At 60.2% G+C, this 70,425-nt stretch overlaps 1 long non-coding RNA gene across 1 annotated transcript; it reads right to left on the minus strand.

The window, feature by feature from the left end:
• Nucleotides 1-24,573: 24,573 nt before the first annotated feature.
• LOC138850444 (uncharacterized) lies at nucleotides 24,574-27,679 on the minus strand. The gene is made up of 2 exons (XR_011390205.1): nucleotides 27,247-27,679; nucleotides 24,574-25,649 (listed from the first exon to the last, which is right to left on the minus strand). It is a non-coding gene; the product is annotated as an uncharacterized lncRNA (long non-coding RNA).
• Between the last annotated feature and the right edge of the window lie 42,746 nt (nucleotides 27,680-70,425).

A 70,425-nucleotide genomic window follows, 5' to 3' on the forward strand; every position in this document is an offset into this window, starting at 1 on the left:
TCATCCCCGCATCCCTGTGTGCACACGGCCCTCCTCCTCGGGCTGGACGGGTGCAGACGGCGCAGAGGCTGGAGAGAGGCAGCTGGGCCTGGCCGGTGCCCTCTGGAGTCGCGTGGAGGACGAGGCTGCTAACAACCTGGGATGGGTTTGGTAAATTTTTTACAGATTTAAAAATAACATATGCCTCCCTGCAACCCCCTCCCCCTTCCATGAATTTCGATTTTGATTCCTGCCTTGGCATCGCCGTGGCGGTCAGGTGACAGATGGCAGCCTGTGCCAAGGAGACCCGCGGTTTCCCGGGGCCCGTGACGGCGGTGGTGGCGGGCGGCTGTAACGAATGCACATTAAAAGCCTCCTTCGGCGCCTGCAGAACACTGGATTCATAAACACATTACTGTGTGGCTGCTGCGCAGCAGAAAGAAATAGCAGCTAATTTAACCGGAGAATCACGGCAGCATAGCAGCGCGTAGCTCCTGCGATTGGCAGTGTGATGGAGAGGGCAGGCGCAGCCCGGGGGCAGGGCCGGCCCTGCAGAGGCTCCGCCCCAGCCTGCGGTGTGGCCTCTCAGATGCCAGGAAACACCGGCGGTGCTGGTGGGGGGTGCTGAGGAGACGCTGGCTGGCACCACCTGGCAGAACCTCAGGCCACATGCGCCGGTGGTCCCAGGGGAGTGGACGGGCGGACGCGTGGAGCCAGGCTCCTGTGGTTACCCTGGGCTGAGGACGGATGATCGGCACTTTTGGGTGTCAGCTTCGAGCTGGAAACTGGGCAGCAGGGACCAGCGGGCTGGGTGAGGACCGAGTACAGCACGGTGGTGAGGGGGGTGGTCCCAGGAAGCCCCCTGCAGAACGACCCAAGCATCTGCTGGCTGTACCCTGGGTGTCCAGGCCTGCTCCAGCTCCAGCTCCCATGGAAGCCACCCCCAATCTCATTGCCTTCACCCCTGGAATCCTGCCCTGGCCCAGGTGGGGGGCAATGTGTTCTTCCTGAGAGGGTCCCCTCTCCCACCCAGCACTGTTGGGTCTCCACCTCCATCCCCACCCCTGCCCCCAGACTCTGCTCCCCAGGCTTAGCCCAGCACCAGGCCTCCACGGCCGTGTGCAGGGTCAGGGCTGCTCCCCAGGGCACCCCCGGTTGCCCACACATGGTCACGTGGCCACTTCGCTTCCCGGAGTTTCCCTCAATGAGAGAGTGAGCAAGGTGAGCTCGGGTGGATCTTCTGTGGCACCTTAACCAGGTGACTTGGGGGAGCTCCTGCATCACCTGCCATCACAGAGCGGCACGCTCCAGCTCCTGTGTGCATCTGTGCCTCTCCTGTGCAGTTCTCACCTGTGCAGTTCTCTCCTGTGCAGTGTCTCTCCTGTGCAGTGTCTCACCTGTGCAGTGTCTCTCCTGTGCAGTGTCTCTCCTGTGCAGTGTCTCTCCTGTGCAGTTCTCTCCTGTGCAGTGTCTCACCTGTGCAGTGTCTCTCCTGTGCAGTGTCTCTCCTGTGCAGTTCTCTCCTGTGCAGTGTCTCTCCTGTGCAGTGTCTCTCCTGTGCAGTTCTCTCCTGTGCAGTTCTCTCCTGTGCAGTTCTCACCTGTGCAGTGTCTCTCCTGTGCAGTGTCTCTCCTGTGCAGTGTCTCTCCTGTGCAGTGTCTCTCCTGTGCAGTTCTCACCTGTGCAGTTCTCTCCTGTGCAGTGTCTCTCCTGTGCAGTGTCTCTCCTGTGCAGTGTCTCTCCTGTGCAGTTCTCTCCTGTGCAGTGTCTCACCTGTGCAGTGTCTCTCCTGTGCAGTTCTCTCCTGTGCAGTTCTCTCCTGTGCAGTGTCTCTCCTGTGCAGTTCTCTCCTGTGCAGTGTCTCACCTGTGCAGTGTCTCACCTGTGCAGTGTCTCTCCTGTGCAGTGTCTCTCCTGTGCAGTTCTCTCCTGTGCAGTTCTCACCTGTGCAGTGTCTCTCCTGTGCAGTTCTCTCCTGTGCAGTGTCTCTCCTGTGCAGTTCTCTCCTGTGCAGTGTCTCTCCTGTGCAGTTCTCACCTGTGCAGTTCTCTCCTGTGCAGTGTCTCTCCTGTGCAGTGTCTCTCCTGTGCAGTGTCTCTCCTGTGCAGTTCTCTCCTGTGCAGTGTCTCTCCTGTGCAGTGTCTCTCCTGTGCAGTTCTCTCCTGTGCAGTTCTCACCTGTGCAGTGTCTCTCCTGTGCAGTGTCTCTCCTGTGAAGTTCACACCTGTGCAGTGTCTCTCCTGTGCAGTTCTCACCTGTGCAGTTCTCACCTGTGCAGTTCTCACCTGTGCAGTTCTCACCTGTGCAGTGTCTCACCTGTGCAGTGTCTCACCTGTGCAGTGTCTCTCCTGTGCAGTTCTCACCTGTGCAGTTCTCTCCTGTGCAGTTCTCTCCTGTGCAGTGTCTCTCCTGTGCAGTGTCTCACCTGTGCAGTGTCTCACCTGTGCAGTGTCTCACCTGTGAAGTTCACACCTGTGCAGTGTCTCTCCTGTGCAGTTCTCACCTGTGCAGTTCTCACCTGTGCAGTGTCTCTCCTGTGCAGTGTCTCACCTGTGCAGTGTCTCACCTGTGCAGTGTCTCACCTGTGCAGTGTCTCACCTGTGCAGTTCTCTCCTGTGCAGTTCTCACCTGTGCAGTGTCTCACCTGTGCAGTGTCTCTCCTGTGCAGTGTCTCTCCTGTGCAGTGTCTCTCCTGTGCAGTTCTCACCTGTGCAGTTCTCACCTGTGCAGTTCTCTCCTGTGCAGTGTCTCACCTGTGCAGTGTCTCACCTGTGCAGTTCTCTCCTGTGCAGTTCTCACCTGTGCAGTGTCTCTCCTGTGCAGTTCTCACCTGTGCAGTGTCTCACCTGTGCAGTGTCTCTCCTGTGCAGTGTCTCTCCTGTGCAGTGTCTCTCCTGTGCAGTTCACACCTGTGCAGTGTCTCTCCTGTGCAGTGTCTCTCCTGTGCAGTGTCTCTCCTGTGCAGTTCTCACCTGTGCAGTTCTCACCTGTGCAGTTCTCTCCTGTGCAGTGTCTCACCTGTGCAGTGTCTCACCTGTGCAGTTCTCTCCTGTGCAGTTCTCACCTGTGCAGTGTCTCACCTGTGCAGTGTCTCTCCTGTGCAGTGTCTCTCCTGTGCAGTGTCTCACCTGTGCAGTGTCTCTCCTGTGCAGTGTCTCTCCTGTGCAGTGTCTCTCCTGTGCAGTTCACACCTGTGCAGTGTCTCACCTGTGCAGTTCTCACCTGTGCAGTGTCTCACCTGTGCAGTTCTCACCTGTGCAGTTCTCTCCTGTGCAGTTCTCTCCTGTGCAGTGTCTCTCCTGTGCAGTGTCTCACCTGTGCAGTGTCTCTCCTGTGCAGTGTCTCTCCTGTGCAGTGTCTCTCCTGTGCAGTTCTCTCCTGTGCAGTTCTCTCCTGTGCAGTGTCTCTCCTGTGCAGTTCTCACCTGTGCAGTTCTCACCTGTGCAGTGTCTCTCCTGTGCAGTGTCTCTCCTGTGCAGTGTCTCTCCTGTGCAGTTCTCTCCTGTGCAGTGTCTCTCCTGTGCAGTGTCTCACCTGTGCAGTTCTCACCTGTGCAGTGTCTCTCCTGTGCAGTGTCTCTCCTGTGCAGTTCTCTCCTGTGCAGTGTCTCTCCTGTGCAGTGTCTCACCTGTGCAGTGTCTCTCCTGTGCAGTTCTCTCCTGTGCAGTGTCTCTCCTGTGCAGTTCTCTCCTGTGCAGTTCTCTCCTGTGCAGATCTCACCTGTGCAGTTCTCTCCTGTGCAGTGTCTCTCCTGTGCAGTTCTCTCCTGTGCAGTGTCTCTCCTGTGCAGTTCTCTCCTGTGCAGTGTCTCTCCTGTGCAGTTCTCACCTGTGCAGTGTCTCACCTGTGCAGTTCTCTCCTGTGCAGTTCTCTCCTGTGCAGTGTCTCTCCTGTGCAGTGTCTCTCCTGTGCAGTTCTCTCCTGTGCAGTTCTCTCCTGTGCAGTTCTCTCCTGTGCAGTGTCTCTCCTGTGCAGTTCTCTCCTGTGCAGTTCTCTCCTGTGCAGTGTCTCACCTGTGCAGTTCTCTCCTGTGCAGTTCTCTCCTGTGCAGTGTCTCTCCTGTGCAGTTCTCTCCTGTGCAGTGTCTCACCTGTGCAGTTCTCTCCTGTGCAGTTCTCTCCTGTGCAGTGTCTCTCCTGTGCAGTTCTCTCTTGTGCAGTGTCTCTCCTGTGCAGTTCTCTCCTGTGCAGTGTCTCTCCTGTGCAGTGTCTCACCTGTGCAGTTCTCTCCTGTGCAGTTCTCTCCTGTGCAGTGTCTCTCCTGTGCAGTTCTCTCCTGTGCAGTGTCTCTCCTGTGCAGTGTCTCACCTGTGCAGTTCTCTCCTGTGCAGTTCTCTCCTGTGCAGTGTCTCACCTGTGCAGTGTCTCTCCTGTGCAGTTCTCACCTGTGCAGTGTCTCACCTGTGCAGTGTCTCTCCTGTGCAGTGTCTCACCTGTGCAGTGTCTCACCTGTGCAGTTCTCTCCTGTGCAGTTCTCTCCTGTGCAGTGTCTCTCCTGTGCAGTGTCTCTCCTGTGCAGTTCTCTCATGTGCAGTTCTCTCCTGTGCAGTTCTCTCCTGTGCAGTGTCTCTCCTGTGCAGTTCTCACCTGTGCAGTGTCTCTCCTGTGCAGTGTCTCTCCTGTGCAGTGTCTCTCCTGTGCAGTGTCTCTCCTGTGCAGTTCTCTCCTGTGCAGGGTCTCACCTGTGCAGTGTCTCTCCTGTGCAGTTCTCACCTGTGCAGTGTCTCACGTGTGCAGTGTCTCTCCTGTGCAGTGTCTCTCCTGTGCAGTGTCTCTCCTGTGCAGTTCTCACCTGTGCAGTTCTCACCTGTGCAGTGTCTCTCCTGTGCAGTGTCTCTCCTGTGCAGTGTCTCTCCTGTGCAGTTCTCTCCTGTGCAGTGTCTCACCTGTGCAGTGTCTCACCTGTGCAGTGTCTCTCCTGTGAAGTTCACACCTGTGCAGTGTCTCACCTGTGCAGTTCTCTCCTGTGCAGTGTCTCTCCTGTGCAGTGTCTCTCCTGTGCAGTGTCTCACCTGTGCAGTTCTCTCCTGTGCAGTTCTCTCCTGTGCAGTGTCTCACCTGTGCAGTTCTCACCTGTGCAGTGTCTCACCTGTGCAGTGTCTCACCTGTGCAGTGTCTCTCCTGTGCAGTTCTCACCTGTGCAGTTCTCACCTGTGCAGTGTCTCTCCTGTGCAGTGTCTCTCCTGTGCAGTTCTCTCCTGTGCAGTGTCTCTCCTGTGCAGTGTCTCTCCTGTGCAGTTCTCTCCTGTGCAGGGTCTCACCTGTGCAGTGTCTCTCCTGTGCAGTTCTCACCTGTGCAGTGTCTCACGTGTGCAGTTCTCTCCTGTGCAGTTCTCTCCTGTGCAGATCTCACCTGTGCAGTTCTCACCTGTGCAGTGTCTCACCTGTGCAGTTCTCTCCTGTGCAGTTCTCTCCTGTGCAGTGTCTCTCCTGTGCAGTGTCTCTCCTGTGCAGTTCTCTCCTGTGCAGTTCTCTCCTGTGCAGTGTCTCTCCTGTGCAGTTCTCTCCTGTGCAGTTCTCTCCTGTGCAGTGTCTCACCTGTGCAGTTCTCTCCTGTGCAGTTCTCTCCTGTGCAGTGTCTCTCCTGTGCAGTTCTCTCCTGTGCAGTGTCTCACCTGTGCAGTTCTCTCCTGTGCAGTTCTCTCCTGTGCAGTGTCTCTCCTGTGCAGTTCTCTCTTGTGCAGTGTCTCTCCTGTGCAGTTCTCTCCTGTGCAGTGTCTCTCCTGTGCAGTGTCTCTCCTGTGCAGTGTCTCTCCTGTGCAGTGTCTCTCCTGTGCAGTTCTCTCCTGTGCAGGGTCTCACCTGTGCAGTGTCTCTCCTGTGCAGTTCTCACCTGTGCAGTGTCTCACGTGTGCAGTGTCTCTCCTGTGCAGTGTCTCTCCTGTGCAGTGTCTCTCCTGTGCAGTTCTCACCTGTGCAGTTCTCACCTGTGCAGTGTCTCTCCTGTGCAGTGTCTCTCCTGTGCAGTGTCTCTCCTGTGCAGTTCTCTCCTGTGCAGTGTCTCACCTGTGCAGTTCTCTCCTGTGCAGTGTCTCTCCTGTGCAGTGTCTCACCTGTGCAGTGTCTCACCTGTGCAGTTCTCTCCTGTGCAGTGTCTCTCCTGTGCAGTGTCTCTCCTGTGCAGTGTCTCACCTGTGCAGTTCTCTCCTGTGCAGTTCTCTCCTGTGCAGTGTCTCACCTGTGCAGTTCTCACCTGTGCAGTGTCTCACCTGTGCAGTGTCTCACCTGTGCAGTGTCTCTCCTGTGCAGTTCTCACCTGTGCAGTTCTCACCTGTGCAGTGTCTCTCCTGTGCAGTGTCTCTCCTGTGCAGTTCTCTCCTGTGCAGTGTCTCTCCTGTGCAGTGTCTCTCCTGTGCAGTTCTCTCCTGTGCAGTGTCTCTCCTGTGCAGTGTCTCTCCTGTGTAGTTCTCTCCTGTGCAGTGTCTCTCCTGTGCAGTGTCTCACCTGTGCAGTGTCTCTCCTGTGCAGTTCTCTCCTGTGCAGTTCTGACCTGTACAGTTCTCACCTGTGCAGTTCTCTCCTGTGCAGTTCTCACCTGTGCAGTGTCTCTCCTGTGCAGTTCTCACCTGTGCAGTGTCTCTCCTGTGCAGTGTCTCTCCTGTGCAGTGTCTCACCTGTGCAGTGTCTCTCCTGTGCAGTTCTCACCTGTGCAGTGTCTCTCCTGTGCAGTGTCTCTCCTGTGCAGTGTCTCTCCTGTGCAGTTCTCACCTGTGCAGTGTCTCTCCTGTGCAGTTCTCACCTGTGCAGTGTCTCTCCTGTGCAGTGTCTCTCCTGTGCAGTGTCTCTCCTGTGCAGTTCTCACCTGTGCAGTGTCTCTCCTGTGCAGTTCTCTCCTGTGCAGTGTCTCTCCTGTGCAGTTCTCTCCTGTGCAGTGTCTCTCCTGTGCAGTGTCTCACCTGTGCAGTTCTCACCTGTGCAGTTCTCTCCTGTGCAGTGTCTCTCCTGTGCAGTTCTCACCTGTGCAGTTCTCACCTGTGCAGTGTCTCTCCTGTGCAGTTCTCTCCTGTGCAGTGTCTCTCCTGTGCAGTGTCTCTCCTGTGCAGTTCTCTCCTGTGCAGTTCTCTCCTGTGCAGTGTCTCACCTGTGCAGTGTCTCTCCTGTGAAGTTCACACCTGTGCAGTGTCTCTCCTGTGCAGTTCTCACCTGTGCAGTTCTCACCTGTGCAGTTCTCTCCTGTGCAGTGTCTCACCTGTGCAGTGTCTCTCCTGTGCAGTGTCTCTCCTGTGCAGTGTCTCACCTGTGCAGTGTCTCACCTGTGCAGTTCTCACCTGTGCAGTGCTCTGGCACCACCTGACCCAGTCCCTTGCATCTGCGCACTACCTCGACTTGGGAGGCGTGGCCAGCCCGTGTACCCAGAGACTCATCACTTCCTCCCATTTCAGAAGAGGAGGGAGAGCCCATAAACCCTTCTGGAAATGTGCCAACGCCAACCAGTCTGCCCCGCTCTGAGCACGTGTGTCCACCACACTCGCTAAGCCTCTAAATCAAACTTTACGATGCTGGAGACTTTGCCCGGTCACCAGTCTGGTGATTTTTATGAGATTCATTTTTCTGAATGCAAAGAGGGAGGTGAACCAGGAGCCGTGAGCCGTGCAGTTCCGGAGATAAACACAGCTCCAAGGAGGAAACGCGGCTCGCTCAGAGGGGCGGCAGCACCCACGGAAGCCATCGTGTGGGAGCCATGGGGCCCGGCCACTCTCCTTGGTGTCCAGCGTGTCTGTACTGCAGGCTCTGGGGAGGCAGCCTCGGGGCGGGGGGACTTGCTGGGTTGCAGGATCACTGTTCCAAGAGGAGGTGCTTGAGGGAGCGTGGGTGGCGGGGACCCCTGAGACACAGAACAGGCCAAGGGCACACTCCCCCCACCTGATGGAGGTGCCAGGCCAGGGGCAGCGCCTGCTGTCCTGCGTCTCCCTGGGTGCTGAGTCCCCGCACCCGGCGCCCCCTGTGATGGGGCGGCAGCTCAGAGGGGGGTGGGGGAGCGTGTGTGGCCCAGGCCCCTAAGAGCTTCCTCTCCAGCCCCCTCAGGGCACTTGGGATCCCAGGCCGCCCTGAGAGCGGGCTCCAAGATGGGCACACGGGTGCGCCCAGGCCTCAGAGGCCAGCAGGTGTCCAGAGGGGTGCAGGGGCTGGGTTTCCGAACTGGTGTGTGGCTGTCCTAGGTTTCTCATCCACACTGGATGGCCCCTGAGTCCTCCCCTCCCCCCAGGAAACCGGAGCCCTCAGCCCACAGTCTGCCTGCCGGGAGCACCACCTCCTCCAGGACGCCCCCCTGGGCCCCCAGCCCCAGCCTGGGGAGGGTGCCCCCGCTGCTCCCCTGTCCCCAGGTCCTCCTGGGCCTCCTCCCCATCCTGCCCCAGGGTCCCCCCCTGCTGCTCCACCTCCTGCTCCTCTGCAGCTCCCTGCAGACAGATACGGTGGCCGCCCCCGGCCCACCGCCCCGAGCTGAGCCAGGCTGTGCCAGAGTGACCAGTGCCAGCCACTCCGATGGCTCGGGGATGGGAGTTGCCACTAACCTCGCGGGGGAGTCCTTGACCACAGCTGTGAGAGGCCGAGCGTCCAGGTCCTGCTGGCTCCGGGCACTGCCCCCGCCTTCCCTTCCCTCCCCGGGAGGACCCTGATGGGACAGCACCTGCCCCCCAAAACTGTGCAGCAGCAGAGGCCCCGGCCCCTCAGGATGAGGAGCCCTCAGACAGGCGAGGGTGGAGCAAAGGGAGAGAGGCGTGGCCCTCAGGGATGCCGGCTCATTCATTCATTCACTAACTAATGCATTCATTCCTTCGTGTGATGATGTGACCGCTCACCAGGGCTGTCGGGAATTGCAGCCAAGAGGGCGCACGGCCCACAGAGAGACGGGGGCGGTTTGTACGGACTTGGCTCGTGCAATAACAGAGGCGGCCAGTCCCACCCGTGCAGGGAGGGCCCCAGGAGGGAGCCATGGCAGCCCACGTCCCGCGGTCACCTGCTGTCCCGCTCGTCGGGCTGGGGCAGGCTGCTCCTTGCTCTGACGGGTCCTAGTCCGCTGACTTCCATCTTCATTGCATCCAGAAACAGCCTCATGGGAGTATCTGGAGCAGCGTCCGAGCCCACAGCCGGGCACCCCGTGCACCGCCGTACAGGCGCGGGGCACAGCCCCGGGCAACAACACCTGGAAAGGAGGGGAGACGGACGGGTCACAGCGCACCCCAAGAAGCAAATGCCCCGTGCTGCCCTGACGTGGGGCCGCAGAGTCGGAAGCTTCCGGGCGGGGTCTGCGGTGTGTGAGTGGGGACGGTGCTCGGGCAGCCCCTTGGGAAGGTGCACGTGAGAGAGAGTGGAGGGGCTGGCGGGGGGGCAGCAGGCAGCTCCAGGGCGGGAAGGCTGGTCCGGGCCAGGGGCAGCCACGGCTGGGCGCCCGGAGGGCTTCTTAGCCGCCCAGGGTGCTGTCAGTGCAGTGGGAAGAGACAAAGCCGGCTCAGCTCCCGGCGTCTCCAGCTCCTCGCTGTGTGGATGTGGGCACATCCTCTCCCGGTGGGGTTTCCTGATCTGCAGAATCAGAGGTGGACTGTACCCTGCACGCAGGCTGGGGGCGGGGCTCCCGGCGGTGCCGCACAATGGTGGGGGGGGCTGCTTGCGTCTTCCTTGTTTCACGGCCCTCTGAGGCGGCTCACGGGGACCCCAAGAGTCTCCAGAACGTGGTAGGGGGTCAGAGTCGCCACAACGTGCAGCTTTGCCACCACAGCACTGCAGACCAGGATAGAGGGCAGGGCTTTTCTCCTTCCGTGACTGTTTTAATTCCAGCCCTCATTCTCAACGCTCACTGATGTTGCTCTAAGGTATGGCTATTGAATATGATAACTCAGGCCTGGAAAGAAACTGCCTACACAGCGAGTGTGCCTGTGTGGACCAGTTGACCCACATCCTTCCAGAACGCCCACCTTCTCCACGGGTTCTGCAGGCGCTGGCCTGGCGGGAGGGGCTCGCTGGCCTGGTGGGAGGGGCTTGCTTCCTGCTCGGAGGCTGGGCTGCCCCTCCCTCGCCCCCACTTCTGAGTAGCTCCTGTTTGCTCTCCCCTGGCCTGAAGGGCGAGGGTTAAAGGGTACGTGGTGTCAGGACCCCGAGGGGCCAAATCTGCAGGTGCCAAGCCCCTTCCACAGGAGCATGGTGTCCCCATCACCACCCCCTCCCCACCTCCCTGCTTTGCCAAATCCTCTTGCATCCCACGAACTCCCCAACACAACGCCCGTGCTGTATGTGGAGCTTGGGGTATAAACATGCCCAGGACAGATGTGTGTTTTTAAACACATGTGACCTCTGCCTGGTTGAATCTGAGGACGCCAAGCCCAGAGACCAAGGGCCAACTGTATGGGGGACAGAGACGAGAAAGGAGCCCCCAGGAGGGGCGTGGCCTTGAGATGAGTTCCACAGCGATGCCAGCCTGCCCCCGCCCAGCCGCCCTACAAGAGGCCAGGGAGCTGGGGCACAGAGACCTGGGTGTGCAGGTGGAGGTGAGGCTCACCCTTAGAGGTGAGACAACTGATACCCAGGGGTCCCCCGAGGCCACACAGGTACGGAGCCACAGGACCGGACCCCTCGCTGTCCACAGGGCGAGTGTCTCCCACGTCTGCCGATCGGGTCTGCGTGGATGGGCACCAGGACAGCGCGCATGCTCATCAGTGGTAGGGATGGTTATCTTCAAGGTACGTTCTGTATTGCACCTGCTTTTGGATACGGAATGGAGGACGCTGAAGAAGGGGACCAGATGTCCCAGCCTCTGGGAGCCCCGAGGGGTGGAGGCACCCCCTGAACGCTGACCCAGGGCCCAGGACGAGGCAGCTGGAGGCAGGAGCTGCAGGAACGAGCCCCAGCTCAAGGGCCCTCTTGTGCCTGCAGGGTACACACTAGAGTTTGGTGGATGGAGTCTGACGTCCTAGGAAGTTGTCGTGAGTCAGGACTCACAGGAGAAGCCACCTGCCGGGGACACCTGCCCTGGGGCGGCCTCGGCCGGCCGTGGGACCTGCAGGCTCCCTTTGGCCTAATTCCAGAGTGGCCTCCCGGAGAGGTGGGAGCAGGGGAGGTGGCCCTCCACAGCGTCCTCACAATCCACTCATTCACCCATGGGGGCGCCCGACCAGAGGCGAGCAGGGCCCAGCCCCTCTGGTTGCAACTGCGCAGTGGACTCGACTTCGATCCTGCAGGTGCGGTGGACCCCCATGTGCCGCCCACAAGTCCCCACAGCCTGCACTCAAGGCCCTGCCTCCCTTTAGGGCAGGTGAGCTCCTGGGCTCGGGAACGGGGCAGTGTGGGAGAGGGGTGAAGGGAGCTGGAGGAGGAGAGAGGAGGGAGAGCGGGAGGGGCGGGCTGAGACTCCCTGTGACCCGGGGCGTCCAGCGAGCTTTCTCTGTGCCTTATTTTCGCCTGACATTTAGACAAGATGAGTGTGTGGGTGTCCCGGTATTAATATTGATCTCCGCGCGCTCTCTCAGTAAACAGCGCTTCAACTCGGCCCCGCTTGATGGCTTCACTATGGAGGAGAAATCGCCCTTTCTTTCCATCTTTATCTGAGGGCTGGGAGGGCTTGGGGTCCTGCAGGTGCAGTCGGCAGTGCTGGGCCGTTGCCGTGGCCGCGAAGCCCCGGGCCTGGCTCCACTGCCCTCCCCGGTCCCCGCTCCGTGCCTCCCTGTGCCTTTTCCTCCCCACAGGTGAAGCCAGGTGCCAGGAGCCGTCCCGGGTGCCATGGGGTGGTGGCATCTGCAGGAATTCCGAGCTCTGGGGACCACGGAGGTGTGGCTGCTGCTGTCCCTCTTCCTGTGTCCCCAGCTGCCTACCTGGGCCTCGGACTGGGACAGGCAGAGCAGCCTGGGTGCACTCTGCGAGCTGCGGGCTCGGCTGGAGCGTGGGGGTGACCGACCCCATGTCACCCTGAGGCCCCGCAGGCCCAGGCGCGGTGTCGTGGGGACCTGCAGTCAGTAGGGTGTGGACAAGAAGCGGTCTCTGCCATGCGCTGGCATTGGCTGCACTCCCGGCCCTGGTAATGATTCATTTGTTTAGCGGCCTGATGGAGAGTTACGGCTGCCTTGGCAGGGCCGCTGTGCCGACTGGCGGTGATTACTGTTCAGGGGAGCGGGGATTGAAGCTCTGGGTCTCTGGGAGGGACTCGGGCTGGGGCTCGCTTGGTGATAGCCGTCCCCAGGGCCCTACCCAGGCTCCCCTGTAATTGCTCTCGGGGTTCTGCTCTCGTTGGCTGCTCCCAGGGGTCCTGGGGACCAGAGGCCACGTCGGATCTGTGCCCAAGGGCCTGGTAACTTCCAACGAGGCTCAGGGCAGCAGGCTCCACTCTAACTCACTGCTAGCCCAGCGCCAACTCTGACTCAGCGCCTCCGTCCACCCCGCCTGGCCCCTGCAGCTGTGGGGACTGGACTAGGGTTAGCCGGTGCTCGCCTCCCAGCAGGCCATGGGCTGGCGGGGCCCCAGGCAGTAATGTCCGCCTTGCAGCTGGGTTCCAGGCCAGTCCTCGGCCCCTGATCTAAGAGTAGGGGTTTTCTTGGGCAAAGGGACAGGAGGCTTTCGAAGCAATGCCCTCCCGTGTGGTGACCGCCAGGGCTACTTCCACTCGTGCGGTCCTGGGTGGGTCCTGCTCAGAATCTGGGACCAGTGAGACCCACACAGCCTGTGTCCACCATCAGGGAGTCCAGTGTGTGTCCTGAGTAGCTCAGAGCTACTGTCCCAGTGGCTTCTCATTCCATGACCTGGCCTCTGGCAGATTCCCATGGCAGCTCCGTGGGCTCCCGGTCCGTTTCTCTCTCGCTGTGCACCTGAGCCGGTGCTGCAGAACCACGCCCAGCGAGCCCCGGGTGCCGGGGTCACAGCAGCCACAGGACACACGTGGGCTCTGGGCAGGCAATGGGGAGGGGAGGAAGGCAGGCTCGGGACCCGGGCCAGAAGATGCTGCCTTTACGTGAGGACGTCCGTGCCGTCACCCTCCACAGGAGCCTCACACGTGTGGTCCCACGCTCTCTCGGGTAAGAGGTAGACTCAGGCACAAGAGAGCTGTGAGGAGTTCATCTGAACGCCCAGCCCCAGCCAGCCGTGGTCCAGGAGCTCGGCTGAGGGAGTGTGGGGGGGCTCCTGCAGGTTGGGGGACACAGCGGGCAGCAGGGGGAATGCCTCTCAGGATTTGACGGAGCTTCCAAGAGGCCACAGGCACAGCACACTGTGGGGTGGGCGTGTGGCGCAGTGGGCTACGCTGCAGCCCGGGACACCCACTCCCCACATCCGAGCGCCCCAACCACAGCTCTGCCTCCGCTCCAGCTCCTGCCAAAGCGCCAGCAGCAGGTGAGACCAAGTGGGGGACCAGGGTGGTGCTCCTTGCTCCTGGCTGCAGCCTGGCCAAGCCCTGATGGCTGTGGACTTTCAGGGAGTGAACCAGCAATGGAAACCCCCCTCTCCCTCTCCCTCTCCCTCTCCCTCTCCCTCTCCCTCTCCCTCTCCCTCTCCCTCTCCCTCTCCCTCTCCCTCTCCCTCTCCCTCTCCCTCTCCCTCTCCCTCTCCCCCCTCCCTCTCCCTCCCTCCCCCTCTCCCTCTCCCTCCTCTGTCTCTCCCCCCCTCCCTGCCTCTCCTTCTCCCCCTCCTCCTCTCTTGCTCTCTCTCCTCTCCTTCTCCCTCTCCCTCTCTCTCCCTCCTCTGTCTCTCCCTCTCTCCCCCCCCTCCCTGCCTCTCCTTCTCCCCCTCCTCCTCTCTTGCTCTCTCTCCCTCTCCTTCTCTCTCTCCCACTCCCTCTCCCCCCCCCCATCGTCTCTCCTCTCTCTTGGTCACTCTGCCTTCCAAATACCTGTGTATTTTTCACCTGAAATGAAAGTAGGCTCCTACAAGAAAGAGCTCCAGCTTCATTTACGTCCGCAGATGACGCAGGTTGTATCACCTAAGATCCGCCTGGTTCCACCTGCTCGGGACTCTCAGGCCCCTGCTAACTTCACCTGTCCTCAGCACACGTGAGCCCCAGTGTGTCCTCAGCACACGTGAGCCCCAGTGTGTCCTCAGCACACATGAGCTCCCAGCATGTCCTCAGTACACGTGAGCCCCAGCGTGTCCTCAGCACCCGTGAGCCCCAGCATGTCCTCAGTACACGTGAGCCCCAGCGTGTCCTCAGCACCCATGAGCCCTGGAGTGTTCTCAGTACACGTGAGCTCGCAGCATGTCCTCAGCACATGTGAGCCCCAGCGTGTCCTCAGCACACGTGAGCCCCAGTGTGTCCTCAGCACACGTGAGCCCCAGCGTGTCCTCAGCACACGTGAGCCCCAGTGTGTCCTCAGCACACGTGAGCCCCAGCGTGTCCTCAGCACCCGTGAGCCCCAGCATGTCCTCAGCACCCGTGAGCCCCGGCGTGTCCTCAGCACACGTGAGCTCGCAGCGTGTCCTCAGCACACGTGAGCCCCGGCGTGTCCTCAGCACACGTGAGCCCCAGCGTGTCCTCAGCACACGTGAGCCCTGGTGTGTCCTCAGCACACGTGAGCCCTGGTGTGTCCTCAGCACACGTGAGCTCGCAGCGTGTCCTCAGCACACGTGAGCCCCGGCGTGTCCTCAGCACACGTGAGCCCCAGCGTGTCCTCAGCACCTGTGAGCCCCAGCGTGTCCTCAGCACCCGTGAGCCCTGGCGTGTCCTCAGCACACGTGAGCTCGCAGCGTGTCCTCAGCACACGTGAGCCCCAGCGTGTCCTCAGCACCCGTGAGCCCTGGTGTGTCCTCAGCACACGTGAGCTCACAGCGTGTCCTCAGCACACGTGAGCCCCCAGCGTGTCCTCAGCACCCATGAGCCCTGGTGTGTCCTCAGCACACGTGAGCTCACAGCGTGTCCTCGGCACACATGGGCCCTGGCGTGTCTCGTGCAGGGTCCCGCAGTGTGGCTGGCTCCTGCTTCTCTGGACTGCAGCCGCTGGGTCCAGGGCCAGGCTGCACGGTGCACCCCTGGCCAAGCCCCGTATCCTCCTGTGCCTGACCTCCTTGCCCGGGCGTGGCGCTGACTGCAGTCCTGGCTCACGGTGGTGCCAGGTGGACGAGGTGGCCCCAGGTGCCCTTCACGTGTGAAGCCCGCGTCCACCCAGGCGGGAGCACCGTGAACACGAGCGGGCCTGCCCCTCGCCTGCTGCTCTCTGGTCATCTCCACGGCTCTGCTTCTCCTCCAAGAAGGGCAGTCGGGTCGCTGCTGACCCCGCCCTGGGCACGTTTCCCTCCCGCTGGGCCGTCCTGGCCCTGGCCTGGCCCTGGCCCCCGGTTCTGTCTGGACACTTCCTGTGGAAAGGTGTCCGAGTGCTTACACGGCCGAACTTCCTTCGGGGTGCAGGATGCACTGAGCCCCGGTCTACCTCCCGGGGCGCCCAGGTCCTCTCTGCTCCCTTGCGTCACGCACCCCTGTCCCAGGCGGGTGTGCAAGGCCCTGGCAGCCCTCACAGGAGACCTGGGCAGAGGCTTAGCCTGAGGACGTTGTCCTCAGCGTGAAGGCAGCAGAGGCAGACGCGGGCCTCCCTGGTTCGCAGGAGCAGCACACGGCCATCAGGGAGGCCCCGGGGGCCGCAGGAGGGCCAGGGTGGGGAAAAGGTCTGCAGGGGCAGGGGCAGGAGCAGGGGCAGGGGCAGGGGGAGGAGGGGCCCACTGGGCTGGGGAGGAAGGTGTGTGGGCGGAAGGCCAGCAAGCAGGAAGGACCCCCCCATCAGCAGGAAGGCCCCCCCCCCAGCAAGAAGGACCCCCCCCAGCAAGAAGGACCCCCAGCAGGAAGGACTCCCCCAGCAGGAAGCCCCTGAGTGGATTCTGGCACAGCGTGTTAGGGTAGAAGCGTGTTAGGGGGCGGTGCTGTGGAGTAGCGGGTAAAGCCGCCACCTGCAGTGCCGGCATCCCATATTGCCAATGGTTTGAGTCCCAGCAGCTCCACTTCCGATCCAGCTCTCTGCTGTGGCCTGGGAAAGCAGTAGAAGATGGCCCAAGTCCTTGGGCTCCTGCACCCACGTGGGAGACCTGGAAGAAACTCCTGGCCTCTGGCTTTGGGTCAGCCCAGCTGTGGCCGTAGGGGCCAACTGGGGAGTGAACCAGCAGATGGAAGACCTCTCTCTCTCTCTCTCTCTCTCTCTCTCTCTCTCTGTCTCTCCTTCTGTGTAACTCTGACTTTCAAATAAAAATAATACAATAAATATTTTTTTAAAAAAGCAGTATTTTTTTTTAAAAAAAGAAGCAGTTGTAAGAAAAGTCACCCAAGGCCACGGGAGACAGGGTTGTGGCGTGGGCTCTGCGCTGACTCCGAGGTCTTTGCTCCTGGCGACTGGCGACTGAGTAGCCAGAGAGCTGTGGTTGTCGTCGTCTCCCTCAGTCTCCTCTCTGCTTGCGTCAGCCGGGCGTCAGGCTCACGGGGGAGCCCACGCACCCAGGGGAGACACAGTGTTGGCGTCAAGGGAGATGGCCTCGCTGACCGCCTTGGGCCGTGTCCAGCTGCTGTGGCACAATACCACAGGCTGGCAACTGGAGCAGGAGGTAACTTGGCGCACGGGTCCCAGCCTTGGGAGGCCCCAGACCGAGGGGCCGCCGTGGTGAGGGTCTTCTTCCACCTTGGTCCCTGGCGGAGGGTGGGGGGCAAGCGGGTCTGCACAGCAGCGGGGGGGGGGTGGGTGCACGAGTCACCCTTCAGTGAGAACCCAGCCCTTCACTAAGGAACCGACCTGTGCAGTAACAGCGCCAACCCATTCGTGACAGCAGAGGCCCCTCTCATGCCCCCTCGTCAAGGCCCCACCTCTCAATGCTGCTGCACTGGGATTGGCTCTCCAGCACACGGATGTGGGGGAGGGGCATTGCAAACCACAGCACGGACGTCCCCGTGGGTTCCACTCCTTGCTGTCTGACCGAGCCTCCCACCACGCTGCAAAGCCCCAGGTGGACAACACCGCCTGTCCTGCCTGGCTTGGCTGGGATTCTGCCTGGAGGTTCACGACACCTTGCGCTTCTAGGGGGACCTGGGCAGGGGGCATCGCCCGCTCTGCTTGCCTTATTAGAACCACAAAACGCACCCACAGACCCCTGGGAGCAGCCAGGACAGCCTCACCCACCTGGAGCTGGCTCTACTCTCTCCCGTGGTACAGGAGAGACCCCAGCCTCCCCGGGCACGGTCAGCCCCCGAGCCCCAGGAAGCAGCGTCGCAGTTAGAAGTACAATCACTCCGCCAATATTACAACTACCATTTAGCTAAATTAAATGTACTCTTCAACTATTTTTGAAAGAAATCGATACATGGCACACGTTTCTCCCTTTGTCCCATCTTATTCTTTTCTATTTGGGTACATTTTAATGGTTCTGTATAATTCAGAAAGGAAATCGAAAATGAAAGCTGCCAAGATTAATTTGTCACGGATCAATTTTCTTGTATTTGGGACGATCGCTAACGCAGCAGAGCCCGGGCACTCCCTCTCTCTGAGGCTGTCGTAATGGACTTTGGTCGATATGGCTTTTGATGGTAGAACACCCCCCTGTGACCTTGGCGAGCGCCTCCTGTCATCCTGTCTGTGCCAGAGACAGTAAACGGTTGTGATAAGCTGTTTTGTGTTATGACACGCATTCTTTAATCTGAAATGTGTTTGCACCCTGCAAATCCTGCTGCCCGAGGAAAGTCACATCTCGCTGACCGACAACGGCCATTCCCGACAGCCACCGCGCCAGGAGCCTCACCTGCCCTCTCAGAGTGGACAGAGGACCGATGCCCTGGGGGAGACCCAAAGAGGAGCCCCCGCCATCAAAGAGGGAGGGGGCTCAGGGAAGAATTCCCAGAGGCCTGGGGGTCAACAGAGGAGGAATTCACTCCACTCAGCCGTGGGGACAGAGGGCTGGTGGCCACGTGTGGCAAGAATCTGTGGCACAAAGACACGAGTTCAAGTCCCGCCCCCACGATGAAGCCTATTCCCGCCCCGACCCCCAGCCCCCTGGGAGATGAGAGTCCTGGTTCCAGCTCAATCCTGACTCCCAGCTTGGAGCCCTTCAGTGAGTGGGCAGTGAGTGGCCCGAGGCGGGGGTGGCCCTGTCTCTTACACACGTCTCCTCCAGCTTCATCTGGGCGCCGGGCTCAAGAAGGGGCCGGGTGTCTGGGGAACCCATGCATTTCAAGGCGCACGACCCTCTCCCATCCACGGATTTTATTCTTTACCTCTTCACCCAAGCCTCCAGACCTTGGAGCACCCAAAACCGGCGACCACTTCTGCCCCGTGCATCTCGTAGAAACGGTGCTTCTCAGCCTGCGAGAGTCGTGGTGCGGTCGCGGGGAGACCCAGGCAGGCACACGAGGCTTGCACGCGATAGAATGATAAAGTGTGGGCGGATACGTCTAAGGGAATGCACCCCAAGTCCTCAGAAGGGGAAGGCGGCGTCACAGAACTCACACACCTCTAGTCCCTCTCGCTGGCCTCCCTTGGGCCACAGAAGGACCTTGGCTCTGGCCAGGGTCAGCCACAGAGCCCTGAGCAACTGGGGATTGTGGGTGGTTGCTGATTCCTTGTCTGAAAGTGGAGACAGGAAGTGCCCGTCTTGGCAGAGTTGTGGTGAGGTTTCGGGGATAACCCGTGCCGTGCACAGGGGGCCATCGAGGCACATCAGCCACTGAGCCGTCAGTTGTCACCAGCACCGTCGCTGTCCTGGCCAGTCCCCCAGTCCAACCCGGCACCCTGAGGCCCCGTGCCCAGAACCAGCCGGGCCCTCTGCTGCAGTGGGGACTCTGGAGCCGGGCAGCCGCTGTCCAAAGGGAGCCAAGTTCTGCCCAGCCGCCCAGGCTTCGCGCAGGGTCGAGTGTTCCCAGGGGAAGCCCAGCCTGGGGACCGGAGTGGCTCCGGTGGTCCAGCTAAGCTCGTGGTCAGCTGAGTGGTCAGAGGAGACGGCTCCTCCCCGTGCCCCGAGTCCACCCTGCCCCGGGGCGCTCTGCCCCTTTTCATTCACGATTTCAAAGCCGCTTTGTGCTAGGGGTCAGAACGGGTCAGAACGAGTGGCCGCCCTCCCTCTGCTCTCCTCTCGCATGGCATTTGCTTCGCATTGTTGATTGCAGCTGCCCCAAGGCTGAGCGGGAGCAGTGCTGTCCAGTTCAGCTCATCCGCATCAAAGCCTTGAACTCCGCCCGCTCCACCCTGGTCTTTGAGCGCAGCGGACTCTGCCTTTATTCCTGCTGGGGATGGTGGATACAAACACGGCCCCGAGCCCGGGCCAGCGTCTCCTGGACTGAACCACGTCACCCATGACAGCCGAGCTTCTCCCGCAGTGCAGCTCACATCTACCCGGCAGAGCAAGGGCCCAGGGACGCCTCCGCTGCAGGACGGGTTTGGCAAGTGCTGCCCGACCTGTCGGCGCCGGCCTCGGTGCCCTCCTAGATCACCCCTGCCCGTTGCCGTTGATTGCTCTGCACCATCGGATGCTCTGCTTACTGCACCCAAGCTTGAGACGGGGGCAGAGACGCCCCCTGCAGGGGTGCGGTTGTCAGCTTCTCTGCCCAGTTCTATTCTTGTTGATTCGTGTGCGGTGACGCAACTGCATTAGGTGAACATGAAATTGAACAATATATCAAAGTGCGGGGGCTGGCACTGTGGTGCAGTGGGTTAACACCCTGACCTGAAGTGCCAGCATCCCCTGTGGCTCCCACCCCCAGGACAGGGATCTCACACCTCACTGTGCACCTGCCCCACCCACAGGACAGGGGGATCTCACACCTCACTGTGCACCTGCCCCACCCACAGGACAGGGGGATCTCACACCTCACTGTGCACCTGTCCCACCCCCAGGACAGGGATCTCCCACCTCAGTGTGCACCTGCCCCACCCACAGGACAGGGATCTCTCACCTCAGTGTGCACCTGCCCCACCCACAGGACAGGGATCTCACACCTCACTGTGCACCTGCCTCACCCACAGGACAGGGATCTCACACCTCAGTGTGCACCTGCCTCACCCACAGGACAGGGATCTCACACCTCACTGTGCACCTGCCCCACCCACAGGACAGGGATCTCACACCTCACTGTGCACCTGCCTCACCCACAGGACAGGGATCGCACACCTCAGTGTGCACATGCCCCACCCACAGGACAGGGATCTCACACCTCACTGTGCACCTGCCTCACCCACAGGACAGGGATCTCACACCTCACTGTGCACCTGCCCCACCCACAGGACAGGGATCTCACACCTCAGTGTGCACCTGCCCCACCCACAGGACAGGGGGATCTCACACCTCACTGTGCACCTGCCCCACCCACAGGACAGGGATCTCACACCTCACTGTGCACCTGCCTCACCCACAGGACAGGGATCTCACACCTCACTGTGCACCTGCCCCACCCACAGGACAGGGGGATCTCACACCTCACTGTGCACCTGCCCCACCCACAGGACAGGGATCTCACACCTCAGTGTGTACCTGCCTCACCCCCAGGACAGGGATCTCACACCTCACTGTGCACCTGCCCCACCCACAGGACAGGGATCTCACACCTCACTGTGCACCTGCCCCACCCACAAGACAGGGATCTCACACCTCACTGTGCACCTGCCCCACCCACAGGACAGGGGGATCTCACACCTCACTGTGCACCTGCCCCACCCACAGGACAGGGATCTCACACCTCACTGTGCACCTGCCTCACCCACAGGACAGGGATCGCACACCTCAGTGTGCACATGCCTCACCCACAGGACAGGGATCTCACACCTCAGTGTGCACCTGCCTCACCCACAGGACAGGGATCTCACACCTCACTGTGCACCTGCCTCACCCACAGGACAGGGATCTCACACCTCACTGTGCACCTGCCTCACCCACAGGACAGGGATCGCACACCTCAGTGTGCACATGCCTCACCCACAGGACAGGGATCTCACACCTCACTGTGCACCTGCCTCACCCACAGGACAGGGATCGCACACCTCAGTGTGCACATGCCTCACCCACAGGACAGGGATCTCACACCTCAGTGTGCACCTGCCTCACCCACAGGACAGGGATCTCACACCTCAGTGTGCACCTGCCCCACCCACAGGACAGGGATCTCACACCTCACTGTGCACCTGCCCCACCCACAGGACAGGGATCTCACACCTCACTGTGCACCTGCCTCACCCCCAGGACAGGGATCTCACACCTCACTGTGCACCTGCCCCACCCACAGGTTTGGGACCCGGCTGCTCCTCTTCTGATCCATCTCTCTGCTATGGCCTGGGAAAGCAGAGAGCTTGATCGGAAGTGGAGTAGCCAGGACTCGACCTGGCACCCACGTGGGATGCTGGCACTGCAGGTGGCGTCTTTACCTGCCAGCCCCGAGCCCTCCCGTTTCTTTAGAGCAGCACGGTGGTGACTGTTGCTGAGGGTTCTCCCTGGGATAATCCTGTTAGTTTCTGGGGAGTCAGCGGGATGTGTGGTTCCTGCAGCCACGGCTGCTGGTTCTGGCTGAGGCTGCTCTAACACAGGCGCCGAGGGGAGGGGAGAACACTTTCCTCCCAGGCAGATTCCCGTTCGCTTCTGCCCCCCAACCCCCGGGCAGCAGGTCTCCCAGAGCGTCTCCGCTCCCTCCCGCGTCCCCAGGCTCCTCCTGGGCATCTCAGGGTTAACCAGGCGCCCGCCTTGGTTCACTGCTCAGGGCTTTGTGGTTATTTTTGTTGGCTGGCTTTGTTTCCTCTTTCTAAGGCATAATAAAGTTTTCTGCACAGCCCAGCAAGGCAGCAAACAGGATGTTCTATGCAGAGCCCATTGTTCTGCAGCAGGAAGGCTGCCTGGGGTGTCTCTCCATTTCTCATTGTCATCCTTCCTGATTGAAGGCTACAGGGGAAGGTAATGGTGGGTGTGATGTCACTGACAGAGTGGGGACAGAGCACACTCCAGGGGATTCCCGAGGACCATTGCCCTGCTCTTGCCACCCCTGCTCCCCTCTCCGCCCCCTGAGGTGCTGTCGGGGTAACAGCGACCCAGTGAGGATCCAAGAGCCTATGGAACACAGCTCTGTGAGAGGGGTTCTCACAAGTCACCGGCCCACGACTCCCGGTCAGCCACGGCGGCATCTGGTGCAGGGGAGGTGCTGAGCAGAATTTGTTGCTGTGGGAATGTGCACTAAACTGACTCGTACGAACTTGTTAGGGGTCAATCAGGAGATCCCCCCAACAGGACAGGGATCTCACACCTCAGTGTGCACCTGCCCCACCCACAGGACAGGGATCTCACACCTCAGTGTGCACCTGCCCCACCCACAGGACAGGGATCTCACACCTCAGTGTGCACCTGCCCCACCCACAGGACAGGGATCTCACACCTCAGTGTGCACCTGCCCCACCCACAAGACAGGGGGATCTCACACCTCAGTGTGCACCTGCCCCACCCACAGGACAGGGGGATCTCACACCTCACTGTGCACCTGCCCCACCCACAGGACAGGGGGATCTCACACCTCACTGTGCACCTGCCCCACCCACAGGACAGGGGGATCTCACACCTCACTGTGCACCTGCCCCACCCACAGGACAGGGATCGCATACCTCAGTGTGCACATGCCCCACCCACAGGACAGGGATCTCACACCTCAGTGTGCACCTGCCCCACCCACAGGACAGGGATCTCACACCTCACTGTGCACCTGCCTCACCCACAGGACAGGGATCTCACACCTCAGTGTGCACCTGCCCCACCCACAGGACAGGGATCTCACACCTCACTGTGCACCTGCCTCACCCACAGGACAGGGATCTCACACCTCAGTGTGCACCTGCCTCACCCACAGGACAGGGATCTCACACCTCAGTGTGCACCTGCCCCACCCACAGGACAGGGGGATCTCACACCTCACTGTGCACCTGTCCCACCCCCAGGACAGGGATCTCACACCTCACTGTGCACCTGCCTCACCCCCAGGACAGGGATCTCACACCTCACTGTGCACCTGTCCCACCCCCAGGACAGGGATCTCACACCTCACTGTGCACCTGCCTCACCCACAGGACAGGGATCTCACACCTCACTGTGCACCTGCCTCACCCCCAGGACAGGGATCTCACACCTCACTGTGCACCTGCCCCACCCACAGGACAGGGATCTCACACCTCACTGTGCACCTGCCCCACCCACAGGACAGGGATCTCACACCTCACTGTGCACCTGCCCCACCCACAGGACAGGGATCTCACACCTCACTGTGCACCTGCCCCACCCACAGGACAGGGATCTCACACCTCACTGTGCACCTGCCTCACCCACAGGACAGGGGGATCTCACACCTCACTGTGCACCTGCCCCACCCACAGGACAGGGATCTCCCACCTCACTGTGCACCTGCCTCACCCACAGGACAGGGATCTCACACCTCACTGTGCACCTGCCCCACCCACAGGACAGGGATCTCACACCTCACTGTGCACCTGCCTCACCCACAGGACAGGGATCTCACACCTCAGTGTGCACATGCCCCACCCACAGGACAGGGATCTCACACCTCACTGTGCACCTGCCTCACCCACAGGACAGGGATCTCACACCTCAGTGTGCACATGCCCCACCCACAGGACAGGGGGATTTCACACCTCACTGTGCACCTGCCTCACCCACAGGACAGGGATCTCACACCTCAGTGTGCACCTGCCCCACCCACAGGACAGGGATCTCACACCTCACTGTGCACCTGCCCCACCCACAGGACAGGGATCTCACACCTCACTGTGCACCTGCCTCACCCACAGGACAGGGATCTCACACCTCACTGTGCACCTGCCCCACCCACAGGACAGGGATCTCACACCTCACTGTGCACCTGCCCCACCCACAGGACAGGGATCTCACACCTCACTGTGCACCTGCCCCACCCACAGGACAGGGATCTCACACCTCACTGTGCACCTGCCTCAGCCCCGGGACTTGGTGGACACGTGTCACCGGTCTCACCCCAGCCTTGGGTGGGGCTGGAGTCCGAGGAGCTTCTGCTGCTACCCCACGGCCGCTCTCTGAGACCCCCACCATGGGGGCTTATCCAGCAGCCACCTCGCTGCCTCTTTCTCTTTTCTCATTTGCAGGTGTCAGATTTGAACCTGAGAAATCTGTGTGACTACAAGAGAGACCGCTCCTCGGGGGGCACAGTCAGAGCACGACTGTATTGTCCAGGAGCCCCTGCCTGCCCGTGAAGAGTTAAAATTGTATATGTGCGGGTGTAAAAAGTTAAGCTTAAGCTTACAGGTTTAAACCTCCTGGTACAGCTGTAAAAATAAGACAGAGTGAAGTAGCACCTTGACAGTAGGGACTCCATTTTGGAGCACTTGAGACTCCATTCTGGGAAAGCACCCCCCCCACCGTGAGACTCTGGTTTGCAACCATGATCTCAAATAGTCGGACAATAGCAGTGCACTACATCACCCTTGGCAGAGCACAAAAACCCCCTAGCATGATCGCTCAAGCTTAAAAGTAGAAAGGTTGCACCTGGGTTACCTGGGCTAATAATAAAGATGTGATTTGTCTGTGTCTTGCATTAATGTCAAGTCCTAATTGCTAATTGTAATATTGTAACTGGTATTGTCAAGATTATGATAAATATTAATTTCACTTAGGTTTTAGGTTATGTTGACCCCAGTAACCATATACTCTCTTTTGATTTTATGTACTCTCTTTTGATTTTAGCAACTGTATATAGCAACTGTGCATAGCAACCGTGTATTCCCCCCTTCCCGGTTTTGCGGTTTTTGCCTTTATAAACCCTAACCTTTGGTTATTCGGGGCTGCTCTGCTCATGTATGATCAGACAGCCCCAGCATGCTGGATAATCAATAAAGCTTCCCCTTGCTGTTTGCATAAGAGATGTCTCTTGGTGACGTTTTTCGGGCAGTCGACTCTAACACCCGCGGGCCAGAGCCACCTGTGCAGTCTCCGGGCAACGCGGCCATGAGCCAAACCCTGCAGTCCCCTTCGTCGGGCTGAGGAGGAAACGCGAGGGAGAGGGAGGTGATGCCACCCAGGCTGAGGCCGGAGCTTGGGATCTAAGCAGGTGCCCCTCCACGCAGCCCCCCCACACCTGCCATGCCTGCCACAGCCGGTCGGGGTGGTTGAGGCCATCACAGGCGTCTGAGGCCGCTGCCAGCCTGATCCTGAGCCCACCTCTGTCCCCACCCCAGACGCCGAGTCGTGAGATGAAGGTGGTGCGTCTGAGACCGAGCAGGCTGACGCTGGCGCCTGGTGCAGGACAGCAGGAGCTTCTCTGGCTCTGCTCGCAGCAGGACCTCGGCCCCCTCCCAGGCCGAGGAGAAGCAGGGATGGAGGGAGAGGCGGAGGGCAGAGAAGCCGCAGCCACACGGCCCCTCGCCTCCCTCAAGCTCCACGAGGGGTCCAGCGGTGTCCTGGTGGTGACCCTCCCTGCCGGAGTCACTGTCGCCCCCGTCCCTTCCCGTGGAACCGAGAAGCCAGGAGGAGGGGGCTCTGCTTTGCCTTGCTGTGGACGGGGTCCCTGAGCTCCACTGGGTGTGGCCCAGGAAGCCCTGGGGAGGGGGATTCTGGCCGGCGAGGGGCCGTGAAGCCTGCGCCGGGCGATGACTCCAGAAAACCTGGGACTTAGCGGCGTGGTTGCCGGCTGCGATCCTTCTGCGCGGAGGGGTGGCTGAAGTCGTCTCGCAGAGGGGGAGCCGCGTCTGCCCTATCTCCTGATGGGGGAAGGGAGACTGAGGCCGGGGCCTGAGTGGGATTGAGGCAGGAGAGGACAGTCAGCCCCAGCCAGCCTGACCCTGAGCCCACCTCTGACCCCACCACCCGGCAGCTCCTGCCAGCCAGGAGCAGGAAGTCTAATCCGCAGCTGCGAAGACCGCTCCCCCCCACCCCCAGCAGGGTCCGGAAGGTCCTCACTGTGCACCTGCCCAGGACTGCCCAGGCCGACCCTTGTGCCGCCTTCCTGGGGAGGCAGTGGTGAGCAGCACGGCCCCTGCCCTGCACTGGGCTGGGCCCGGGTGCCGCCAGCCCCAGAGGGCGCGGCCTTGCCAGCCCGGCAGCTCCACCTGGGGAGCAGTGGAGCCGCGCTCTGTGCCGGTCTCCTTGTGCTCACACACAGGGCTCCCATAAACCTTGCCCGGTTAAGACCCTTCCTCTTGGGGGCCTGCGCTGTGGCATAGGAATAAAGCCGCCACCGGTGACACCAGCATCCTATAAGGACGCTGGTTCAAGCCCTGGCTGCTCCACTTCTGAGCCGGCTCCCTGCTGATGGCCTGAGAAAGCAGTGGACGATGGCCCTCGTGCTTGGGCCCCTGCACCCACATGGGAGACCCAGATGGAGCTCCTGGCTCCTGGCTTTGACCTGGCCCAGCCAAGGCCGTTGTGGCCATTTGGGAGGTATGGCAGCCACAGGGGGCAGTCACACAGACCCCGCCCTGCTCTGCAGGAGTTCCCCCAAGACGCCAGCTGCTCTCTCTCTCTCTCTCAGATGCTGCCCTCAGCCTGCCCCTCCCTGGTCCTCGGTGGAGCCCACACGCTCGCCCAGCCAAGAGCTGGCCCAGCATCCAGGAGGCATCAGGCTCAGGCGGGGAGCCAGGGGTGGAGACAGAGGGGCTCTGTCCTTGGACATGGGATTCCGTGTCCTGAGCCCCATGAGATCGGCTGCTGCCCCTCAAGAGGGTGAGGGAGGTCACTTCTCCTGCTGGCTGCTCCGAGAGCCCCCACCCCGGGTGGCTTAGGGGCCAGGGAGCAGAAACAGTGACCTGGGGCCAGTGCTGTAGTTTCAAGGGTAAAGCCGCCACCTGCGGTGCTGGTATCCCATCTGGGTGCTGGCTAGTCCTGGCTGCTCCACTTCCCATCCAGCTCTCTGCTGTGGCCTGGGAAAGCAGTAGCAGATGGTCCAAGTGCTTGGGCCCTGCACCCGCATGGGAGACCTGGAAGAAGCTCCTGGCTTCAAATCGGTGCAGCTCTGGCTGTTGCAGCCATCTGGGGAATGAACCAGAGGATGGAAGACCTCTCTCTCTCTCTCTCTCTCTCTCTCTCTCTCTCTGCCTCTTTCTCTCCCTGCCTCTGCCCCTCTGTAACTCTGCCTTTCAAATAAATAACCTTTAGAAAGAAAGAAAGAAAGAAAGAAAGAAAGAAAGAAAGAAAGAAAGAAAGAAAGAAAGAAAGAAAGAAAGAAAGAAAGACCAGGGAAGCTCCAGCCTCTCCCCAGAGCTTAGCAGGGACGTGACCCTGCACCCCCCCACGCCCTTGTCCCCGGCTTTCCCACGAGGGATCGCAGATGGAAACCATGAGAAGAGGGAGGGGACTCTCGCGGCTCTGCCCGCTGCCTTTCTCTTCTCACCGCGTTTTAGGCAGCTGTCACGGTCCATCATTTCCATCCCTCCCGGAACTCGGCACCTGGAGCAACAAACTGCGCCGCGTCTTTGAGCCGCGCGTTTCCTGCACACCGCTCGCTCGCTCGGCGGATTTACGTCTTCAATTAAGGAGACGCTCCTGCGGGCGGCGCGGAGGCGTGGCAGCTGCCGTGCCCAGTAGTCACAGCTCCAAGGCCCGCAGACAACGGCGGTGGCTGTGATTTAACATCTCTGCCGCAGGTGCCCACTGCTGCTGCCGTCCCTGCCGTCCGCGGGCCTCGTCTTGCTCGTGGTCAGACGGAGAAGCCCGGTCCAATCGCAGGCAGATTGCACGCGGGAGAGTTATGGGCGTCTTCCAGAGTAAACCCCCAGACGCGCATATGGAAATACAGCCGCATTCGGTGCTAACGTGATAGTAACAGGAGGAAGGCGGCTGCTATTGTGAGTTTCCTTTTGATCGATACTAAGTCTGAAAATAGCTTTGAGCCCGAAAACATTTCCTGCCGCTCTTGGCCAGGAAGCCAACTCTCCCTTGGCTTGCAGAGCTTCATCCGTTTGCCGTTTTGGGAGCGACGGAAAGTCGGAAAGTCGCGGGGACAAAACAGAGCACAAGAGTGACGAGTGCGCTCGGCGTGCGCGTCGTCCGGCCGCGCGGAGAAGGTGGCCATTGTACCGGCGCGGCAGGAAGCCAGGGCCCGTCCGGGAGGAAGTGCCAGAGCTTCGCCTGGGACTGGGTTTTGCTCAGACAGCGACTCTGTGCGTAGCACAGCTCTGAACTCACCACGCGGCTCCGTCCTCACCACTCTACCAAACCACTTCCTCTCTGTCTGGAGATGGGGTCATGACCCACGCGCGGCCACGACTCCCTCGGTGGGCTGTGCAGTCCATCCTTCTGTCATGGCTCCCTTGCGATGGCTCAGTCCTGCCTCTGAGTCCATCTCAGGCCATCCAATTAGACTCGGCTTCTGCTGCTGCGGTCATTTTATGGATAAAACCTGTTCCTAGGTGGGGACCCAGGAGCTCCTGGGAGAGGCACGAATTCACCCGAGAACACACCCTGGAGTTTCTCCTGTGGACACTTAACAGGGGCGTGGATCTCGACGGCTCATGCCCTCCCAGCTGAGCGGCAAAGCTGCCGAGAGGCTCCGTGCCACCGAACACCCACGGAGCCACGGGAGCCACGGGAGCCACGGGAGCCACGGGAGCCACTGCGCCCCCCTCGCACACGAGCCCCTCTCTGGATGGCAGACAAGCACAGAGACCGCTGCCTGCCAGCAGGGGCCGCGGCCCGGAGCATGGCTGGGGCACCCCTCCCCCCCGCAGACCCTCACTGCAGCCTCTGCACGTTCACCCCGACGCTGAGATGTTCCGTGGACACCCATGCTCAGCATTGCCACCCCCCCCCGCCAGGACCCAGGCTCCCGTCTCTGCAAAGGCACCCCTGGGCCACAGCTAGGAGCCTGCACATCCCGTAGCCAAGATGAACTTACCTCCAAAAATACTCACTCGTCTCAGAAGCAGAGGGACAGAGACAGCTCCCGCCTGCTAATTCATTCCCCAAACGCCCACAACGGCTGGGGCTGGACCAGGAGCCAAGACCACAGTGGAGGCCTCCCACATGGGTGGCAGGAACCCACTTACTTAGGCTGTCACCACGCCTGCCAGGGTCTGCACTGACAGGAAGCAGGAGCCAGCCTTGAACCCAGGCACTTGGCCATGGGCGTCTGGACTCTCATCTCAGCTGCTGGGTTAGATGTCCACCCTGAAGTTGGCTTCTAATTCCATTTTCTTACGAACTTTTGGAGTCCTTTGACACACACAGAACACAGTCATAAACAGTCTTACACAAGCACACACTCATACATGCACACACAACACACCCCTGCATATGCGTGAGTGTGCAGACACCAATGATGTGCATGAGCACGTGAACATGTGTGCAAGTACATGTGTGTGCATGGTCCATGCGTGTGCAGGCGTGTGCGTGTCCTGCCTACCGGAGTGCACACACAAGCACACAGGATCGCACAGCGCTTGTGCACTGCTGCTGGTCTGCTCAGGACTCTGACTGCCGGGTCCTTGCGGTTTCTTCATTGTTCAAAACTAACTTGCGTGGGTGGTTTCCCATAGACGGTGGGGAGCTGTTTGTCTCAGGCCTGTGCCCACGATGCCTAGGAGGACATCAGTGGCCCCTCACGCACCTGTCCCCGCAGCTCTGGTCCGGGGGTGCCTGGGTCCTGGCGGCGGGCAGTGATGAGCATTGGTGTCCACAGAATGAAGCCAGGCCTGGCCCCAAGCTGGACATTGTTGAGTTTCTGATCTCCGACAGGCCCTTGGTTTTGGTTTTCTTTGGAAACATCTGGCCTGGTGACGGGACTTGGGGCCAGCGCCACACACACCGTTGGCCCGGTGGCTCAGCCTCACATGTTGTGCCAGGGTGTGGCACCGTCACGCAGTGGTAGGGGAAGCACACCTCTCACACTGCCCCCTTGCCTGTTCTCAGCCACTGCACAGCTGTGGTCAAACGTCCTGCAGTCTGTGTGGTCGTTGCAAAGGCTTCACAGCTTCCAGTGGGACACAGGACCCAGCGAGTGGAGCCCTCACTTTTTTTTTTTTTTTTTTTTTTTGACAGGCAGAGTGGACAGGGAGAGAGACAGAGAGAAAGGTCTTCCTTTGCCGTTGGTTCACCCTCCAATGGCCGCCGCGGCTGGCGCACCGCGCTGATCTGATGGCAGGAGCCAGGTGCTTCTCCTGGTCTCCCATGGGGTGCAGGGCCCAAGCACTTGGGCCATCCTCCACTGCACTCCCTGGCCATGGCAGAGAGTTGGCCTGGAAGAGGGCAACCGGGACAGAATCCTGCACTCCGACCAGGACTAGAACCCGGTGTGCCGGCGCCGCAAGGCGGAGGATTAGCCTAGTGAGCCGTGACGCCGGCCAGAGACCTCGCTTTCTAATGAGGGTTTCATCCGATAAAAGTGACCTTAAACAATGTGCATTCTGGGGCTGGTGCTGTGGCATCATGGGTAAAGCCACTGTCCGCAGAACCGACGTCCCATATGGGTACCAGTTCGGATCCCGGCTGCTCCACTTCCAATCTATCTCTCTGCTATGACCTGGGGAAGCAGTGGAAGATGACCCAAGTATTTGGGCCCCTGCACCTGCATGGGAGACCCAGAGGAGGCTCCTGGCTCCTGGCTTCGGATCGGCGCAGCTCTGGCCATTACAGCCATGTGGGGAGTGAACCAGTGGATGGAAGACCTCTCTCTGTAAGTCTACATCTCAAATAAATAAATAAAATCTTTTTAAAACTATGCATTGTGAGAAAGGAGAGAATGGCGAAGATGTTGGGTCAGAATTCATTTCTTAAGATGTTTCTCACTTGAAAGGCAGAGCTACAGAGAGAGAGAGAGAGAGAGAGAGAGAGAGATCTTCCATTCACTGCTTCACTCCCCAAAGGCCTAACAGAGCCAGGACTTGGCCAGGATGGAGCCAGGAGCCAGAATGCCACTGGGGTCTCCACGTGGGTGGCACGGGCCCAAACACTGGGGTCAGCACTTTCTGCTCTCCGCCTCCCAGGTTGCATTAGAAGGAAGTTGGAAACAGAAGCAAAGGAGCCAGAACTCCATCCCAGACCCTCCACCGTGGACACAGGCACCCCAAGTGGCATTCTAGCCACCACCCCATCCTCCACCGTGGACACAGGCACCCCAGGTGGCGTTCTACCACCACCCCACCCTCCACCGTGGACACAGGCACCCCAAGTGGCATTCTAGCCACCACCCCACCCTCTACCGTGGACACAGGCACCCCAGGAGGTGTTCTAGCCGCCACCCCAAACACCCGTCCCCTCGCCCTCATTTTCAGCATCTTGAGGCACACTCCAGGTTCAGAAACCGGAACACCAGAGGCACAGCGTGGCGGACCGGAGCACTTGGATCTGGGGGCAGGTGCGCTGCTGTCCACTAGCTCTGTGAGACTCCCACTGCTGGGCTTCGTCTCCGGGCTGGCCTCAGGGTGAGCGGGCCTCTGTGGGTCCCAGCCCTCTGCCTCATCTCCCTTCGAGGTTCTGGGACTGCTTCCCTGGCTGTGGTCCGGCTCTCTGGTGAGATTCCTGGGGGCTTCCACGCAGACTGCCTCCAGGAACACCTGTAGTGCCGGCGTCGGGACACGGATGAGTGAACTTACCCCAACAGGGCCCGAGTGAGAGAGCAAGAGTCCACCTTCTCATCAAACACACTCGTGGCAGTTGGTGTGGAGTCCCCTTCTCCCAAGAAAACGCACTGGCAAGGGGAAGAGTGAGTGGCGAACCGGACAAGGGAGCTCGTCCACTCCAGCCACACGATTCCTGCTCGGCACCAACACTGAGTCACCACCTGCACACCAGCGGCGCTCTGCGTCACGGAGACCCCCTTGGGGCCAGCCCATGTGTCCGTGAATGTCCCTCCATCTCCTAATTAGCTGCAGCGTTGGCCAGCCCAGGAACTCAACAGGCTGAGAATGGTGATGCTTTTCCTCTGGGAATTTATGAATTAACAGCCGGTATCAATCAGGAACGATGATGTGGCACCAAGACCACGCTCCTAGGCATGCAAGAATTCCCCAGCCGGGCGAAGGACCAGGGATGGCCGGGACTGAGGCCAGGATCCGGCGCTCGGTAGAGCAGTTTTAGCTTCTTACACATCCCAGGTATTGGGTTCAGCTGCTGGACAAAAGCTCAAAATCTCCCTTGCGGTTGGTTGTGGAACCGCCAGCCAAGGTCCCTGGCCGTCTGCTCACCTGGGACAGGTGGCATGAAGGGTGACGTGAAGGTGGGCCCCATCTGGGTCTCCCCGAGACTCTGGAATGGTTGGTCTCACCTGTGCGCTTGACTGGACCACGTACCCAGATCCGTGGGCAGACACCAGGCTAGACCCACCGTGCAGGCTTTTGTGGGGCGTCCCTAGCAGTCAGCAGAGACCTGGGCTCTGCAGTGTGGGTGAACCCCGTCCAGGCAGGTCTTGGGGAAAAGACCGCGTCCCCTGGGGAGGAGGGAGTTGCACCTGCCGTCTGCCTCTGCACACCACTCGCAGCTCAGCTCTGCCCTGGGTCTCCCGCTGACTGCCCTGCCCTGCGATCTCTCCTGTTGCCAGCCCCACAATCCCAAAAGCCAGGTCCTCAAAATAAGTCTCTCTTGCAAAATATGATGAATGATAGACGATAGACAAATGATAGATAGAAGGATGGATGGGTGGATAGATATACAGAGACAGATGGGCAGATGGATAGAGATCACTGTAGGGATACACTGATAGAGCGCACAGACAGATGGAGATAGCAGGCTGGCTGGATAGCTAGAGGTAGATTGATGGATGACGGATGGATACATAGGCAGATGTAGATGTATAGAAATATGGATAGATGGATGGTAGAAAGATAGATAGATATAGATATATGGATAGATGGATTAGATACATGGCTGGATGGATGGATGTAGATACGTGGATGATGGATGGATGGATGGATGGAGAGTTGGCTGGACAGAGATGATTGATGTATTAGATATATGGATGGATAGGTACATGGATGGCTGGATGGCTGGATGGCTGGACGGATGGATAGTTAGAGGTAGATTGATAGATGATGGATGGATGGATAGTTGGATGGACACAGAGAGATGGTAGATAGATTAGATGTAGAGACAGAGATAGATCCATCGGTTGGTTCTGTTTCTCTGGAGATCTCTGACTGTTACTGGACCTCAAAGGCCTCTGGCTAGCGTCCATGGTGTCCGTCTCCCCAGGGACACTCCCTGCAGCCTTCAGCTTGGTCGCAGGGAGGCACCTCTGGCTGTGGAAACGCGGGTCCCCGGCACCAGCAGGAGGCTCGGGAGGGGGCACAGTGTCTCAAGTCTCCCACCAGGGCTCCTCCCCAACTCCTCAGGGCCAAAGGACGCCCGCAGAGGGGGCGGGCCTGGGGCAGGCACCGCAGGCCGACTCAGGTTTTCCTCCAACCAAAACCAAGCTCAAGCTCTTTTTTTTTTTGCCGTGGACACTACTGATCCTGCTTAGTAAGAAACTGTCAGCTGCGTAAAGACGAATGCTGTTGGCAGGGTCACCAGGCTGCTCTTTGGTTAGGGAGTTCACTGGACCCCAAATCCCCAGGGGGGTCACGACCCTGTCCAGAGACCGTCCAGCGAGAGCACAGATGTCAAGACCTCCGTCCCCTGTCACAGAGCTCCCAACGCGGCTGCAGACTCGCTCTCCCTCTGCCATGCGGCAGCATTCCATTTGCCTGGCGCTCTGGCTCTGCTCTGCCACACGGGAGCCTCCATCCAAACTTTCCATCTGGACGTGTCTACGGCCCGAGCGGAAGACGGGCAGGCTCCGCATACATGGTGCGAATTCAACATCAGATTTGGAAGCCGGCTGCTGACACAGGTTCACCTGTGCCCTCACGCTCGGGCCCAGGAGAGAGAACAGGGCACGTGGGGCCGCTGGTCCACCGTGGGGTGAGAAGGGGAATCCTGGGCAGAGACCAGGGATGGGGCCGTGCAGAGGTGTGCACGTGTGAGCACGCGTGTCTGACTGTGTGTATGAGTGCACCATGCCCACGTCCCAGGGGCAGAGACTGGATGGCAAGCAGCGCCCAGAGGATGTCTCTGCTCAGCCACCCTCGCACCTACATCCAGGCCTGGGTGGGGAGGTCTCCCCCGGCTGCCTCCCTGGGGGACCTCAGGCAACTGGCTCCATCCCTGGAGGCCTCTGACTGTCCTCCGTGGAAGGGGCACGTGGTTCCCACTGCGTGGATTGTCATGGAAAGAAACCGATGAGGGTATTGGGAGGTGCATCCCTTGGTGGTGCGTGCTGCAGACCCCAGCAGTGAGACCCTGGCGGCGAGGGGGCCTTGCTGGGGCCCAGCTGCACATTAGGAGGCTCTGCCGCGGCCCCACATTCATTCTGCCCGGTTCTGCCCCAGTTATACCGAGAACTCCTTAATAGTACCGTCGTGCCCTCTTCCTGCTGGGTCCTCACCACCACTGCAGGGCTGTTACGCCTACCCAGAAAACAAACAGGGTGCTTGTCGTGGGGTGCTGGTGGGGTGGAGGCAGTGTTCCAGGACCCCTGAGGAAGTGGCTGGCCGAACATGGAGGAGGGGCAGCTCTGTTCTGAAGGCTGCAGACAGGTGCACAGGCCCACAGAACCATGTGCTGCCCCCAGTGCTGCTGGGAGCCACGGTGGACTTCCCAGGGGAGCATCCAGGTTGACCCTGAGCCCAGCCGCACTTCCTGTCCTCCATGCAGCCCTGCTCAGGGGCTACAGTGCCCCCCCCATTGGGATGTGACTGACAGGAAGGCATCACGTGGGGCAGGGGGGATCTGAGCTCCCGGAGGGGCTGCAGGGCCCCACGTGCTTGAATGACAGCCTTGTCTCCTGCACAGCAAGCCCCAATGATGGCAGGGAACACGGAGGGACCTGGCGGGGTCGCTGGGTGGGGGGTCAGAGTCCAGCAGGGTCTCTGGAAGTGACTTAACCACTGCGAGGGTGACAGGGACGGGAAAAGTCAGCAGACACCAGACAGGAAGGGCAGGACCGGAGTCCTCGCTGCACACAGAAGCCTGGCCCTGCCGGCCGCCGGCAGCCAGCTCGCTGCTGGCTCGGGACCGGTCTTTGCTTCTCTCACTCCTTCCTTTCCTTGGCCTGGAGCTCCCAGAACCCTGCCCGGCTGGGCCATTCTGGCTGGAAGTGCTCCGGGGGATGGGTGTGTGCCAGGCCTGCCCACTGCAGGGTGGGGACACCAGCCAGCCTGGGCCCTCGGTCGCGCCCCCGCCTGCCCCCGCCTGCTCGGCTTCTCTCGGGAGGAAGACCGAGCAGCAGGGCCTCAGACGCTCATCTTCTCAGCAGCTCAACGTGCCGCTACTTATTTTTTTAAAAAAGAAAACTTTTTTTTTTAAATAGGCAACAGCTTTGCATTTTGGAGAGAAATGTTCTTTATGTAAATGTAAATCTAATGAATAAGCAAATAAACGTCTCCCATAAAGCGTTGACTGTTTTGATTCAAAACACAAATCAGGTCCCGCACCTTCGGGTTTGATGGAAATGTGGCTGGAAGGCGAATGGATGACAGTGAAGCTCTGCCAGGAGCAAGCTCTGCTCCGCCCGCCCTCCTCCTCCCTTCCTCCTCCTCCTCCTCCTCCTCCTCCTCCTCCCGTGCATTTCCATAGCAGGTCGCCCAGCTCACTCACAGGCACCGGCAGCAGAGCGCTTGGCCCTGCCTGTCCTGAGCTGACCGTGCCGCGGTGTGTCCGGGGTGAACCCCTGTCCAGCTGCGGCAGAGGGAACTTGCCGGCGGGGGAAGCTGGGGTTCTGGGCTGTGAGGGACGCATGGCTCGGCTCTGGAGGCCTCTGCACCGGCTTCCTTCGGCAGGAGGCTGGGCACAGCCGTCACTCAGATTTATCGTCATTAATACAGGGAATCCACATAATCACCGTGCCCTTAACAAACAGCGTGGCTGCTTATCTGGGACAGTGGCCAGGGGACGTTCGCAGCTTCCCCCAGCTTGTTCTAATGAGCCCACGGCTTTCCCGGGAGCGGCTCCAGGCCTCCTCTGCCCCACACCTCTGGCATAGCTGGAAGCCTCGGGCGCTCCAGCCTGCTAGGTCCACCTGTGCGTTACAGGTCAGGTGCACTATGAGCTCAGGGCAGGGTGTGGCCTGGTGGCTACGACGCTGGCGCACACACTCGCATCCTACCCTGGATGCCGGGGTCCAATGCCTGGCTCTGGTGTCTGATCCCAGCTTCCTGCTAACGCACCTGGGGTACAGCAAGTGATGACGAAAGGGGTTGGGTCCCTGGCACTCATGTGGGAGACCTGGATGGAGTTCTTAGCTCCTAACTTTGGCCTGGTCCCGTCATAGCTGCTGTGGGCATTTGGAGAGCCAACCAGGAGATGGAAGCCATTCTGTCATATTCTCTCTCTCTCTCTCTCTCTTTCTCTCTCTCTGAAATCATCAGGTGAAAAGGTAGCAACACCAGCAATAGTTGGGAACACAGATTGATGAGAGCAGAGGGCATTCACAAACATGGTCTCACACTGTGTCCACTGCAGCCTTGCTGGGCTGGGACGAACACGTCGCCTGTTTTGAGTAGAGGAGCAGAATCCTGGAACCACAGGAAGGACCCAGTTCGGGTTCCCCTGGCCGAAGCCGAAGCTGGAGCCACTCCCCTGGGCCTGCCCCTTGACAGCCGCCCTGCACTGTGTTCCCTCGTCCACTAGCCCTGGGAGTCCAGGCGCCTGCCCAGCCACGGCCTCCCCAGAGCTGGGGAATGTGCTACAGAGCAGGGAGTGCTGAGCCACCGTGCACCTGCCTGGTGCAGGGAGAGCTGGGGGCGACGGGTGGGCTGGGAAGGCTTCAGTGGGGCTTTTATTTTTCAAGTCCGATGGGAAACAGATCAAAACATCTTTATTCTCCCACCGGGTCCCAGAAGAAACAGCTCTGGGCTGAAGGCGGAAGCCAGCGTTCAGAGCCCTTGCCCATTTTTTAAAAAGATAAGTGCTGTGTTTAATGCATAACAGAACGGCTGCTCCAGAACGCACCCCAACGAGACGCGAGGCCGCAGCAGAGCCGCGAGGGGGCTGCTGCCCTGTTAACTGAAAAGGGAAAAATCCAGTGTAGCAAGAGCCCTGGGGACAGGGCTGGAGGCCAAGCAGGCCGCGCCCCCCGCCCCCACAGCCATCGGAGGACAGAGCCCCTTCCAGGCCTGACGGTGCCTTCCCACGTGCTGGGGCCCGGGGGCAGCTCTACATGGGCCTCGCCCCACGCAGCTCTGTCATGCACACATCTGTGAAGTGCCTGTAAGTGCACCCCATGGGGGCCATGCTGCCCCGAGCTGCCACAGCCACCCTTCAAGGGCCACCTCTCCCAGCCGGGCAGTTGGCATTGCTCCCGCTTGGGAGGGCCTGGTCTGGACGTCAAAGGTGCAGCCTGGCTGCGGCAGTGGTGGCCATATGTACAGACAGCATCCCCCTAGCTGGCTGCAGCAGGAGCACGGAACACCCCTCCCCCACCGCTGTGCGCACCAGAGTGCAGGTCTTGCCCATTGCCCGTAGCTCAGCACCATGGACAGAGCCAGGAGCAGCCCCCTCCCTGGCTTCAGCAGTCTCTGCAAAACTGCAGCTGCCCTCCAGGTCAGCAGTGCTTGGCTTGTAACTCGGACCCTGGAGGCAAGATGCTGCCCCTCCCCTCCCTGCCAGGGCCTGGGTCTGCCCAGCCACCGCCCCTCCTCCCCTGTCACGGCCGCTTCTCAGTCACTCGTGCGTCACAGACGCAGGGTGGGGGAGATTGGAGAAGCACGCCCCGCCCCCCCACCTCGAGGACGGCTGTGGTGCCGACTTCTCCCACGTCAGGAGCAGCCAGTGGTGGGGGATGCGGGGGCTGGAGCCCCTGCATTGCCAGCGGGATCGAGCGCCATGTTTGGAAACTTCAACCGGAGCTAGCACGTGAGCCAGTAACTCCACCCACAGGAGTGGGCCCGAGAGAGGTGAAAACCCACGCCCAGAGAATGGACAGAGCCGAGGAGTGGACAGAGCCAAGATGTCCACGGATGGGTGAGGGGACGGACGACCGTGGCCTCTGCACACGGGAGCAGGACCAGCAGGCAGAGCCTTCGGGACAGAGAGACGGCAGCTGCTGGGGGAGCACCGGGAGCGACCGTTTACAAGACTGGGGTGTGTGTGAATGTTCCGGAATGAGATAGTGGTGATGGTAGCAACATTAGGAATGTGGTAAAAAAAAAAAAAAAACTGAATCGTGCACTGTAAGATGTCTAAAGTGGTGAATTTCAGGTTACACAAAGCGGACTTTTTTTTTAAAAAAAAGTGCTCTCCTGGACAGATAATGAAAAACAAAGTGAGACGGAATGAGGGACGGGGCTCCGCCCACTGCAGGGCAGGCCCCGGGCTCCTCTCCCGGCTCCCAGGGCACTGAGTTCCCAGCAGGTGCACGTCTGTGTGTCCACAGAGCCCAGCACACCTGCACGCACAGTCAGAGCCCCAGGGCTGGGGGTGCGATGATGCTGAAGGCAGAAAGGCCCTACTGTGTGCAGGAAGCGCACACAAGGTGGCCACGCATACCTTGCCGTGAAGACGAGTTTCCTCTTCTTAGCATCGTCACTTATTTGAAAGGCAGCAGAGACGGAAACAGGCAGGGAAGCCCCCCTCTGCTCGTTCACTCCCAGGCGCCGTCAGCAGCCAGGGCGGGTGAGGGTCGGAGCCGGCGACCTGGGAGTCCATCCAGGCCCCCTCCCACGTGAGTGGCAGGGTCCCAAGTACTCGGGCCATCACAGGGTGTGCATCCGCAGGAAGCTGCACTGGGAGCAGAACCAGGTCCTGACCCCAAGACCTTAACCTAGGATGGGGGTGTCCCAAGCCATGCCAAACGCCCACCCTAGAGACGAGTTTTGCACAGAGCTGAGCCTTAGCAAGTGGAGCAAGAGAGGGGGCTGTGGGCTGGGGTAGCAGCTGGGTGGGTGCAGAGAGGTGGGGCCCGGCCTGGCCCCCTGCTGCAGGCCCTTCCCTGGATGCCTCTAAAGCCTGCAGGTGCAATTCTGCCCCGGGGGAGCCACAGGGGAGGGCGGGGCGGGAGCACCGGGCGGGTGGGAGGGGCCCGGAGTGGAGTCCGTTCTCTCCCTCGGCCGTCCGTGCTGACTGAGGGCTGGCAGGCGTCCACATGGAGTGTCGCTCACCACGTGCCTGATTTAATTTTGAAATTACACAGGAAAACGTGCGAGGACACCACCCATTATCTGTGCATCGCCTGCCAGCAACCAGTGCTCTGCCACGGAGCCTCCGTCTGCTGTGGCTGCAAACCACGCTTGGTCCTTCCTGCCCCCGGCTCTCGATCAGGGCGGGCACTGGGGAACAAAGCGCCCACACCCAGACCCATGGTTGCAATGGATCCGGGCCCTCGGGGAGGAGCCGCCCTTGCTGGGGCCATCGGCAGCAACCCAGAGCCCGGCTGCAGGGGCCCCTCGCCCCGCCGCCCCCACAACCACCCTCCAGAAACGCCGCTCGGTGCATGGAGACGATACCGCAACCCTTGATTTTCTCCTCTGAAGATTTATCGCCACCGAGTTGTCAGGCTTCAGGAAGCTTAAATTTCGCACCATCAACTTCAGCATAAACGATGAGGGGGAAATGGTTTATAGGCTCTGATCAGGCTCTTTGAGAGTCGCAATTCTCGGGACGCCACTTAGACGTGGGCGAGTCTGGGTGGATGGGAGGCCAGCGGACCTCAACCCCCCCCCCCAGAGTCTCCACGCGGAACCTTCTCTTGGAGACTGGTGGGGTCCAATTAAACCCAAACCAGGTCTTTTATCTGCAGCGCTGACGTGGGATTGGAGCTATCAACAAAAATCCGCATGTGCAAGAACAGGCAAGACCGCCCACGGAATTCTAAATATCTCAGAAGTCATATTCAGCCACGGAAATGCGCTGTGATGCAAATTAATTTACTGAACAGACAGAGTCCAATAAAGTTAGCTATAAACTGAGCGCCTGTATTTAAGGAAACCGTATTTTCCCACTCACCTACGAGATGAAAATCAGGATGTGTCTCCTCCAGGGTGAGCGCCGTCCCCCGGCCCCCAGGCTGCTCTCCCAGCCCCGCTGCCGACAGCCCTCGGCGAGATGGAGCCAGGCCCTGTCGAACCCCATGGCTGCGGGCAGCAGCGGCTTCTGGCTTCTGCGGTGAGCAAGAAGCCCCCGGAACCCCGCCGCTGCGCTGCCTGCCCCCCACACGGACGGAACCGGCGGCGTGAGTGGCTCCCTGCAGTGTCGCCCCGCACACTCCGTGGTCACAGCACCGCTTCCTGTGCTTGGAGGCTCCCCATCTCCTGCCCGGGGCCTCTGCTCGCCTCCCGCCACGTGGGCCCGGGCAGCAGAGTGCGGAGGAGGCACTGGCTCCCACCCTGGACACAGAAGCCCCCCGCTCCCCCCAGGGGAGCTGTCAGCGTCTGGGCACCGCGGTCCTGGCCAGAGGTTGGAGAATTTGCACTTTGTGTTTTCACTTTGTCAACGCTGATTTATTTACTTTGAAAGTCAGAGTTACTGAGAGAGAGAAAAGAAGAGAGGGAAAGAAAAGGAGAGAGAAAAGGAGAAAGAGAGAGAGAGCAAGCTTCCATCTGCTGGTTCACTCCCTAGATAGTGGCATCGACCAGGGCTGGACCAGGCTGAAGCCAGGAGCTTCATCCGTGTCTCCCATGTGGGTGCAGGGACCAAGCACTTGGGCATCTGCCGCTGCTTTCCCAGCCGTGAGCAGGAAGCTTGATCTGAAGCGGAGCAGCCGGGACAGGAACTGGTGCCCATATGGGATGGTGGCATCACAGGTGATGGCTACACCCGCGGTACCACAGTGCTGGCCCATGAACATCATGTTTCTGTGTGTCTAGAACATGTGTGTTCTCAGGTAACTTCTGAGACCATCTGGGGGGGGGGTGACCAGGACCAGAGCCGCCCCCGTGGGGGTGAGTTGTGGGCGTCCAGTGACGGCGGAGGGAGCCCAGCTGGCACCGCCGCGTGCAGCGTCTGAGAGGCTGTCAGAGACCTGCGCGGCACGGAAGGCAGAGGAGAGACCAGGTCGGCTCCCTGGCCCGCCCTGCACCCACCTGCTGCCATGGACATTGTCCTTCCTGGCTTGGGGTCTGGGGCGTGGACAGAGCCACAGGGCCTGCGTTCCGGGCCCTCCAGTCCTCAGACGCACACTTCTCAGCCCACAGAATGACAGGAGCCAAAGCTGTAATGGATCCCTTAGCAGAGGGAGATCTACACGTGTACACATGGCATGTGCATATATAACACACGTAAACACATATGTGTCTACATGTGCACACAGAGAGCCAGGAATACACATCTATAACAAAGGCAAACACACATGCATCTACATGTATGCACATGGAGAGCCAGGCATGCACATACATAACACACATAAACACACATGTACCTACATATGTACACAGGAGAGCCGGACACACGCATATAGAACACACGTAAACACACATGTATCTACATGCACACACAGAGAGCCAGGCATGCACATATATAACACACATAAACACACATGTATCTACACCTGTACACATGGAGAACCAGGCGTGCACATATATAACATATGTAAACACACATGTATCTACACATGTACACACAGATGGCCAGACACATACACACATAACACACATAAACACACATGTACCTACATGTGTACACAGGAGAGCCGGACACACATATAGAGCACACGTAAACACACATGTGCCTACACGTGTACACATAGAGAGCCAGGGTATACATATATAATACATGTAAACAGATACGCATATCTACACATGGACACATGGACAACAAGGCATATAGACATACAACACATATAAACATAGACATACACACAGAGAGCCAGGCATACACATACATAACACATATAAACACATGTATCTACACACAGAGAGCCATATATACCATATAAACACACACACGTATCTACACATGTATAATATATAACAAAATACTAAGGGGCTGGTGCTGTGGCATAGCAGGTTAAGCCTCCACCTGTGGTGCCTGCACCCCATTTGGGCGCCGGTTCAAATCCCAGCTGCTCCACTCTGATCCAGGTCTCTGTTGTGGCCTGAGAGAGCAGTGGAAGACGGCCCAAGTCCTTGGGCCCCTGTACCCATGTGGGAGACCCAGAGGACGCTCCTGGCTCCTGGCTCCTGGCTTCGGATCGGCACAGCTCCGGCCATTGCAGCCATGTGGGGAGTGAACCAGCGGATGGAAGACCTCTCTCTCTGTCTGAGCTCTACCTCTCCAATAAATACATAAAGTCTTTAAAAAATGGAATCATCCAGCTCACGTCAGTGGCCGGTGTGCCTACCATGTGCTCACCGTTGTCACGTGCCCCGAGCCCTCTGCTTGGTAACACTGGGGAACGATGCCCAGACCCAAGGCCTCTGAACCCCAAACCCGCCCCTCTCTCTGTTGTGATGTCGCCTGCTAAGGGCCAGGGTGTGTGCCCTGAAATCACGAAGGGCTGGGACTCCACCCCCGATGCCTCAGGGCGGCTCTGTCTGCAGATGGCCCTTAAAGAGGGGCTACGTGAAGAAGGGGCCTTGGGGGAGGCCTGGTGCCTCACAGGAAGAGGAGATGGGGGTGGACGTGCGCGGAGGGGCAGCCCGTGAGGACACAGGGGACAGGGGCCTCAGAGAGCCCCAGCCTGCTGACCCCGAGTCCTGCACCCCAGCCTCCAGGGCCAGGGGCGGGCACTTCCTGTGGCACAGGCCACTCAGTCTCTGCTGCTTGGCTAGGGTGGCCGTGGGGAACGAGCCCGGAGCCCACGCCCACGGCGGAGAGCGGGCTGTGGAGCGAGCGGCAGAGCGGGGACGGTGGCTGTGCCAATCCCTCCCTTCACCCGAGTCTACAAGCCCCACTTCCTCTGAGCTCTGCAGGGCAGGGGCTGCAGGACCCCACTCAGAGCCTCCCTCTCGCCCCAGTCCCTCGAGGCTTCCTCTCACTTGGGATCCCTGCAGGCCCCCCACAAGGGGCTGCACCACGGGCCCGGAGCCTTGATCACCAAAGAGCCCGGATTAGCTCAGGTTTCCTGGCAGGGAAGGTTTCCCAACGACTCCTGAGCAGAGTAATCTCATTTGCTGAGAAGTTAAACGTAAATTGCACTAAATTAATATTGATTCCAATTAAGCCATTTATCTCTTTATGAATTTCAACTCCACATCAAAGACAATCATTGCCAAAGCGGCTCCACAGCAAACAAAGCTACAAGTGCAGTCCCATGTGGGGGCGGTTGTACTTGTCTGGGAAGCGCACGCACACACACAAACACATAGACACATAAACACAGACACACACAAAGACCTACACAGACACACAAAGACTCATAGACACACAGACACCTGCAAACACAAACACACACACACTTGCCTACAAACTCACATACACACAGAGACACACACATGCATACATACACAGAGAGCCCCCCCCACGTACCCGTGTGCATGCACACACAAACTGAAGAATCTGGAGCAGAGCTGGAACTGAGGCGGGGCGAGCTCGCTCCCTGTGCCCCTGCGGGGAGGGTCTCAGGGCGTCAGCACTGCTTCCCCCTCGACTCAGGGCTGAGAACGGCTCCCGGGTTCTGGAGGCTCCAGGAGCTCGGGGTCGGTCGTCCAGACGTGGACCCAGCAGGAGTCAGAGTGGACGGCTTGGGACAGACCTCCCCGAGGTCAGCGACCCCTTAGCCCTGAGCAGTGCGGACCACGAGTCCTCCCTCCGGCCCTGGCTCCCGTCTGCTCTCCACACTTTAGAAGACAGCAGCTCTGTGGGGCTGCGCAGCTGGGCACTGGGAGGTCAGGAGCTGGGCACCCCACGCCCACACACATGTGCACACTCCGTTAAAACAGTGCAGCTGCCCACTTGTCCCTGCGGCCAGGAAGCCCTCCACCCAGCGATGTCCCAGAGAGGGAGGGGAGAGGAGACATGAGGACCTCTCCTGTGTCCCCGCACACTAACCTGTGAGTGCACACTGGGCTCTCAGTCCTGCCCGGGACACCCGCCTGGTCTGCCAGGTGTGCCCCCCTCACTGGGCTTGGCTAGCATGCTCACCGTTTCGCTCCGTCTCACATCTGAATGCTTCTTGTACCAAGACAAGAACCTCTGACCAGCTGTCTCCAGGAACAAGACAAGACAACCATCGCTTCCAAGGAGCCGTGAATTAATCGTGTCTGCAAACTTCCTCTCACTCTCCAGGGTACTGCCTGTGTCTTCTGGGGATTAGGACACGGGCACCTCTGGGGAGGTTACGCAGCCCACCCCAACAGGCAACCAGGGACTCCCTTGCTCTGACCCTCTCCTCGCCATCCACCAGAGACCCTTCCCGGTGCCTGGTACTTTCAGATCACCTTGTACAGTGAACTCAGGCTTTGCCTGTAGCAGTCCAGTCAGTCCTGCTGTGCCACAACCTGCACACCCCTCAGAGTCATTGCACAGCAAAACCTGCGTGTGTTTTGTATAAAATGGGGTTGGATGACGACACTCGAAAACCTCCATCCGTGGGGCAGGCATCTGAGCAGTTAGGATGCCTGCGCCCCGGTCGCAGTGCGCAGTGCCTGGTGCTGAGCCCTGGCTCCTGCTCCTGACTGGAGCTTCCGCTACGCAGACCTGAGAGGCGGCAGGGATGCCTCAACTGGAAGGTTCCTGCCACTCATGTGAGCGTCGGGGTTTAGCACCAGGCTCCTGGCTCTGCTCCCAGCTAGTGGCTGCTGTGGGCATTTGGCAAGTTAATCTCTCTCTCTCTTTCTCTCTCTCTCTCTCTCTCTCTCTCCCTCTCCCTCTCCCTCTCCCTTTCTCTCTCTCCCCCACTCAAATGAATTAATTAGTTAAATATTTCACAGTGATGCCACGTTAGCTGCATTGATTGGCTATGGAATATAGGGCACTTCACAAAGTGGTCCCTGTGGCAGCTGCCTTGGAGACGCCCAGGGCTCCTTGTGGACGTGGGTGCAGAGGCGACAGCTGTGGTGTACTCGGGGAGTGGAAGGAGGGGTCTGAAGCCGGAGGGGCAGCACTGACCCTGGAGCCCCACGGTGCACCGAGGTGGCAGTGAGTGTCCCAGGGTGCAGGTGTGCCAGGTTCACTGTGGAGGCCCCGCGCCCTGACTCAGCCGGGTGTGTGTTTCTGCACTCACCTGCACTCAGCCACGTGCCCCGCCTCCCTGCACTTCTGCCAGACCCCACCACTGGCACGCAAGTGTGGGACTCGGAGCTGCGTCTCGCTCAGGGTGTTCCTGAGACATCAGCCGCCCTGGAGCCCATTCACGCAGCAGCTCTGCCAGAACCGGCTGGGGCGCGGGAGAGGCTGCTCCTGTGCCAGCTTCCCCGGGCGGGGACTGTACCCCCCCACAGACACGGCCCTAGCAGCTGCGGGCAGGGGAGGAGCCGTGTGTGTGCTGGGGACCATGATCATGCACACCTACCCAGATACACACATGCACACACACAAACACAGATACACACATGCACAACTACCCAGATACATACATAGATATGTGTAAGTACACCTGCCCAGGTACACATACACAGATACACATACAAGCACCTACACTGATAGACATGCACACCTACCCAGGTACACACAGAGATACACACATGGATATCTATACAGATACACACACAGAAACATACATACACACCTACACAGATACACACATGCATACACACACACACACCCCTACAGAGCTACACACATGCACACCCACCCAGATACACACGTGCACACCTACCCAGGTACACACAGAGATACACACATGGATATCTATACAGATACACACATGCATACATACACAAACACATACACACACACCCTACAGAGCTACACACATGTGCACCTACCCAGATACACTCACAGATACACACACGCCTATACAGGTACACACACACATGCACACACCCACAGATACACACATGCACACCTACACACATACACACGTGCACACCTACACAGATACACACATACACACATACACACATGTACAAACCTACACAGATACACACCTCTAAACAGATATATACATCTATACAGATACATACACACCTACACATATACACACATGCATACCTAGACAGATACACACATACACACGTGCACACCTACACAGATGCTCACATGTACACCCTACACACACATATACACCCTACACAGATACACACATGTACACCCCTACACACATATACACCCTACACAGATGCCCACATGTACACCCCTACACAGATACACACACACCTACACAAACAGATGTACACACCTACACAGATGCACACACGTGTGCCTGTCCTGATTTGCACCTACACTCCTCGGCCCCGGCGGGGCCCTGATCGTCCACTGCTCCTCTCCTTGCAGACCGGGGCTGCCTCTGCCCTGTGGAGCTGTCACTCACGGGTTTGCTGCACACTTTCCACCCCTCCCTGCCCTGCCCTGGGGCCGAGGTTCGCGACTCCTCGGGGTGATTTGAATCCAGAGCACCCAGGCTGAGAGGTGCAGATGGCATCAGAGATGGAGAGGGGCGTGGCTCGGTTCTGGGCCCAGGGATCAAAGTGACCCGTGTGTCCGGCACGCAACGGCAGCTCTGACATCGACCGGGCATTGAGAATCAGGCTCTTTCTATCACCGCAGGAAATGGGCAATTTTATGCCAAGCGGGAGCCATGCATCTCGAGGTAATGGCCAGCGTAATTCATGTCGTTGGCGCCGGACAGCCCTGCCTGCAAGGAGGACTGCACCCGAGCTCAGGTTTCCTGAGCCTCCAGGTTTTAAAGCCAGACCTTGAAAATACATTTAAAAGAATGCTAAAATATTTGTCTGCTGTAAGGGAGATTAAGTGCCAGTGAGAATGGCCAGGTTGATGGTCCCAGGAGGCAGGAGCTGCCCTCCTTCCGTCCAAACAGATCAGGCTGGTCTCAGCGCCCTGCCAAACCCCTGCCCTGGGACACGTGTGTGCACACACTTAAATAAGACTCCCAGCCACACACAACACATGGACACATTCCTGCACACGCATAGATACAGATACAGGCTCACAGACACACACAACAAACACATGGACACGTGTGTGCACACACATAAACACAGACTCTCAGCCACACACAACACATGGACATGTTCCTGCACACACATACAGACAGACAGACAGGGACACACAACACATGAACAGGGTGCTCAGTGCCCTTCTCAACCCCTGCCCTCGGACACGTGTGTGCACACACATAAATACAGATACAAACACACACACTACAAATAGACACATGTGTGCACAAACATAAATACAAATACAGACAGAGACATACACAATACATGGGTACAGATGAAGGCACAGAGACGTACAACACACGGACACATGTGTGCACACGCATAAATACAGATACAGACACACAACACATGGACATGTGTGTGCACACACTCATATACGGAAATACATACACACATACACACAACTCTATTCACAGATATACACACATTCACCCACGGAAGCATATGTGTGCACACACACACACACACACCCCCCTGTATTCAAGGAGCTGAAAAAGCTTCTGAAAAAATGGAATTAAAACCTAAGTTTGCTTTGGTGCAAAACGTTTTTGCAATCCATGCATAGCTTGCATTTTCCACAGATCTTTTGAAGATTCTCCTATCTATGGATTTCAAGGTTTTTGATCTTTTGGTTCCAGTTTCCATGAACTTTTGAAGTTCTCAGACACACATATGGACACACACACACACACACACGTACACATGGACACACACACCCACACATGGACACACACACACACCCACACATGGACATACACGCACCCACACATGGACACACTCACACCCACCCATGGACACACATACACACCCACCCATGGACACACATACACACCCACATGGACACACACACACACATGCAGAAACCCACAGAGACACAGACGCATGCAAACACGTACACACCTACATACACACATACACACACATGCACTGCTACAAACACATGCATGCACACACATACACACAGATACCTACACGCGTGCACACACCCACACAGTCCCCTTCCCCTCCCACGCACAGACATGCACTGTCATCACTGGGATTGTGCCGTAGGTAGTTTTCGTCTGCTTTTCCACTTAGTAGATGCCTAGACTTCCTGCCATAAACTGGAGACTCTGCGGACTAATTCTCATCGAGCAGTTTTCTCTTCGTGTCGGGCTGTAGTCACTCTCCCACTGGTTTCTGTTAAAGCATAACTTAGAATTCCCTGGGTTTCTCACCTGCTTTTCTTTGTCGAGTTCGTCAGGTGACAGTGACAATCCTTTAGCTGGAAAGATGGCTCTGCCGAGACGGCGTCCGTGTCTGTCTTGGCACGGGTCCCACGGGCTTGACGCCTGCTTCTTGGGAGATTCCCGGGAGAGCGCTCCTGCCAGGCCACGGCGCACCACACTGAACGCCGTGCACGGGCTCCCTCGCATGCGTGGCGGTGCCGTGTCAGCTCCCACGGCACTGAGTGCCGTGTCCTTATCCGTGAAACTCTGTCTTCTCTGAAGGAGAGAAGAGGCAGAGACAAGGGGACAGGCAGAGGAGGTCTCCGTGTGCTGGTGCGCCCCCTAAATGCCCACAGCAGCCAGGGCTGGGCCCAGGCTGAAGTCAGGAGCCCAGGACTCTGTGGGTCTCCCACGTGGGTGGCAGGGAGCCAAGCATTTGAGCACACGACAGGGACGGTGGGTCAGAGGCAGAGCGGCCAGGACTCGAAGCCGGCGCTCTGAAACTGGATGTGGGCGCCCCAAGCAGAGACTTAACCCCTGCACCGCACTCACCCACCCACCACCCCCGTGTCTGCCAGCCCGGCGGCTGCATCACGGACGCTCCTGTGTGGTTCACGCTGCTGCAGACTTCCGGGAGCCGACAAGCGTCCTCCCCTCCCGCCGCGGCCTCTGATGCAATCCCATCGCCAGGGCCGGCATCGAATCTGCTCTCCAAGCAGCCACCTCCCTCCGCCCCCCCAGATCCCATCCAGGCACAACCCGCTGCCACGGGCCACACCGCCTCTCCCCCCAGGCCACTTTCCCCCTGGTGGCCTTGAGGTCTTGCCTATCGGGTGCCCCTGCCCTCCAGGTCTCGCAGCAGGTACAGCTCTGCAGCCCCGGAGCCCGCACGACGCCTGCCAGGTGCCCACTAACCATGGTGAACCAACGTGTCTCGGGGGTGGAAGACAGGGCTGCAGCATCTGGCACGTTCTGAACGGGACCTTGTCTGGAAACGGGGCCCGAGCACGGCAGGGGGCGCGCCGGAGTTGGTGGTCTCTGGCTCCGTGTGATTGGCAAGTGATTGGCGTCTTCAGGAGAGAGAAAGCAGAGACACTGAGGCAGGAGAGGCAGAGCCAGGGTGCACTTGCCCGGCCGCCAACTTTCAGAGCGGGCGGCAGACGCTGGCCCGAGGGCTGGGCGGGCGCCCCCGTGGAGCTTCCTGGAGGAGCCGAGCTCCTGTGCACGGTGCAGCCTCCACCCCCCCTCCCATAGCTGGGGGCCACCAATTCCTGCTGTGCGAGGTCACTTCCTTGTGGCCCTCGGTCACCGCGTGCCCTAGGCGTCCTTTCCTGGGGTCCCTGGGAGGCCACGTCCTGCAGGTGCTGGAGGTACAGGAGGGGCAGCCGGGCTCGGGGCAGTGGCCCCCTGCTGTCTCCAGAGTTGACACAGAGGCACAAACACAGTCACTAAGGATGGGTGGACCCTGAAACTGGGGTGTCCCCTCACGTCAGCCCAGGGCCACGTCCTCCCGGGGTGCCCAGGGGCTCCCCTGCCAACTCCACTGCACGCTGAGGCCCCTGCATGCGAGACCAGGGTAGCCGCTCCCAGAGACTCTGGGCCCGGACCCACGAGGAGTGAATGGGAGGGTCTGGCCCTGTGGCTGAGACCGGCAGGGGAGGAGCAGGCATGTCCTCTGCAGCCCGTGTGTCCTGAGCAGCCCACACGGCGTGGTCTCCTGCCCCTGCAGGTGGCCGGGGACACCCTCTGGAACTCCATTCACACCCACAGCCCGTCCTGCATGTCCGGCGGGGCCCCGTATGTGCACGAGCGTCCGGTTCATAACCCAGGATCCTGTTGGAAGCATGTGCTCCCTGTGCGACTTATCTCGTGTTTGACCCGGGAGGCCCCGGCGGCCTTAAGCCGAATGCTGAATCCGTGTTCAGGTGCAGAAACTGTGAGTGGCACGTGGGACCCCCACCGGGGGAGAGCCAGGAGCGCCGCGGGCACACTCAGGCTCATTCCCCTCCCGAGCGTGCATGGACACCAGCCGCGCACACCGCGATGCGCCGTCCACACGCCCAACGGAAGCTGAGGCTGCAGCAGCAGGTGCAGCCCCATGCGGCCTCCCGGACCCCCCACACCCCTCCTTTCTGGGATGAGGGAGCCACTGTCGGCATCCTCCTGCGGGTCTCCTGTGGGTGCATCTACACGAGTGTCCTCGCACACAGCGCTCTGGGTGTCCAGTGCTTGAATTCTAACCGCCGTTTGCACCATCATGGGGTGGGGGTGACGGCATCTCATTCTTTACTACACCGATAAATGCCATGTCTGATTCCTCTTCCACCAAGCTGGCGTTAATATTAAAATCCTCTGTGTGCCGTAAATCTGGCGCACGAAGGGAGAAGCAGCTCTGGGAAGCCCAGGGAGCCCCCCGTCAGCCAAGCAGAGCTGCTCCCCGAGGGGCTGTCCTCGGCCACACTGACCACTCACAGGCCGGTGGCTGCCAGCGCAGCCCAGCCCGGCCCGAAGTCTGCGCTCAGAACCCAAGTGGGGCACGTGGGGTGACCGAGGGCTGGGGCGGGCAGAGGCCTCGCCCATCAGGTGCAGGGGCTGGCCGGGCTCCAAGCAGGGCCCAGACCCTGTGCCACGCCCCTGCTGCCATTTTGATCTGGCTTGTCGCCCAGAGCTCCAGCAGGGTTTAACCCCCATGGTGTCACCGGACTGTGCCAAACGGAAGCCGTTAGGGTGGATGCCTGGTTGGCTTCCGGTGGCTTCCTGAGAGGCGGCAGGGAGAGAGCAGCAGAGACACGGAGACACACGGGCCACACACGGGCTGCGAGCCCCTGGGATTCAGCCACCACCAAGGCCACCACGATGCAGCCCTGACCTCGCGCACCCGGAGCTGTGAGCCAAACACCAGCCTCTTGTCTCTGGAAAGTGCCTGCCTCCGGCGTTTTGTTATGGCAGCAGGCGACAGACTGGGAGGCAGTGGGGGAAGGGAAGGCGCACCCCCCCCCCCCCCGAGAGCGTGAATCCACCAAAGGCTATGCCGGGGACCGGGAGGAAGATGCCTGCTGTGGCCCAGAGGGGGGAGCCGGCCTTCCGGAATTTTCTCCCGAGACGGCACCGCTGCCTTGGCAGTGTCTCCCACGTGGTGTTTGTAGAAGTCAGAGCCATCCACGCTGTGTGGGGGAAGGGACAGGCGTGCACCCGGAGGGAGAAGCCGCCTGCCTTACGTGCGTGAGGGGTCCATGGAGGGCTCTCGGCTGCGTCTTCCCCCGGGTCATGGCTGGCCGGGTCCCTGGAGTGCACTGTGCGTGTGCTGGGTGAGGCCGCTGGGGCAGGCGTGGGCAGGTGCGCTGATGGGGGAAGGTGTGGGGGCCCCGTCCTCTTGGCAACACCCCAAACCAGCAAGTGTTTGCAGCCAAATCTCCCCAGCTGCGTTTTCACGGGTGGAAGCCGCCACCGCTAGGGTTGTGGTCCCCCAAATTCCTAGGTCAGAATCGCAGCCCCCACAGGAGGGGGTCAGGAGGCGCGGCGGGGCGGGGGGAGACAGAGTGACGCCATCCAGAGCCGGGAAACTGGTCCTCAGCCGGCCCTGGATGTGCCGGGGCCTCGGTCTGGGGCCTGCAGCCTCTGGAGCGGAGACGGGCGTTCCTCGTGTCCAGCAGCCACCTGCAGGGACAGCTCGTTGTCGCCCCATCCCACCGAGACACGTGGGATCCTAAAACCGTGACAGAAACCCCGCCATCACCCTGGCAGGAGGCACGCCGGACTTTCACGTGTGCACTCTATTTGCATGTGCGAGTACACACACATGTGCACACGCGAGGGGGAGTCAAGCTCAGGTGCCACTTCAGTCGTCCACCTGTTAAAAACGGAAGATGGAGCCGCCACCTGTCCACACTGCCACGTGCTCCTGTGACGTGGATTCCCAGTCCAGGCGGCCTCCGAGCGTGCTCAGCTGCTGCGCCTGCACGGCCCGTGCGTCGGATGCACCCGCGCTCTTTCAGGAGGGGGGATGTCCACTTCCACTGGACCGCAAGAGACACCACGTGGTTGAGATTTACTGCCTGCAGCTCCAGCATCCGTGTGGGCGCCAGTTCAGTGCCGGCTGCCCCACTTCTGATCCAGCTCTCTGCTAATTTTCCTGGGAAAGCAGTGGAAGATGGTCCAAGTCCTTGGGCCCCCACACCCGTGTGGGAGACCTGGAAGAAGCTCCTGGCTCCTGGCTTCCGATCGGCACAGCTCCGGCCATGCGGTCATCTTGGGAGTGGACCAACGGATGGAAGACCTCTCTCTCTCTCTCTCTCTCTCTGTAACTCTGCCTTTCAAATAAATAAAAAATCTTTACCAAAAAAAAAAAAGAAAGAAAGAAAATGAGTAGAGAGGAAAAAAGAGAAAGCAACAACAAAATGTTCCTATCCCACAGCAGATTTTAAAGGAAAAGAGAGAAAATCGCGTCCTGAATTTTTTTCAGTGGTCACACAGCCTTGCAAAAACACGATGCAGAGTTTTTATCCTGGTGAGCATCTGTCAGTGTTTTTTTTTTTTTTTTAATGAACTCCCTATTGATGACTTGTCCTGAATTCCTGGCCCAGCTCAGCACCCAGAATGAATCTGGAGTGGAGGACAGCTGTCAGCAGCTCTCTCAGGGTCCACGGTCACAGATGCCAGCCCGGATGGAGCCCCTGCCACCGCTCTGTGGAGACCACTCAGGCCCACCCCATTGTCCCGTTCATGGGCCTGGGCTGCCCTAGTGGTCATGTCACCTCCTACACTGATGGCCATGTCACCTCCTACCCTGACGGCTGTGTCACCTCCTACTTGATGGCCATGTCACCTCCTACACTGATGGACATGTCACCTCCTACACTGATGGACATGTCACCTCCTACACTGATGCCCGTGTCACCTCCTTTCCTGATGGCCATGTCACCTCCTACACTGATGGCCATGTCACCTCCTACACTGATGCCCGTGTCACCTCCTTTCCTGATGGCCATGTCACCTCCTACCCTGATGGCCGTGTCACCTCCTACACTGATGGCCATGTCACCTCCTTTCCTGATGGCCGTGTCACCTCCTACACTGATGGCCATGCCACCTCCTACACTGATGGCTGTGTCACCTCCTACCCTGATGGCCGTGTCACCTCCTACACTGATGCCTGTGTCACCTCCACTGATGGCCATGTCACCTCCTACCTGATGGACATGTCACCTCCTTTCCTGATGGCTGTGTCACCTCCTACACTGATGGCCATGTCACCTCCTACACTGATGCCTGTGTCACCTCCTACACTGATGGCCATGTCACCTCCTACCCTGATGGCTGTGTCACCTCCTACCTGATGGCCGTGTCACCTCCTACAGTGATGTTTGTGTCACCTCCTACCTGACGGCCATGTCACCTCCTACACTGATGCCCGTGTCACCTCCTACACTGATGCCTGTGTCACCTCCTGTGGGGATACAAATGCGTGACCCAGGAGGCCCCACCCCAGGCCCCACCCCATCCTGAGTCATCTGGGGCCCAGGGGAGCCGGGAAGAGCATGTGCCCAGAGAGGGGAGGGGAGCAGGGGACAGGACCCCCACACCAGCTCCCCCTCCAGGACTCGTCGCTGGCTCCACGCACGGACTTCACCCCATGGAGAAGATAGCATGGGCAGGGCGAGGCCAGGATTTTACCCAGTGGAGTGTCCACCCATCGAAGGGAAATCAGGAGAGACAGGACGCCTGCCCCCTCCCCTAGGAATCACCCAGTCCCACAGTGCACAGCTCAGCGGTGGCCCTGGGGTCTCAGGGCTAGGTGTTCCGTCTCCCCTCTCTCCTGTAATGGTCTCAACCTTCCTCCGTTTCTCAGCAGGCCCACAGGACGGTGGGCTTCACAGGACTACCCCAGGGCCCTAGACATCCCTCCGTGGTGTGCTGGCTCACCCTGGGACTGTGGCATGTCCTGGAGGGCGTGAGCGGGCCGGCATCCCACGCACCACGTGCACCTGCCCACCTCCCACTCCACCACGTGTGGCACAGGCACGGAGCGCTCCCGGGTGCCGTCTTGGCTGGGATCCAGGGGCATGAGGGAAGCCGGGGTGGCAGAGGCCACTGGGAGCTGTCTGAAGTCAGGAGCTAAAAGCACAAAGCATCATCGCCGCTGTCAGCCCTGGGCATCGGGCCAGGGGGACGCCAGGGGTCTCGGGTGGAGCACAGAGCTCAGAGGTGCGACACTAAATTTAGCCAGGACTGAAGCTTTGAGCTGCGCCTCGCTGTGACACGGAGCTGCTGCCATTGTTTGATTTCCTTCCCCCGGTGCCTCGGGAGTCGCGGGAGAATTTCTTTCAGACAAGGACCTCCAGTGTTTGTCAGCGGCGTCCCCAGGAGGAGGCTACGGTGGGCTTTCTGAAATCTCCTTTGAAATACGATGCTTTCATTTTAGGGCCAGAATATTTCTGATGCCTTTGAATGCCCGGCAGGCTCAGGCCGGAGCAGAGTCCCTGGCAGGGCCGGGCTCAGGCCACCCGGTCCCAGCCCAGCGCTCTGCTTCCCCAAACCTGCAGCGACCACGAGAGACCTGGTGTGCCGAGGCTGCCATTGCCTAACACCGCAGACCAGGAGGCTGAATGACAGACAGCTGCAGGCCGGGGTCTACGGTGGAGCTGCAGGTGGGACCCGACCCTCCGAGGCCCCCTCTGCGGCTCACATGTGCCCCTCTCCTCCTGGGTCAGAGCTCACCCACCCGACCTGGACTTACCCTCATCATCTCATTGTACACCCTGTCTCCAAACGCAGCCGCATGGTCAGGGCCTCAGCACAGGGGGGTGTGGAGCCCAGAACCTGTGACCCCACCCCAGTCCTGGCAGACAGGGAACAGAAGGCGAGAGCCCCTGGCCAGCCAGCAGTGTGGACGGCGCGGAGCTCCAGTCCCTGGCTCTGGCCTGAGCGTCGCGTGCTCTCTGGTTTATCCATCACTGTGGCTCCCTCCCTACAGTGACAGGCACGGCCCAGGCTCACTGCAGACGAGGGACCTTGGGGTGTGGCCCTGGGGGATGGCCTGCTCCCCACGTGGGCGGCCACCAGTGTGGAAGGAAGGCACTGGGCAGGGGACACTCACCCGCCAAGGGGACCCCTTCCCCAGCAAGGGTGCTCAGGGGGAGGTCAGAGGTTAGCTCAGAACAGGATCTCCTGGGCTGTCCCAGCCGAGCCAGCAGGACATCTGTCACTACAGCGAGTGCGTGTGCAGGATGTGGGTGCACGTGTGTGTGCACATGCGTGTGCCTGGAGAGTGTGTGCGTGTGTCTGCGTGCACCTGTGTCCCCCTCAGGGGGCCTCAAACCATGCTCACCAGGTCAGAGCACCCGTTCTGACAGCGCGGGGGCCAGCTGCCTCCCGGAGGACAGGGTGCTGTGGTGGACGAGGTCAGGGTGGCCACAAGCGTCTCCGGTGGACGGCGCCCCATCAGACCTGCAGAACGTGGGTCTGGGAGGTGCAGGCAGCTGCAGCGAGATACCCCCCTCGCCCGCCCCTTCCAACCCTGGCGAGCACACGCGGCCCATTCGTCTCACGTGTGAAAGGACAAACACATTGGATGTCGTTTCAGCTTTGATCGCTTTTCTGCTGTTAAAGGCAGGGTCATTCTTCCCGATAATTAAGACTCTTAGAGTCGATAAGACCTTGCTATTAAATTTAACCAACGCTGATGTGGGAAACACTGGCTGCTGTCTCCACCGCCCCAGCCCAGCTCCTGCCCTCTGCGCACCTGCTGCCCCTGGGATCACCGGGCCCTGTAACTCACAGGAGGGGGAAGGGGGTGCTCAGGGCACTTCCAGTCACCGTGGGGAAGCAGGACGGGGCAGGCCAGGAGCTGAGCTGAAGATAGAAGGCAAGGCCACGTGGGAAGGATGACGACCATGGATCCTAGCGGATTTTGCACCTCTGCAAAGTCAGAGATAGGAAGTGGAGCCACCTGCTGTCAGGGCTCAGTGCATTCTGTCTGCTTCCCACCCCTGACATCTCAGCAGGTGAATGCCCCCCCCACATCTCAGCAGGTGCATGGCCCCTCCCTCCATGTCTCAGCAGGTGCATGGCCCCTCCCTCCATGTCTCAGCAGGTGCATGGCCCCTCCCTCCATGTCTCAGCAGGTGCACACCCCCCACACCTCAGCAGGTGCATGCCCCCACATCTCAGCAGGTGCATGCCCCCACATCTCAGCAGGTACATGGCCCCCCACCGCCTGGGCCTCCCACACCCTCCCACAGCCCTTGTCCACGCCCACGCCCTGCGTGTCTCCTTTTCCCCGCCCCTTCCTCCCTGTTCCTTTCCTGCTCTTCTCCGAGCTTCTCTGAGAATCACGCCTGCTGCCTCTGGGGCGTGTGTTAGCAGGAAGGTGGATGGGAAGTGGAGTCAGGACTCGAACCCAGCACCTCTGGTGTGGGTGGGCATTGAGAGCGGCTGTCTGACCCACGGCGTCCCAAGCCCATCCCATCGACCATTTGAAGCTGCGTAAAGCACGTCCACATTGTGGTGTAGCCATTTCCATCACTCATTCCATAACTTTCTCATCTTCCCAAACTGACACTGTCCTCGCTAAACACTAACTCCCAGACTGGCGCTGTGGCGCAGTGGGTAAAGCCCCCGCCTGCCGCACCGACATCCCCTACTGGAGCCTGTTCATGTCCTGGCTGCGCCACTTCCGATCCAGCTCTCTGCTGTGGCCTGGGAAAGCAGTAGAAGATGGCCCGAGTGCTTGGGCCCTGCACCCACGTGGGAGACTTGAAGAAGCTCCTGGCTCCTGGCTTCACTGTGGCCCAGCCTGGGCTGTTGCAGTCACTGGGGGAGTGAACCAGCAGGTGAAAGACCTCTCTCCATTTCTCCCTTTATCTTTGTAGCTCTTTCAAATAAATAAAATAAATCTCTAAATAAATACAATAAATGTTAAAAAAAAAAACACTCAGTAGCTCGCACTCCTGCCCCCAGCGCCTGGCTCCACTGTTCCGCTCCGTCTGCCCACGCAGCTTTGCTGATCTGACCCTGTGAGATGCCCACAGCGGTCTGGGACAGGGACTGAAAATGACAATGGGGAGGAGAGGGAGGAAGGGACCCCTCAGAAACACCATCCGGGGGAAGACCCCAGGGCCATGTGAACGGAGAAGGTGTGGGTCAGCCAGTGCTGGGTGACAGCCACAAAGCCCCACAGGTGCACCCCGCGAGGGCCAGGTCCCCGTGCATCTCCTGGGCTCTAACTGAGTGCGTGGTCCCTTCCCAGGCCCTGGATCTGCTCTGCACCAGCACCTGGCCACTCCGTGCAGTCCGTCCTGGGCCCAGACCGACGGGGCGGCAGCTGCCTGGGGGCGAGCGCTGAGCGCAGGCAGGAAAGTGCCCAGCACCGAGGCTTGCAAGGAGCCCAGGTCACTTCTGCCAGAGGCCCGCTGGCCACAGAGAGCCACACGCCCGGCCCAGGACACATGGGGGGATTGCTACGGCTTCAATGTCGCCTCCCAACCTCAGGCTGAGTTTTAACAGCTGCTGTGCCTGTGTAGGGAGCAGGACTCCCCGAGGTGACTGAGTCGTGAGGCCTCCACCCCCGTGAGTGCATCCAGGCCATTGCCATGGGAGCAGCTGGTGACGTCAGGACTGGGCTCTTGTGACGAGAGTGAGTTTGGCCCACACCGCTGTTTGCTCGCTCACGCACGTCCTCACGTGGGATGCCTACTGCCGGGGGCAGGCAGGGCAAGGAGCCCTCACCACGTGCCAGCTCCAGGCCTTGCGCACTGTAGGAGAGAACCGTCTGTCCTCAATGTCAGGTACCACGCTGTGATGGGGCAGGAGACACGGCAGGGTCCCAGGCTCAGGTCAGAGGGAGGAGACACAGCAGGGTCACAGACTCTGTGTACAGGTCAGAGGGAGGAGACACGGCAGGGTTCCAGACTCTGACACAGGTCTGAGGGAGGAGACACAGCAGGGTCCCAGGCTCAGGTCAGAGGGAGGAGACACGGCAGGGTCACAGACTCTGTGTACAGGTCAGAGGGAGAAGACACAGCAGGGTCACAGACTCAGGTCAGAGGGAGGAGACACGGCAGGGTCCCAGACTCAGATCAGAGGGAGGAGACACGGCAGGGTCCCAGACTCAGTGCACAGGTCAGAGGGAGGAGACACAGCAGGGTCCCAGACTCAAGTCAGAGGGAGGAGACACAGCAGGGTCCCAGACTCAGGTCAGAGGGAGGAGACACAGCAGGGTTCCAGGCTCAAGTCAGAGGGAGGAGACACGGCAGGTCACAGACTCAGCGCAGAGGTCAGAGGGAGGAGACACAGCAGGGTCCCAGGCTCAGGTCAGAGGGAGGAGACACGGCAGGTCACAGACTCTGTGTACAGGTCAGAGGGAGGAGACACAGCAGGGTCCCAGACTCAGGTCAGAGGGAGGAGACACAGTGGGGTCCCAGGCTCAGGTCAGAGGGAGGAGACACAGCAGGGTCCCAGGCTCGGGTCAGAGGGAGGAGACACAGCAGGGTCCCAGGCTCAGCGCAGAGGTCGGAGGGGAAGAGCCGGGGCCAGCACCTCCGTCCTCAGGAGCTGCACCAACACAGCACGCGCCGCACTCGTCACGGGGCTCCCCCGCATCCTCACCTCACCCTGAAGGCAGAGTGGAGCCTGGGAGCCCGAGGAGCCGGTGGGGCCCCCGGTGATTTGCACACACTGGGGTGCCCAGGCCAGGGGCGGGTGTGCACCCCATCCTGTTGCACAGACCCCGCCCCGACCAGCACACAGACGCTCCCCTCACTCAGGAAACCTCAGACACTTCCCAGCCCGCTCCCTGCCCTGCCCCACCCCATGCTACAGCCGCAGAATTCTGACTCATTGTAGAACCTCCTGCCAGAGGGATCGCGGTCCACGGCCTCCTCCATGGGGTTCTGGTTCTGCTCAGCAGGTGCCTGGGCGGCCTCCTGGGTGGCCCAGGGCGGGGGCTGCCCTCCTACAGGGCAGCGTGCTTGTGCACGCACTTGCTCCTGTCCCCCTGCAGGTACGCGCCCAGGGTTGTCGGGGCCGGCTCCAGGCTGGCTGTGGCCAGATCCTGGCAGGAGGAGAGATCCCTGGGAGCCGACAGAGAGCATCCAACCTCCGCTGAGCTGGCGAGACCGATGGTGGGGGGACTCGCATCCTCAGGCCGCAGCGAGAGCGAAATGGAACGTGAAGTCACTTCATTTGGGGGATCAGCCCCCCTCGATCTTGGGGAGAAGCAATTACTTGGTGCTGACAGGAAAGAGACAAAGCAGAGCCGGGCTTCTCCAAGAGAAGCATTGGCAATCTCTCCGCTGTGGAAATAACATTGTAACAAGGAGACGCGCACACGCGCACACACACACACACACACACACACACGGTTGGAACGGTGGGATCCCTCACCTCCTTGCGGGTGGGTGGGGGAGAGTTCGCGGAGGTGGGCTGTGGAGGGCGGGCTCCCGGCACAACACAACGAGGAATGAAAAGCTGGGGCGAGGGCTTGGCTACAGCCGGTCCAGAGCTGGTGTGTGGGCTTGGCTACAGCCGGTCCGGTGGAGCCGTGCTGGGGGGCGGGGGGTGCAGCCTTCCGTGGAGACACAGCACACCCACCCCACCCCCGGCCTGGAGGCGGGGCGGAGGGAGGCAGGGTGAAAGCAGAAGGCTCTAGATTTTGGTACATGAGCGGAGGGGCACAAGGCCACTCCCCAAGTCCCCAGGAGTGGGCGTGATGGCCCTCTAAGGGCTCTGTAGCGTCTCCAATCAGAGCAGTGCCAGGCAGGCGCCCGACCCAGGCCTCAGGGTGTGGCTATAGGAGAGCACAAGCCGGTGGCTCACATCTTTAAGACTTGTTGTCCTGGGTGTCCAGTTCCGGGGTTCAAAGACCCCCGCATGGCCCTGCCCAGGATCTCAGAGGCCCCTGAGGGATACTTTGACCTCTGACCCAAGACCCGTGTGCCCCAGAGGGTCTGGCAGTGAGTGCCGAGTTTTCCACCAGCGGCGATCACGCCTTGGGCTCTGGGAGACAGCGCTCGCCTTCTGAGACGGAAGCGTCCAGGAAGCATAAATCCTCATTACGCCAGGAAGACAGCGCCGCCCAAGACGTGTTTCCCCATCTGCGGCTCCTAAGCCAGGTAATGGGGCGCCGAGATGGATGGCTGAGAGCTGAGGCTCCCTCGGGGCGCGCGCCACAGAAATGCCCGGATACCACAGGCTCTGGAAATTCTCACGTCTGCTGCCGGCAGCACAACTTGGTGGCGGGGCCCGAGGTCTCCGCAGGCCTCCGAGAGGAGCCCCACAATGCTGGGGAGGACGGAGAGCCCTGACCCTCAGTCCTCTCAGCACAAACTTCCTTGGGGAAGCCTGGGTCCCTCGCTGGCCGGCTCTCCAGACGCGTGGTGGCTGTCGGCAGCCCAGGGTCACTTCCCAGCAGAGGCACTGAGGGCCGACCAGGGGACAGAGCCGCAGCAGCACGGAAAGCAATGCTCACGCACTCGTTCACCCCATCACAGCGCAGGAAGTGAGGGAAGCCGCTAACGCGGAAACCTTAGCCCAAGCCCGAGTCTGACCCCTGCCTCGGAGTCCGCTCGGCTGCCGCAGTCCGGTTCCGCGTCTCTCGCCGCCGCCTCCACGCTGCCCACACCACCCGGGGCCCGCTTTTCCTTCCGAGCCGGACTCATGTTTGTCCTTTTTATTTTAGGATTGATTTTTATTTATGTGAAAGGCACAGGGGAGAGAGAGAGAGAGAGAGAGAGAGAGAGAGAGAGAATCTTGCATCCACGGGTTCACTCCTCAAATGGCCACAATGGCCAGGACTGGGCCAGGCTGAAGCCAGGAGCCTCATCCGGGTCTCCCACGTGGGTGCAGGGGCCCAGGCACTTGGGCCGTCCTCCGTAGCTTTCCCAGGGGCATTAGCAGGGAGCTGATTGGAAGGGGAGCAGCCGGGACTCGAACCGGCACCCCGTATTGCGCTGGCCCCTCATTATCTTCTTCTTACATCATCTCCAGATTCATCACTGTTTCTTTTTTTAATTGATTTTTTTTCAATCATAGTTTCGCATCCACACAGTGAGGGAGTCAGCTCCTTCCCTGAGACTTGTTACAACTCGTTAAGTCTGTGATCGATCACTTAGAAAGTATCTCTTTATCTTCCACGGTCTCTGATCAAACGCCCTGCGCTTCCCACCTGCTCAGGACGCCGCCTTGCATTTCAGCGCCTCCCTGGGGTCCTTACCGTGGACACGCGGCCGCGCGTTGGGTGCTCAGCTTCGTCACCATGCACGGGCTTGCCACCCAGGACAGCGTGCTCCGTGCCCGCCCCCGACACCTGCTCAGTCTCCCTCCACCACCCCCACCTTAACCACGCAGCCGCAACTCGGGCGTGGTCGGCTCCACACTCACTGTTGGCGTTGGGGGGCTGGGCCGGAGTGAATGGTCGCTTACACGCGTGTGAATCGGTTCACCGGGAACGACATTTCTTTTTTCCTGAATGGCTGTTTCTTCTCGATGGGGTTCAGCGGGCTGTTTTGTTTGCTCTGTACGCCCCCTTCTCCCCGCACTCACGAGGGTCTTCCCGGTTCACTCCAGCATATTTCATCATCTTGGAGGCAGCCCCTCGGCCCCCCAGCCACCCCCACCTGGACGGCTGTGCTCCGTCCCACGAGGCACCTGCAGCCCCCTCCCCACCGCTCACGTACCCGTCACTCATCCCCCCCCGTTTCCTTCCCCTCTGGTTGGCTCACTCACGTGGCTGGTCACTTCCTTCTGCAAGTTTCAGACAGGACACGTGTTGCCCACCGTTTGCCGGTTTGCCGTGGCCGGCATTCCTGAGGCGTTCACCAGCTGTGGGCCCCGCCTGCCCTCCCTGGAAGCACCCACAAGCCCCAGACGTCTGGAGGGCCCCTGCTCCCGCCCTGCAGTGTGGACAGGGAAGGGCTGGGTGCCCAGAGGGGTCTGTGGGCCCCTGCGGGAGGCAGCTGACCTTCAGCCGAGCAGGGGCAGCGTCGGCCGCCGGCCTTGGATCCACCTGGAGAGGACCGGGGGCCTCCAGGGTCGGGCAGAGCTCCTCTGACTTCTGAAACGTGGATCGGACGCAGAACCCCTGCCCGAGTGACCAGACCACAGCAGATTTTCTCGGCTGTTCCTGCCGATGGGAAAGGAGCAGGTCAGAGGCCCCGAGTCCGCCATCTCCAGTCCAGCTGTCTTTCCTCTGACAGCCGTCACAGCCGAGTGAAGACAGCAGCCCCCGTGTTCGCTCCGGGGGAACAGAAGGGCACCGGCCTCTGCCAACCGATGCAGCCGATGGTTCACGCCGGAGCGCTGGGCCCAGCTGAAAGGGTGAGAGGCCGGCGGTGACGCAGCCGCAGGGCTGACCTCGCCGGCTGCTGGGCTGCACCATTCGCGGGGCTGGGAAGGTGCAGGGGGGCGAGGAGACGGGCGGTGCAGGGTGCCTGCCCCGGGCCTCTGTGGGAGGGAGGCCGGCGTTCCTCTCCTCTCTCCTAGAAGCGCTTTCTCCACCGAGGCCGCTGCTCAGTCCTGGGCGGGGGGGGGGGGGGGGTGTGTGTTACTCCTGCAGACAGCATGGTGGGGGCGGGGAGGTCAGTCCTGGGCGGGGGGGGGGGTTACACCTGCAGACAGCGTGGCGGGGGTGGGGAGGTCAGTCCTGGGTGGGGGGGGGGTTACACCTGCAGACAGCGTGGCGGGGGCGGGGAGGTCAGTCCTGGGCGGGGGTTACACCTGCAGACAGCGTGGCGGGGGTGGGGAGGTCAGTCCTGGGCGGGGGTTACACCTGCAGACAGCGTGGCGGGGGCAGGGGGGGCGTTTCTTGGGGGGGCTCTAGAATCTGGGATCCTTCTGGAAGAACAACTCTTCCTGGGAGCCTGGGGCGCACCCCACTCCCACTTAGAGACCAGCACTTGGCGGGGGACTGGCCCACAGCACTGCCTGCACTGTCTGTGCCTGCAGGAAGCCACGCAGACTTTGTCCTGCGACAGAGACTGCGCAGGGCGCCACCTGAGCCCGGCTCCGGAACCTTCTCCCCGCCACCGTGCAAGTCCTTGCAGAGCCCAGATTCCGCAGCAGAGCTGCTGTGGCCACGGCGTGTCGCAGGCGAGCTCACGGCCAGGGCTCGGCACCCAGAAGGTGCTCAGGAGTCACCAGGAACAGAATAAACCGTCACGGCTCTGAGACAGAGCGCGGCCTCCCAGACGTTAGTGAAAGGCAGAGTTATTTAGAGATAGGGAGGGAGAGAGTAGGGAGGCGGATAGAGAGGGAGAGAGGGAGAGAGAGGATAGGGAGGGAGGGAGAGAGAGAGAGAGAGAGAGAGGTCTTCCATCTGCTGGTTCACTCCCCACATGGCTGCAAAGGTCAGGGCTGGGGCAAGCCAAAGCCAGCAGCCTGGAACCTGGAGCTCCCTTGGTCTCCCCATGGGTGCAGGGGCCCAAGCGCTAGGACCACCTTCCTCTGCTTTCCCAGGTGCGTTAGCAGGGAGCTGCATCAGAAGGAGCAGCCTCCACTGGAACCAGCGCTCAGGTGGGAAGCCGCCAGCCCAGCCCACAGTTTTAGGGCACCACAACTCCGGCCCCTCCTTGTCTCTGATGCAATTAGTCACACCCAGGCCCTGATCGCTGCCCTTTGCAATCTCCCCATGTTAACCCCTCGCAGCCTGCTAAGATGTGTGCCTGCGTTGAAGGTGGGGCCACAGAGGCACGGTGGCATTAAGCTGCCTGCCCACGGCCACCTGGGCAGGCCAGTAGCTGGGCGTGGGCCTGCAGACAAAGGCTGCACCTGCCCTCCTGCAGAGCCTAGTGCCCCATGTACAGGCCAGGCCCAGACTCATGGAGCAGGCAGGAGCAGGGTGGGGCAGGGTGGGGCAGGATGGGGGAGGATGGGGGAGGGTGGGGAAGGGTGGGGGAAAGTGGGGGAGGGTGGGGCAGGATGGGGGAGGGTGGGGGATTGTGGGGGAGGATGGGGAAGGGTGGGGCAGGGTGGGGGAGGGTGGGGCAGGAAGGGGGAAGGTGGGGGAGGGTGGGGCAGGATGGGGGAGGGTGGGGCAGGATGGGGGAGGGTGGGGGAGGGTGAGGCAGGATGGGGAGGGTGGGGGAGGGTGGGGCAGGATGGGGGAGGATGGGGGAGGGTGGGGGAGGGTGGGGGAGGGTGGGGCAGGATGGGGGAGGATGGGGGAGGGTGGGGCAGGATGGGGGAGGATGGGGAGGGTGGGGCAGGATGGGGGAGGATGGGGGAGGGTGGGGGAGGGTGGGGGAGGATGGGGGAGGGTGGGGGAGGGTGGGGCAGGATGGGGGAGGATGGGGGAGGGTGGGGGAGGGTGGGGCAGGATGGGGAGGGTGGGGGAAGGTGGGACAGGATGGGGGAGGGTGGGGCAGCATGGGGGAGGGTGGGGCAGGATGGGGAGGGTGGGGCAGGGTGGGGAGGGTGGGGCAGGGTGGAGCAGGATGCCCCACACTGCTTCTGGAGACAATACCACCAGCAGCTGGGGAAGGACACAGTTTCTGTGTCCTTGAAGGTACAAAAAAATAGCATAGCCCTGAGCTTGCAAAATTAGACCAGCCTGGGGAGGGTCTCTCAGGGTCAGATCACAGGGTTTGGCCCATGACGGCCGGGAGTGCAACCTGCCCCAAACAGCAGCACAGGGCAGTGCCCCAGGCTGCCCAGGGCCCCCAGAACCAGCCTTCGGTTTCTTGCCAGGACCCATCTCCCTGGGGGACTGAGGGACGGCCTCTCTCCCACCCACTCTCCTCTTCCCTCTCCAGTGACTTGAATGGCACACACCCCCATGGAAAGCCCCAGGAGCATCTGCGTGGATGCATTTGGCACCCGGCTGTGCCCAAGGCCCGCACGTGCCCGGATCCTCCGAATCCAGCTAGGATGGGGTCTCGCTGTCCTTCTCCCTCCCCGTGGTGCATCCTCCAGGATCACCCCGAGCGTCCCCACATCCTGGACTGAATGGCCACACACAAACTCAGGATGCAGCTCTTGGCCGACAGGTCTGTGCTGGAACCGGGACCACCAGGTCTGTGGGGCAGCTCCGAACGCCTTTGGGGAGGGGGCAGGTGAAGAGAGCTCCCAGTCACCCGCCCCTGCAGGACAGAATGGGGAGCCTCTGTGCCCTGGACACAAACAAGCTCATTAGCAGTTCCTGGTGAGCCCAGCTGGCACCGGCTGTCTCTCAGGGCTGAGCCCCAGGGAGCAGGTGCCACGTTACGACTTGAGGACCCTGTGCCTTGGAGCCAGCTCTTGCGACTTGAAAGGAGCAAGGTACTAATTGGAGAGGAGGCACAGCCGCGTCCACCTCGCCACCGGCCCTCTGCCTCACTTCTAAATAAAACAGCTCAACCCGGCGCTCATTGGGGAGCCCCTCCCGGGCATCCCCCAGCCCGGCTCTGAGGCTGCAGAGTCGGCAGATCGGGCACGGTTGACCACCTCCCCTGTGCCCCCTGAATGTCCATCCTTCCCTGTGCATGTGACTGCATGTGTGACTGTGTGTGCATGTGTGTGCGTGTGACTGTGTGCATGTAACTGTGTGTGCGTGTGTGTGAGTGCACGCGTGTGCATGAGTGCACGTGTGTGCATGTGTGTGTGCATGTGACTTGTGTGCATGTGTGTGTAGGAGTGCACGTGTGTGCATGTGACTGTGTGTGCGTGTGTATGAGTGCACGTGTATGCATGTGTGTGTGCGTGTGACTGTGTGTGCATGTGACTGTGTGCATGCATGTGTGCATGAGTGCACGTGTGTGCACGTGTGTGTGCATGGGCATGTGTGTGCGTGTGTATGCATGTGTGTATGAGTGCGTGTGTGTGCATGTGTGTGTGCATGTGACTGTGTGTGCGTGTGACTATGTGTGCGTGTGTGCATGAGTGCACGCGTGTGCACATGTGTGTGCATGGGCATGTGTGTGCATGTGTGTATGAGTGCACGTGTGTGTGCATGTGACTGTGTGTGCATATGTATGAGTGCACGTGTGTGTGCATGTGTGTGTGTGCGTGCCTGTGCACAGGGGCCGCCGCAGCCCTCCGGAGGCGGCTGTGACTCCCAGCTTTGACAGCGGCTTCAGGAAGGAGCACTGTGTTTCAGACTTTGCCGAGACGAGGGGCAAGGACTCGGGGCCTCGGGGGCAGCGGCACAGGGAAGGCAGACGTGGCTGTCATCACCGGGCTCGCCTGCGCGGGTGCCTGGCGTCTTGGGGGCCGGCGTCCTCTCCAGTGCTCAGCCAGCGAGCTCCGTGTCTGGGAACCTGCACCCTTCTCTTCGTCAGGCAGAGGGAGGCCAGGGCTCCCCACTCTGCCTTCCTCTGCCTTGTCTTCACCTCGGCGGCTGGATTTGGGGGTTGCGTGTTCTGACATCCCCACATTTCCTGTATGGAGACCCCAGGCCACGCGGGGCCACCGATCTCCCACGATGTATGGAGACAGAGGCAGGCTTATCCTGGGTGTTTGTGGGAAACCCAGCAGGCTCCCCTGTGAGGCTTCCGGGCGAGGCCTTGGGGATGTGATGTCCCTCCTGACCACCCCCCCCCCCAAGCTCCGTCCGTGCTGATTTACGTATGGAAGACAAGACAGAGTGGTGTTGGCCAGGAGCTAAGATGGCCGCCAGGATGCTCACTGGGCGTCGGCTCTATCTCCCCGGATACTTCCAGAAGCTGAGAGAAGGAACCGAAAACTGTGCCCTGGAGCGATTCGCACCCCCTCCCCCGCAAGTCCTCGTGCACACCTGCCAGGGACTGCGTCCTCCGAGACAGAAATGGAACGTTCCCCTCCGGCCTCCTCGAGTAAGCCAGGCCCTGGCTCCAGGAAGCTGGCCCAGCGCCAACACCCAGGAGCGTGGAGGCTCCTGTGTGTGATGAGGAAGCCATGGCCGCCCGTCCTGTGCGGCCACTCCTGTCCTTTGCCTGGTCCCAAGCTCTCAGTCCTTCCGTCTCCTGCCCATGTCCCCAGTGACTGCCCTGAGATCACAGCTCCCCTGGAAAACCAACGCCCTCCACCGCTGCGCCCGAGACTGCCGCCAGCCCCCAGCTGATTGTCTCCCAGCACTGCCCCTGGCCTCAGTGTGCTGGAGCCTGCCTCGCGTGTGTCCCTGGCACCAAGGACGGAGACAGCGCTGCGCGCCGCCCACAGTCCCGGCTTCCAGGGCACGCGCGCGGGGAAGCTGCCTCCTGACTGTGGAGCAGGGACGGGAGCTCACAGGGCCCCTGCTGAAGCCTGGGTTGGACACGGGGCCCCCGCACCTCGGCGTCCACGGCCCGCCCCCAGGTCAGCCGACGCCCCTGGACTCAGGCGGCCACACAATGGAAAAGTGTGGAAGGAAGGGAGCAGGAGGGAGGCAGGGAGGGAGCCACGAGGCAGGGAGGAAAGGGGGAGGGTTTCTGTCCCCCTTGGGGACCTAGCACCCCCTCTCGGAGCACCTGCGTCCAAGCCCTGGCTCTGCTCCCGATGCCACCTTCCTGCCAGGGCACAGCGTGGGCGGCAGCAGGCGGTGGCTCAGCCCGCAGGAGACCAGGAACGGACGTCCCGGCTCCTGGCCTTGGCTGGACCTCTGTCAAGTGCTGCAGAGACTAGGAGTGTGAGCCAGCGACAGGGACTCACTTCCTTCTGTCTGTCTCGGTCCATGTTTCTGTCTCTCTGCCTGCCTTTCAAATAAATAAGCATTTTTAGAAAAAAAAAAGTCTTCAGGGGCTGGCACTATGGTGTAGCAGGTAAGGCTGCCGCCTGCAGCGCCAGCATCCCATATGGGCGCCGGTTCAAGTCCCGGCTGCTCCTCTTCCCATCCAGCTCTCTGCTACGGCCTGGGAAAGCAGTAGAAGATGGCCCAAGTGCTTTGACCCCTGCACACACATGGGAGACCTGGAAGAAGCTCCTGGCTCCTGGCTTTGGATCAGCACAGCTCCGGCCATTGTGGCCATCTGGGGAGTGAACCAGTGAATGGAAGACCTCTTTCCTTCTCTTCCTATCTCTCTGTCTCCCTCTCTCCTTCTCCTTCTCCCTCCCTCCCTCCCTCCCTCTCTCCCTCTCTCCCTCTCTCCCTCTCCCTCTCCCTCTCTCCCTCTCTCCCTCTCCCTCTCTCCCTCTCTCCCTCTCTCCCTCTCTCCCTCTCCCTCTCTCCCTCTCTCCCTGTCTCCTTCTCTCTCCCTCCTTCCCTCCCTCCCTCCCTGCCTCCCTCCCTCTCTCCCTCTGCCTCTCTGTAACTCTGTAACTCTGCCTTTCAAGTAAATAAATCTTTAGAAAAAAAAAAGAAGAAAACATACCTTCAAAGTCTGCTAAATAAATAAATGAAAGTAAAGCCCCAGGCCCAGCTCACATGGGGAGAACCAGCTGGGATCGGGGGCCGCTCTGGCCAGGGGAGCTCTCTGAGGCCACGGGGCCTCTGCACGCTCAGGCAGGGACCCTAAATCTTCAGCAAAACAGAGTCAGCAAAGCCATCACCCAGGGACATTTCTTGGAAATGTTCTCCGGAATTAGCTGCAGTATGGCACTAATAAAGGGAGCAGTCTATAAAACATTATCAGTTCTAATTGATAATTGGATTTTTTGTGATGCCATAAGTAAAGCTAAGCGCTTCAGACATCGTATTTAATTTTTGCTTTAAAAATCTGAGGAAGCCCAGCCAGACTCTTCGTTAGAGAGAGACAGAGATGACATAGAGAGAGGGAAAGAGAGAAAGGGAGACAGGAAAAGAGAAAGAGAGAGAGAGAGAGAGAGAGACTGGGAAGCCAGCAGGGACCCGGGCCTGAAAGTGAGACGTGTAGGGCCAACCCCAAGATCAGCGTCCTTGCGTCCTCGTGTCATGGCCTCTCTGCGGGACTCCAGCCCCGGACGGCTGTGGGCACACCAGGGTGCAGCCCTGTGTGAGGGAGGAGGCCCAGAGGACAGGGTGTTGTGTGGCATGCTTGTGCCTGTGTGTGCATGTGTGTGATGTATGAGTGTGTGTGCATGTGTGTAATGGATGGCTGTGTTGTGCAGGTGTGTGGTTATGCAGGTATACATGTGTGTGTGCACATGCTTATGCAGGTGCACGTGTGTGTGTGCGTGTGTGATGTATGGGTGTGTTGGGGCAGAGGGAGGCACAGGAAAGATCCCCTGGCCTTGGTCTGGTGGAGCCCTGCCTTCCGTACGTCCATGGAACCCACACGCATTTGACTATGAAATGCAGACCCCGGAGCCGGGCTGTGAGGACAGCAGCCTTGGCAGGAGCCCACCCTGGGCCAAGGCAGCCCTGCCGAGGCTTCCTGCCTGCCCAGGCCGGGCCGCGCAGCCCAGAGCCAGCCCGTTTCAGCAGAATGGCGCACTGCTCAAATTTGCCAAATTGCTACAAATCAGTCCATAATCACTTCTGTTTGCATTCCCAATTATGGCGGAAGTGAATTCCACCTACTAAACAATTCAGCAGTTGGCACTCCCCTGGAGAAAGGTTCGTGGCTTCTCACTGGTTTATTGCCTTCCAACAGCGACCTGGGGCCCTTGAGAGGGAGGGACGGCACTCGCTGCGGAGGGTCTGGGCTCCACGTCCCCGGGAGCCGGCCGCCGGCGCGCAGCGTGGGAGGGCCGCCCTCACGGTCCCGGAGGGAATCCGGCTTCCTCTCCTTGGCCACGTTGCCATTCGAATCCAGGAGACTCCATGTCCCCTCGGGCCCGTGGACATCGACACAGTGTCCTTGTGAACCCCAAAGGCCAGAGCTGGACGTCCCCAGGTGTGGCTCAAGTTCCCTGTCTCACTCCCGGCACCCACGATCCCTGCCGCTGCTGTCCCATGAGCCTGGCTGGCACCCAGCAAGGGGCATCAACCACGGAGACCTGGGGTGGTCTAACCGGGACCCGTGCCCGTGGCTGCCACTACACTAGACTGGGGCCCAACCAACAGCGACTGTGCCACAGCTCTGCAGGCCGGAAGTTCGAGGGCAAGGGCTGGTTCCTCCTAACGGTTCTGAGGGAGACCCGCGTGCCTGTCACCAGGCTGCTGGCAGTCCCCACACCTCCTGGGGTAGACACCGCCCCACTGTCTCCATGCAGTGGTCCCCTGCCGCCACTGTGACCCTGTGCCCATGGGGACACCAGTCCTGCTGACCCTGCTCTCCGTGCGTGACCTCACTTTGGCCTAATTACACCTGCAGGGACTCAGTGTCTACGCCGCACCACAGTCAGATTCAGACTCCACCGAGGCATCTGGGGTGGGGGCGGGGAGCACAGCGCCAGCCGGGACCTGCCCCGCCTCTGCCGTCTGCACGCCACATAAGGAGCCTCGGCAGGCTTGGCAATTTTGGCAGCGGTGGACCAGCCCCTACCCTTGGAAGGGTTCCCCGAGGGCTGCCCGTGGTCCCCACCAGCTCACCGCATCCTGCCCCAGAGCCTCCCAGT

Source organism: Oryctolagus cuniculus, chromosome 7, assembly GCF_964237555.1.
Source record: "Oryctolagus cuniculus chromosome 7, mOryCun1.1, whole genome shotgun sequence".
NCBI classification, from domain to species: domain Eukaryota; kingdom Metazoa; phylum Chordata; class Mammalia; order Lagomorpha; family Leporidae; genus Oryctolagus; species Oryctolagus cuniculus.